General features: G+C 38.3%; 2 protein-coding genes across 4 annotated transcripts; one reads left to right on the top strand and one right to left on the bottom strand.

Moving 5' to 3' along the window:
• Window positions 1-3,617: 3,617 nt before the first annotated feature.
• On the bottom strand, window positions 3,618-36,452 carry LOC122671747 (calmodulin-binding transcription activator 3-like). Of its 3 annotated transcripts, none has more exons than XM_043869148.1 (12): window positions 36,160-36,452; window positions 35,396-35,515; window positions 21,895-22,010; window positions 21,589-21,677; window positions 19,630-19,675; window positions 18,051-18,309; window positions 17,399-17,697; window positions 10,072-10,566; window positions 9,219-9,919; window positions 7,913-8,492; window positions 4,204-4,512; window positions 3,618-3,954 (listed from the first exon to the last, which is right to left on the bottom strand). In XM_043869148.1, exons 1-12 carry the CDS (start codon window positions 36,200-36,202, stop codon window positions 3,862-3,864), a joined length of 3,150 nt encoding a protein of 1,049 aa, XP_043725083.1. In that variant the 5' UTR covers window positions 36,203-36,452; the 3' UTR covers window positions 3,618-3,861. The 3 variants fall into 3 exon arrangements, with proteins under 3 accessions (XP_043725083.1, XP_043725084.1, XP_043725085.1); XM_043869149.1 differs by having other exon boundaries at window positions 10,072-10,560; XM_043869150.1 differs by lacking the exons at window positions 35,396-35,515; window positions 36,160-36,452 and having other exon boundaries at window positions 21,589-21,685.
• Window positions 36,453-44,370: 7,918 nt separating this feature from the next.
• LOC122671450 (E3 ubiquitin-protein ligase ZNF598) lies at window positions 44,371-51,365 on the top strand. Its single transcript, XM_043868660.1, has 7 exons — window positions 44,371-44,582; window positions 45,048-45,350; window positions 47,804-48,012; window positions 48,114-48,162; window positions 48,240-48,329; window positions 49,195-49,257; window positions 49,522-51,365. The coding sequence occupies exons 1-7, from the start codon at window positions 44,415-44,417 to the stop codon at window positions 51,238-51,240; spliced, it is 2,601 nt and encodes an 866-aa protein (XP_043724595.1). The 5' UTR covers window positions 44,371-44,414; the 3' UTR covers window positions 51,241-51,365.
• The last annotated feature ends 1,756 nt before the right edge of the window (window positions 51,366-53,121 follow it).

Raw genomic sequence — 53,121 nt, 5'->3', positions numbered from 1 at the left:
GTTTTAACTGCGATCTTACTTTCATGTCTTTAACCCCCTTCGTTGTCAAGCTGGGGAGATCGCAGCTGTTAATTCTACGAATGAACCAACTGGAGATGAATTGAGTTCAGTCCAGGTGGGTGTAAATTCTGATTTAATGAATGGAGAGGATGATTTTGATGACAATTCCTGGCTCTCCATGCTCTCATTGGCCTGCAACGTGCAGGCCTTAATGCCGTCGACAACTTCACATTCCCAATTGGCAGTTAAAGCTTGCGCTTCTCTCAAAGCCTTGAAACAGGGCCAGCAGATCCATGCCCCTCGTCCAAATCATGGGTTTCTCAATGGAACATCTACACCGGCAACGCTCTCTCATCTCTATGTACTGTAGTTGTGGCAATGCTGAAGCTGCAACTAGATTGAAAAGAAGAAGAAGTAGAGATGCAGAAGCAGAGAAGAAATTACCTGTTCGGAGCAGGAGGTGCTCCCAAACCCTTCTCGCTCCAGGTAGGTTTGTAGGTTTGTATGCGACGGTAACAAGGGAAGGGAAGGGTGGGGTGGGCTGGGGTGGTGGGGTGGGGGACGTAAACGGATGCGATTCAGCTCAGATTAGTGCTATATCCACATCCGCTTCCGATTAGTTTTTGGATGGATTCGGATAGTGTTAAACGGATTCGGACACGGATATGGATCGGATATTTTATCTGTTTACATGTAAATATAGCTTTTCGGATAGTTATAGCCTATCTGTAAGCTTTCAGACGGATTCAGATAGTGCTAAATGGATACGAACACAGATACAAAAACGGATTTTAGATATTCATTTACATCTCTAGGTGAGGTCAGTTTATTAATAACAAATAGAGAAGGACAAACCTAGTTGAGAATATCTCTTTTGATAAAAAAGGAGATTATTTGTCAATAGCTATAAACTTAGCTAGTTATGCGCAAGCTAAGAACACTATACATATTTCGTTTATATAATTCTACTTTGTTTTTTATCATAAAAAATAAAAAATAAAAAAGGACAAAATTGTCTTTTCAAATTAATTAGCATGTAAGGGTACAGATGTAATTTGGAAATTTTCAAGGGATGATAAACGTGATAATTTGAAACCACAGGAGTGTTAAACGTAAATTTCCTTACATTTTAAAGATTGTTATCATACCCCTTAAGGCTTAAGGTGGTATTTCCAGATTCCTAATTGCTGCCATAGTGCAATGCTGCCATCCCCTCAGTCACGGTTCCAAGCTGAACTTGTCCAATATTTTGGCACAAGCATCCTTGAGAGAATGGAACTAGTGGAAAACACTCACCATCCTCTTCTCCATCTCCAAGCATCAACAGGTGATAATATAGAGATATCCAATTTCTGATTTCTGGTCCATTCCCTCATTTCTTTCAAGATGGTTGACAGTGAAAGAATGCCTGACTGGAATCCCTTTGAACCTGGTCTCTTCCTAAGAGAGGTCTTGGTTCCATGAAACCAATTCCAAGACATTTTTCCCTGTACAGGGTTCCAAACCAACCTAAGAATTGCGGGTACCTGGGAACCAAACTGCACAAGAAATCATTTTGGAACCAAATTCTCTCTTGACATTAACCAATTTATCAATGCTTGCCACTTTTGTCTCCGGACATCATAAGCAAATTTGTGAGGGCTGATCCCACGGTGGTTCCATAAAAGGGACTTGGAGTCTTGGTGGGATTGATTACTTCTTGGGCCAGCTTTATCAGTGCAGTTGATCTTTAGTTATTATCCTTGCCATAGAAAGGGCAGTTGATGCCAGAGTGGAGTCACTAGGAAATGACTACTTGGTCTGGGGTTTGACTGTTGTGGGTATCAATTTGGAAATATGGTGGTTTATTATGATCTCATATTTAGTTATGGGAAGTAATTTTTTATCCGGAAGTGTGGCCTATGCCAACAATCCCAATGTGTCTCTCTCTCCTCCTCAAAACAAGGGGTCAGACGTTTTTTCATACGGGAGGAGAGAGATAGATTAATGAAAGTGCTGGTGTAGGCCACACTCCCGTACAAAGTTCTTTTTCCCTTTAGTTATATAAGGGTTGATCCCATATCAGTTCCTTGGATGAGTCCAAATTTGTAGATAGAAAGACCTCAGGTCCCTTGCTTGCATGTCAAGTTTCAACCCAATTGAAAAATCTAGAACCATTAGAAAGGTGCATGGCCAACAATAAGATAGTAAATCATTGGATATAAAATTGATGCATGGCTAATCCAAACATTCTATAGACATCCAACAGCCAATTGCCACATCATCCTTCATGTGGCACAAATGTGTGTATGTTACATGTTGAGCAGCACCAATAGAAGGGCAGGACGGGGCATCATGAAGGAGGTGCATGAGATCATTTCAAAACGAGGAAGAGAGAGAGAGAGAGAGAGACTCCATGGATGGTATGTCAAAGGTGTTCAAAATCTCCATAGAGAATTTGTAACTACACACAAACTCCAAAGATTAGAATGAGAAGGAAAATAAGTGAAGATCAGAAATCTATTTAGAAACTTTCTATAGAATAGCAAAAGAATTAGGTTTCTCCTTCCGAAATAGCAACCCATTCCAGTGAAGCCAAACAAATAACAAAAGATAGCCATAAAGCTTAAAAAATCATTGTAGATCTAAAGAAGAAGAGCGACAACCATTAAACACAGATAAGCAAATATGCAAATCAAGAAACAAGGCTCTTGTTGATGGAGGACAATAAAAAGGAGAATGCCAATACATCAAAAAGATATATTATTGAACTTAACTCTCGAATTCGATTTAAACCTTAACTTGTCTACCCAATGATTGAAATTGCCACATCAAGCACTCCCATGTGTCTATTTCTCTCCACAAAACAAAGGGGCAGAGGTGTCTTTTAAAATGGGGAGGAGAGAGATTGACTCATGGGAGTGCTGGCATAGGCCACACTCCCGGACAAAGAAATTTCTCCCTATCTATTTTCAAAACAAACCATGTATTAATAGTTTATACCCAAAATGTATAGAAAGAACAAGTGTAGAAGCACTCAACATCATAACTACTATGGCCATTACAACAGCAAATTGGTCCTAGCCCAATTACATCTACTAATTTAAAGCTTTACATAGTTAAAAACTTTGGTGTACAATGAACTCTTCTGAGGTTAAAGAGGGATGGGCGAAAAACAGAGCCACCTTCACAAGGAAGACATTAGTTCTAGAAATGGAAAGATGCTGATATTTTAAGTCATCGGTGGTCAAAACTTAACAAAGAAATTTTAGATTACGTAAATGGATAACAGCAGTAGCTTGATTGAGTCATTGCTCCATATTGACAGAGACTCTACCATTGGGGTCGTAGATTGTCACTGGTCAAATAACAGATAATCTTTTGACAAAGTAGCCACCTCCTCACCAGAACTCTCATATCTAACAAACAAAAATTATTCTTACCTTTCGTGATGTTGCACAGTGAAATGAATTTCTTAAATTGTAGTAGTGAGAAGAGACGACACACAGAGTAACTTCGATACTTCCAGCTCTAAGCGTCTAGCCTTGCAAGCCGAAGTTACTATGACAATTAAAACAGTTACTGGAAGGGTGACATACCATTAGCTCTTAATAAAGCAATCCCACCACGCCAATCTCTGTAGTTGAAGTGTTCCATTTTGAACACTCATTTCCTCAATTTTCATAACTGTTGTACAAGGGAAAATGCCTGCCATATCTTTTATACATGTAGTACAACTTTTGTTCTCTCTTTGACACCCTATTTCCTTCCCCCTTAAACAGAAACTTATCATTAAAAACAGGACATGTCAGATGTACTTACAACAATTGGGGATTGCTGAACTGCCCAAACATAATGGTCACTGGCTGTAAATGTCAATAATCAGTCTCTCATGGGTGCAAGTGGATCCTCCTCTGTTGTATCTTTTTCAAAACTTCGAACTTGTGACTGCTTGCTGCTCCCTTCATCTTCCATCTGTGTTATATATAGATCAATCTAATCAGGCAATATGCAAGAAAAAAAGAGAGAGGAAAGAAAGGTTTAGTCACTAGGAATAATCAAGAGAACATGTCAAGGTTATTCTTGTTAACAGTGTGTTGTTAAGAGTAAAGGTAGGAAGGCAGCAGTTACTGCATGCAACTATGTACCACCTTATTCCTTATACTCAAGCTAATGCACACACACATACAGTCACACACCCATGATTTGAGGAAATGCAACTACCTTTGATTTCTGGAACTTACTGACCAGGCGCATGTACTGATCACGAGCTTCTGGATAACGCACCATGGAATGAACTCTAGCTAGAGCTTTCTCCACTCCAGCAACTTTTTGTTTTCGGCCTTGTCTGAGATAGTCATACTCATCTGTTTTCCCAATTTCATTTTCCACATTTCCAATAGCTTTTTGAGCACGAAAACCTCGCAATCCAGCTCCCTTTCGCCTCCACCGTAAAATAGCCTTCTCTACAATACTGACAGACCAGATTACCTTTTTATATTGCTTACGAACTTGATGTCCTCTCACATGAGCCTGAAAGGAGACAGACAAAGCAAAACAAATGCAACAGAAAGAACTTAGATAGGTTTTCAAAATAGTGAATTTAGACAGGTTTTCAAGATCAGGCAAGTATGGAGACCATAATTTATGGCAAAATGTATATAAGCAGAGCACACACTACGGATATATGAAGTACCAGAAGACGACTGCCCAAACAGATTATGAAAGAATAAGTTAGAAGTAAACAGACATGCAAATTAGATCACAATAAAAAAAGCATAAATCTTATACATTTTACATTATGATTGACATCACATAACAATTTCACAAATTATAAAGTGAAACATTCTCAAATTCTCAACTGCTATTTCATCACAAACAGAGAACTCCAAATAATCATCAACTGCATGCACTGTATGGCAATATATTTTTTTCTTTTTGAGAATTGCTGGTGTAGTACAAAACAAACAAGGCCAACAGCAAACCAGAATTTGAGTGCCCAATGGGTTATATGGGCCATGGGCTTTAATATTTTTGAGTTTACTATTGAAATGGACCAATTCTATAAGCCCAAATATTAGGGTTTTGAGTCCTATAGGGGATTAAGTAGTTAGTTTCTATTTTGAAAAGAGACTTGGGTTGTAAGGTGTCTTTCTTACCATACATAGGGGTTTCCTACATTGTTTGTTTCCATGAAGTTATAAATAAAGAGTAGGAAATCATACCCACTACAGTTGAATTGTGAAATAATTAGCCTTGACTTTGTGAGTTCTGTGAAAGATGTAACACGGTTTTTGTGGGATTCAAAACTGCTCTACTGTGGGATGCAGTAGGGAAACCTTGGTGGGATGCCAAGGTTGGAGTTGGTGGATTCCTTCTCCATAGTTATCTGAAAGGCCTAACATATCCTTTCTGAATTCCTTCCTTCTTTCTTCTTCTCCTTCTTCCATTAAAGTTTCAGATCATTGCTCTCGTTGGTGTCCTACGGTAGCAACATACCTGTCCTAGTTTCTATTTTTGTTACTTTCTATTTTCTACACCCTCTTCTTACTTTGTTTCCTCAGTTACTAATTTCATTCCCCACTTTCGATTTTGGTTTCACTTGCTATTTCTCATGCTAGTTGCTGTTTTTCTGTAGTTACTATATCCGAGTTTCTATTTTCAGCAACCTACTATTTTGGTAACCTTTGATTTCTTCAAATCTGGTTCCTACTTGCTATTTCCCAATAGTTATTAAATCTGGACTTGCTATTTCAGTTACTTTCTAATTCTGTCCTCCTTCGTTACTAAATCTATCCTGTCTCAATTTTGGATACTTGCTATTTATGAGTTTCTAAATCAAGGGTGCTATTTGGGAAGTAGCCAAATTTTGGCCTCAAATATTTGAGTCCCTAATCCCTATTTCTAACCCTAAACCTTAGGTGATTCGAATATCTCATCAACTGAAGGAGAAAAAGCTATATCAAATTCCTATTTTCAAAAGAGGACTGTTTAAGAAATTGTCAGTTACAAATTACCCTGAAATTCAGGGATATCAATCCATTTCCCAAAATGCAAAAAACAGATACAGATAAAACTATATACCAATATGGGATACCAAGCTTTAATCTAACTCAACTAAACTAAGCCCTTTCCTGAGTACGTCATTCAACTATATTCAGAGCCATGCCTGTCATTAATCCTAAAACATTCATACCAAGTTTAAACCCTAGTTTCTTTTCCCCTTTTTTTTTTTTGGGGGGGGGGGGTGGGGGTGGGGGGTGGGGTTGGTAGGCTTTCTTAAGCCAAATAACCTCTTTTAGTGTTAATGATAATGGTTTTCAAAACCGTAAAAGTCAACTCATTAGTGACCGGTCAATCCGAGTGGTTCAATGACCAAGCCAAGCAGACTGCTAAGTCGAAACTAAAATATTTATTCAGTATAAAACTAAAAATACAAAATAAATTAATATTAGCTTTTGTGTCACAGAAGATTATGCACAAAGTAAAGATATTGATTTGGAACCATATGAAAAATCTCAATCCAGTAGAAGTCAACGGAATCAGAGCCCATCTTTAAGTCCATCGGATTCAAATACTTAAGCAAGAAATTATGAAAGTTCCAACTTAGAAGGTCAAAAAAGCTTTAGAAACAAGAAGTAGAAACCCTACCACTGCCTGTGAGATCCCTTGGATGGAAATGTAGGGCAAGGAGAACCGCAGCAGAAAGAGATTATAGAAGAAGATGGATTGAAAGAAAACACGGGGAAAGAGATACACCACAGGAACTGCAAGGGAGCCAGACGGATAGAAAAAATAAACAGAAGGGAGGGCTGGCGGGAGAGGGTTTGGTTTTCACGACAAAACATACCAGAGGAGGAATGGTTTTGGAAATGAAGAAACCATGTTTTTACTGTTTTCATTTTAATACCATTGCCCCTTTTTTGGGCCACATAGTGTAACATCCAATTGAATCATCTGATTTTTCCAATCAACTTTGATTCACAGTGCCAAGAATCTGATAAAAGTTGCCAAGTCATTGGGTCAGCGACAAATCCCTGAGTTAACCCACCAAATGCTTTAAAATATGTAGATGATAGACAAAAAATAGTAATTTCTAATATTTTGGCACTCGTCCAAGTGAATTAGCCAATTTTTTTCGATCCATTCGGTCAACTGACCATGTCAAAAATCCGATCCAAGAGAGCAGTTCACATTTAAGACTCATATATGTTGGAAAAAAGGGAAGAGAGAGAGAGAGAGAGAGAGAGAGAGAGAGAGAGAGCTTTCTTAAGGCAAATAACAACCATTTAGTGCTATTGATAGAAAAGAAAAAGGACTTCCAATTTTTTCCCCAAAGTTTTTTGCACTAAGATTCATATAGTTGTCAAGAGAGAGAGAGAGAACCATACAGTTATTACAATATGGACAGCAGCACTAATAGATCCAAAAAAAGGAAGAAAAAAAAAGCACCTTCTTAGCAAACATTCCTGATGCACACGTTTCTAAGCCTTCAAACTGTTTTTTTTTTTCCTTCTCATTTTAATTTTTGTTGGATGAGGCTTTGAGTCAAGTTCTCATTTTCAATTTTTCTGATTAGTACTAGTATCTACAAAAATATTAATTAAAACCTAATGAAAACCTGACTTTGTTATCATCAAACTAAACATCTGCTACTAGATATAGCGAACTTCAATGGCAAAGGCAATTCATTATTCCTCTGGATCTTAGACTACCACAGCATTTTCTGCACTGGGATACCATGGAGAAATTCAAGATGGCAGTAAATTAATAAAGTCCAGATGAGTTTGGTTATAGTCAATGTATTTCTATTTATTCCTATATAAAGCATTGTCCAATTTAGAATCACAATTCAATTTTCCATCAGCAGGCTTTTGAGTTCAATGCGACTTGTACATATTCCACACTATAAGAAAAAAATAAAACTGTGTACCTGAATTTTAACAATCCGATGGCGGATCTTCAAAAATTCTTTTCTTCCCTTCCAGCCACGATACTTTTGTTGGATTTTTACAGCTGCAGAATGCAAATAATCACTGAAATGACTCATCCTAGGGGCCTTGTTCAAAGAGGCGAGAGCAATTAAATCTGTTGAAACTTCAAAATTTTCTTCGTTTTTAGTTGATCGCCTCTGTTGGAATGAACGAGCACGAAAAGCAGCTTGTATTAAAGCAGCTGCTCGAGCTGATTTTCTGACAGCAGCCAGAGACCCTTTCAAGGAAAGCTGCTCCTCCATGCCTCCATCTGGAGGGACGACACTTTGCTCCTCAGCGGTCTCAATAGCCTTATCTGCTGCAAGAATTGCCGCAACACTGTCCATTACGTTTTCCTTGATAGTCATTGAGGAGAGATGACTAGTCAAATCTGCTTCAGCCAGATATCCAGCAATCCCTTTATGTCCTCTACTTGACGCCAAATCAGCAGCTGTTCGTCCCCCTGGAAATTTTGGTGTTGGGTCCTCCAATGCACCAGGTGCTGCACCCAATTTAACAAGTGCAACAACTGTTTCTTCTCTGAAGAAACAAGACTCAATGAATAATGAAGATAGAATAAAATTCACCAAAATAAACAGATAGAATAAAGGTAAATTTTCATAAACTGGAAAACATACCAGAAAGCAGTTGAAATATATATAAATATATATATATATATATATATATATTATATTGATAAGACCTGAACCAAAAAAGGGATTCAAAACCCATAAATTCAATGGTAAGACAGTAAAATTATATCACTTATCCTTTACAGAGCATAACATTATGTATCTCAGTAGAATTCAACAGCTTATGCTATGATTGGATTTTGGAAACCATCTACATCCTTTTCCTCTTGAGCTCAACGCTCAAATTACACACACACACACACACTCACACTTCTATGCTGCATGCATATAGCTCAAAAGGTGCTATAAAATCCTATATATGACTGAAAAGCACAGGAGTGGTTGAAAAAAAAAGCTATAAGATAAGTATATCATATTTCTCCAGGAAGTAAATGGAAGAAAACATAAATTGAAAAACATATGTAAGTAACAAACCATATTCAATCCGCAATGTATTTATTAAACTATGAGGTTAACATCTATGCTATTAAAAAACAGCAAGACAAAAAAAAAAAGGAAAAATAAATCCCTTAGCTGTTGAGAAAAAAAAAAACAGGGGCAGAATAGGTTCGTTTAAGTTTAAAGCAAGAGGACTCAAATTTGAATTTGTAAAACTAGAAATTTCCAATCTGACCTCCCAAAATAAGCTGCCCAGTGAAGCCCTGTTCTTCCACATGCATCTCTGAAATTAGTATTGATGCCAGCAGCAACTATTGGACCAATGGCCCAGTCATAACCAAGAGCAGCTGCCAGGTGAATTACACATTGTCCTTCATCATCCAATAAATTTGGTCCTTTCCCCCCTTCATGAACTTTACATACCAGCCACTCATGCAATCTGTCCTTTAGCAACTTCTGAATCAATGCTTCTTGAGGATTTTCTTGAGTTCCTTCAAAGGCCAGGGAAGCCTTTACAATCTGTCCCCACTCTTTTTCGTCATCAGTTCTCATCGAAAATAAATCATTCTTTAGGCTGCATTTATCACATTTCTCAAGGGAGCAATCCAACCATTTCCTCTCTGACCCTAGATGTAACATTTTTGCAAAGCGTATTTGAAACTGCATTTCATCTTGTGGTTCACTTTTAGCAGCTATAGAGAATGGAACTCCAGGTGGAGTTTCATGAAATTCAAACTCCCGTACCTCACTGCAGGCCAATCTATTACTGCAGGTGACATAAAATGGAACACGTCCGGGAGCATGCAAAGGAGTTTGACATCGAAGAACATTATATGTTAAGACTTCAGCTGAAACCTCAACTTCACCAAACATACAGCACCATTTTGTGCTACCATGAGGCTTAACATCTCCCATAAATTTACCTGTGACCAGAACCTGAAAAGCAAGACATCAGCTTCACGCAGATAAGATAAACAAGACTCTCATTCTTGCTTCTCAATATTCATCTATACAATGAACATGTGCATGAATATGTACTGATTCCAAGGACCAAGGAGGAGGGAAAAAATGACACTAAAGGTGCATACCTTTGTTTTAACACCTGAATAAGCCCAATCCGGAGAAAAATCACAAATGCTAAATAGCTGCTCTTGAGAAAGTGATGGGCCAAGAGAATCAATATCCAATTGTATGTGGCGTGATAGACTGGAAACTTCCTTGTCATCATTCTGAGTGTCAAGAGACTTCCAATAGTTACCAGAGTCTGAAGCCATCAAAGAGTCATCACAATCCCCACCAATTTCTTTATCCATCCATCTCCCAAAACTGTCAAGTTTCTTCAACTCTCCAGACTTATCATCACAAGAACCATCAATTGGGGCATTGTTCTCAAATCCTAAGGATAGTTCATTAGCTGCAACTGTCATACAAGACCCAGGGTTATTCTGAAACCGGGGATGCACTAAATGCAAATCATGCTTATGTGGGACTCGGAATACATTATTTGCATCAGCTGGAGCACCCTTGTCAGATGAAAGATAATCTTCACACCCAGCATTCATATTTTTCTGATGTCCCTGCAACAGATAAACCAGATCTTCAAAATCTTGCTCATAGATAACTATAGCAGAACACTTAAATAATATATTATGTAAACAACACATGTGATGAGCAAAAATCAATAACCATCCAAGCAAGGATCAACACATAAGCAGATGTATTAAACAGATATGATGCAAGAACTAACAAGAGACCCATATCTAGTAGCTTTAGTTTTCATGAACTCAGAACATCTTGTTACACTGAACGACCAATGAATGGAGCACCTAATGAGCTAAGCTGAATAAGGAGTGGTGATGCACTTTTACACATATAAGAGACTACCATTTGGTAGAGGTATAGGAACATGCAAGTGATACCGTACTTTTACTTACCATTGACTAGTTACCCCACCTCCACCTCTTGGTTGGCTCTAAATGATTTAGTTTAGGTTTTTATCTTTTGGTCAAAAACACAACAAAAAACTCAGCCTTATCCCAACTTAATGGGGTCGGCTACATGGATCCAAACAAAAAAAATTAAGGGAAAACTGATTTCTAACCCAAAGGGAAAAGAGAGATGGGGATAGAGAAGAGAAATGAAAAATAGAAAACGCCAATGAAAGATGGAAATAAATAGAAAAATGAAAGATGAAAGATAGTAAGAGGAAAGAGGCACAACCCAGCACGATAGGAGAATCTCAGCTAAATGGGGCCTGTTACATGGATCCTTGCCCTCCAATAGGCTCCATCTGAGGTCCTACTTGGTACAAGACCTAGACTATGCATGTCCTTCCTCACCATTTCCCTTTTGGTCATTTTAGGCCTGCCCCTAGGTCTTTTAGCTCCTTCAATTGGAATCACATCACTCCTCCTTACTGGGGTGTCCCTAGGCCTCTGTTGAATAATGACCATACCACCTTAAGCGATTCTCTCGGAGCTTGTCATTGATCGGGGCGACTCCCAAGTCTGCTCTAATACGTTCATTCAGTACTTATCCTTCCTTGTTTTTTCATACATCCATCTTAACATCGTCATCTCTGCTACACATAGCTTATCAATATGACACTTCTTAACTGCCCAGCATTTTGCCCCATACATCATAGTTGGACGTTCAACAGTCCTATAGAACTTTCCTTTAAGCTTTAAAGAAATACGCCGGTCACACAACACTCCAAACGCACCTCTCCACTTCATCCATCCCACTTTAATTCTCTGTGAAACCAACGTACTAAAACTCAGAACTCAGTACCAACTTGACCCTTGGAAAAACCAAGTCGAGTCGAGATCTTGCCGAATTGGTGCATTTTTTTTTCTGACTCGAAGCCTCAACTCTGAGGGTTTTAGACCTAGTTTGGGTTTGAAACTTGATATTCAACCTATTTTAGGTCATTTAAACACAATGGCACTATCAGATTTTGTAAAAACAAAATCCAAATATGAGTTTCACTTCGGACCATAGGTTGGTAGGCAACGCCGTACTAAAATACCCTACTCTACACATAATTTAGTAATATAAAGCAATCAAAACATTCAATTAATGTAAAACAACTTAAATAAGTATTAGAAATGTTAAAGTGTACAATACATCAATCTTTAAACAAATGTTACATAAAATGTGATATGTTAATGTATTCAGTCTCAAGATTGCTTAAAATTCCATAAATCTCAATATGGTAAAACATTGCTAACTTTTAAGCTTTGTTTTAAAGCTTTCCAACAAGTCCAAGATTGCTTAAATCTAATTTATATTGAAGAAGTTATGTACTGGTCAAACTTAATTTGGTGTGCGCGAATGCTGTCAAAATCACTCTAAATGAAAATATTTTTTTGGACATCAAAACAAATTAACATTTTACCGCACTTTTGGTTTTTAGCAATTTTTACCATATTAAGATTTATGAAATTTTTAAATTTAAGAAAAACACCAGCATTAGAAAGTTGAAGATTGCACCTACCGCTGAAAATCCAGTTTTTGTTCTTGAACTGGGGGTTGACTTTTTTTCCTTTTGGAATTTGATTTTTTAACTATTTTTATTGGATTCAAATAGGGGTTATTTGCTTATTTATGAATAACATCTTAAGTAAATGAAATACAAAAACAGACTTTGGGGTCGAGATGTCGAGATCTCGGCCTCGATATCTCGCGAGATCTCGACCAAGAAGATGTACTTTTAAAAATCATTTAGCAACTCGTCTCGACTTCCTGAAAAACCGAGATCTCGAACTATGTGTGAAACATCATCCTCTATGTCACCTTCTTTACTTATGATGACCCAAGATATCTAAAATAATCACTTTGCGGTATCTCTCTTTCTTCAATTCGCACCATATCAGTATCCATCATAGCGTGACTAAAATTACACATCATATACTCCATCTTTGTTTTACTAATCTTAAAGCCTCTTGTTTCCAAGATTGACCTCCAAAGCTCCAACTTAGAGTTAATCCCTTCTTTTGTCTCATCCACCAAAACGATATCATCAACGAAGAGCATACACCATGGGACCTCGTCTTGAAAGTTCTTGGTTAGATCGTCCATGATAAGTGCAAACAGATAAGTGCTTAACGCTGATCCCTGGTGTAACTCAATCGTAATTGGGAATTCTTTGCCCTGACCTCCCACAAATCTCACACTAGTTACCACACCCTCATACATATCTTTGTGCTACCCAAGAGAGGGGCAACACTTTGTCTTTTATACTTGACTGGTGTGGTGGCCACCTCAATGAAAAGGGGCTGTCTCGAGTTGAGAAGGGGTTTTCCTGTCAATGTTGTAAAATTTGGTGTTACCATTTTAAGTACGAATTCTACTCTTTTTAGTAATCCAACATTTATTATTTACAGAAAATCCTCCTCATTTTTGTAAATAAAAATTACAAAATATTAATGTGATTTTACTAATTTTTTTGTAAGCTTTGTGTTTGAATTGTGCAGTGAGTTCAAGTTCTGTTGGAAGTTAAGCTTTTCAGTCCTACTAGTATTAAGAAGTCTGTTTCTTTCCCTCTTCCAACTTGGATGAGGATAGTTATTATAAGTCTTGTAAGTCAAAGTCCACATATGAGACTTTTAGCAGTGGTTAAGTTTGAAAAGGAATTTAACAAGTAGTCCAGACATGGTCTATGTAAAGGTATGTAACTCAAACTTCTAGTTAAGGCATGGTTTACAACAGTCCAAAGCGAAAAATCCTTTCTCTCTCGGTCTTTGATATCTGCAATACAACAACTATGTCTGCTTTCTTAAACTGTCTATTCATCTTACGTCAAGAGATGAGACTCATTTAAGTGAGCCCAACTTTTATGGAATCAAATGTAGAAGACTCTCCTGGTTTCTCGTCAAGAAAAAATTCTGCCTTTTCAGATATCTTGAGAGGAACTGAAGGTCTAGTTGAATATTATGGAACTGAAAATTGACGATTCATTTGGGAGCAAGGAGGTGAATAGTCAAGATAAAATTAACTCTTCTGTAAATTTAATAATCAATTGGGAAACTGGGAGGTTGATGCAACAATCCTTGTCTTACTAGGAGTCCTATTCCTAGTCTACAATGGAGTTCTATTTAAGTAGAGTTATGTTTTTTCTTTTTCCCCCTATTGTAACCATGTTTATTTGCCCTAGTTCAGGCTGGATTAGGATTTTACAAGTCTAGTCCTATTTAGTTTTCTTTATTAAATCAAGTCCAAGAATTATTAGGATTTTGAGTCCATAGTACATTCTAAGTTTATGTCCTGTTTCTGAGTCAGTTTTGGAGTTGTTTTTAGTATTTTACTGGTCATTTAGAAAGCTAGTTTGATTACTAGTTGTTTCAGGCTTATTTCTAGTCACGTTAGGAGCCATAATTTGAGAGCCTATATATATACATAAAAAGGCACACGAATTTGATGAATAAAAGTGGGCTTTTTAGCCCTATGCTTTGTGTGATTCAGAATAGCGTTGCGGGATGCAGTGCAACCCTTGATGAGATATGCTAAGGTCAGGGTTGAGGGGATTTCAGTCAAGTTCCAGGTGAGATGCTAGGTTCATATCCATCTTTCTTCCATTCTTCTTCATCTTGTTCACCATCAAATCAGTTCAGTATTTTCTGTTTGGACCTTGTTAATGCTTTCCTAGAGCCTTACTTCAAGTTGGATTCCTAGTTCTATTCTAATTTAAGATCAGATATGATTTTCTGTTTCAGATTAATATCCTTATATTATTACTGAAATCTGTTGGTACTTTGATGCACTTTTGATTACTGATTTGGTCCGTCCCATTAAGATGAGCAATCAGTAGCATAGTACAAAATTTCGCGATATATCGCCAAAATTTCAACCAATTTCGTAAATTTTGACACTACCGAGACGAGATGGGCTTCCGTGAAATTTCGGTATATTACTTAAACAATGTGTATTTAAGTATTTATACATCAGGGTCCGACCGTATACTGTCAATCAAGGGTGCAAACCCAAAACACCACTTTGAGTTCACTTTTTTGCAATATGAAGATTTAAATGTGCTTATTTAGCTTAAATAAGGGTGTACATGAAGTATCAGGCCTTAATATGGCCAAAAACCCACCAAGATGGAGTGCCGAAATATGGCAGAAAAAATACCATATTTCACCAAAATTTTGGAATATTTCGGAAATTTCGACCAGCCTGAAATAGCGAGACAAGACGAAATTTCGAACTATGATCAGTAGTCAATTCCAGAATTCTTCCAGCAAGTAGGGGAGGTATCCATAAAATAGAATAGAAACCAGAAAATACTTGCATGATTTGATGGTAAATAGGATGAAAAAGAATAGAATACATATAGATGGATATGAACTAAGCATCTCAACTGGATCTAGACTGAAATCCCATAAGCTCTGATGTTGGCATCTCACCAAGGGTTGCACTACATCCCACAACACTATCTTGAATTACACAAGAACATAGGGGCAAAAGGCCAATTTTTATTCATCAAATTTGTGTGCCTTAATGGCTGGTTACATAAATGTATATACACTCTCAAATAGGACTTCTAATATGACTAGAAATAACCTAAACTAAAGCAATCAAACTAGCTACTTAATTGACCAATAAAAGACTTGAATCATCTCATCTCCAAAACTGACTCAGAAACAGGACAAACTTGGAATTGTACTATGGACTCAAATTCCTAATACTTCTAGGACTTGACTTAATAAAGAAAACAAAACCAAACAGGACTGCACTTATGGAATCTTAATCCATCCTGAACTAGGACCTAGCCAAAATAGGGGGGGTAACTAAAACCCATAGTTCTAAAACTTGCTGAGATCTCACCACTCGAGACGAGTTTACATACAAGACACAGAATATCCACTAACTCGAATATATCGACCGAAATTTTGGTACTTTGTACGTCTCGCTGAAATTTCGGAAAACTATTACATTCCACAGTATAAAAAAACACCAACTCAAGAACACACTTCGAAATTTCGAAGTAACTCGACAAAGAAGGGGTTTTTTGTCTAGAGAAGAGGGAAACCTTGTTTCTTGACTTTTTGGCCACATCATCACTCAATACATCGATTGTATTGTTGGGAGTTGGGACATGGAAGACTAGTGAAGTAGGGTGTCTATGACTAATGCATTGTTCACTGTTGGGTGTCTATGTAATATGCATAGTGAACATTTCACATGGAGGAGTTTGTAGTAGAAACTTGAAGTCTTTAACTATTTCTTAAATAATTATTCAATATTATGTGACGTCATCCATTATTGCATAATTTACTTGTTTTACTTGCCAATTATGTCTCATATCATTCAAAAAATGTGTAGAATAGGCAATATTACATTACGGGTTCGGCCTTTACTGCCAACCAAGAGTGCAAATCCAAAACACCAAATTGGATATTTTTTTTTATTTGAAGATTTGAATATGTTTATTAAGCCTAAAACAAGCTTCACTTAAAGTTTTGGAGCCAACTATGACCATTTTCCCACCAAAACCTCATTCCGAAACAACCAAAACAAAAATGCACTGTCTCGCCGAGATCTCAAGAATCTCAACCTGGTCGAGACGAGTTTTCGAACTATGCTAAAAACAGAACTCTACTTAATTAGAACTCCATAGTAGATTAGGAATAGGATTCCTAGTGTAAGATTCCCATTTACACTAGGAATCCTAGAGAAAATGAAGTCATAAGCTATTCTTCTTCTCCTGGCATTCCTACTTGTGCTTAAATACTACATCAGAGGTCCAGGAATAGGAACTCGTTACCTTTCTTTTTCCCCCCAATAAACAGCAGAAGATATTTTATTAATTCAGAAATACAAATATCCAATGTCACTGTCCAATAAAATAGAGATGACACCCCCAAACCGTAAGAGATACAAGGAGTTTGTACTCCACAGACTACCCAACGGGCCCACCCTATCCCCGCAAAGGCAGAGAGCTCCTTGGTAATAGGAACTTATTATTTAAAAGTCTAAGGCTACATTCTTTAGTGTTTTCCAACAGCCAAATTGCCAAAATGCATCAAAGTAGAGCAAAAAATTCTTCTGGCAGAGGTCACATTACATCTGGTTCAAACTAGATCCTTTGGAAATATTTATGGGCAATCACCGCTTGTTTATAGTGCTCAAGACAAATTCAAGCATCCATAGAGACATCAGTACAAAGTTACTTGTTTGTGGGTCATCTGAGTACATTTCTCAAGAAAGATTTACTGCAAAAGTATGTGTACATAAGCATTCAAAGAAGGGTCATAGACCAGGTAAAACTGGAATAGAAAATGTGAACAAAATCGTAAAAGTATGCAAGTAATTAACATGTATGGTAAAGGTACATAAGTATCCCATAAACTATAAACTAAACCATGAAAGTGTGTAAGTCTTTAATGTGAATAAAGTTCTACACAGAACACAAACCTGAGCTGTTCTTTGAGCTTCCCTGATTAATGTCGGGAAATTTCTATCAGGGAATGCACTATAATCACCAGCTAGGTTATCTTTGATCGAGCAATACGTATCCAACTTAGCATCCGTCAATTTTCTAGTTATAATGTCAGCATCATTGAGCTGGTCAAAGTAGAAGCTCTGCTCCTGCATGCTAAGAGTGTTTCTGTCTGAGCTCTGAAGGCCAGTCCACATGGATGAGCTACTTTGATGACCAAAACTAGATCCAGACAAACCAGCGGCAAGATAATTCTTTGGTAGTTCCGGCAACCCTGAAAAAACACAAAGCTACCAGGTTACAAATTTTAAATTTATGGCAAAAAACCTCAACAAAGATCAAGCACCACACAATTTGAAAAAGAACAATTACGTCTTATTAGTTAAAACAGCAGTCACAAAAGCAAAAAACAACATCCATTCCTTCACTATCATCTATAAGTAGAATTTATTAATCCGTTTCATTGTTGATGGCCCCAGATCTCTCCCCCCCCCCCCCTCCACTAGGTGCCAGATTCGAGGAAAATGGTAACAAGGACAAAAAAGGTATCGGCAAGCAAGGATCTATGCATGCACGCACATTGAAGAGTGTGTTTGTGTGTGTGTGTGTGTGTCGCAGCAGTGTTACCTGTGGTATCAGAAACATTCTGAGGTTCAGAACAGGAGACGGCTTCGGCAAGAGAAGAGGTTCCCAAATCATCCCCAGAATCAACATCCTCAAATTCTGACAATGGTGTCTGTCCATTCCAATGAGCTGTACTTGGGCTTGAAGCATATGATGCCTGAACTGTAAGGGCACAAGAATTGGTCTGTGTTGAGGAAGGTGCTGAGCCAGGCTGTGGGGCTGAATCTGCATTTAACAAACGCGGAGTGCCAGACCTATTCCCCTGCAGAGAGTCCAATCTACAATACTCAATACCACCGTATACAAAAACATAAAGAAGAAAAAGACAAAGAAAAACAACCAATACCATACAACATCATATCGAATGTACTAGAGAACATATTCACAATGTTCGAAATTTCGATCGAAATGATTGAAATTTCGCAAAATTTTGCAGTTTTGATAAAGGTCAAAACAAAATTCAGTTGCGATACTTGGGTCTAACCAAATTGTGATCGTGTTTCGGGTTCCGGTATTGTTTCAGCTGAAACGATAAAAGATATAAACCCTTGTATAAAATGCACGATTTCGATCAAAATGTGCCGAAATTTTGACCCATTTCGCTAGTTTCAAGTTTCGATAGTTTTGACTCCAAAGAGGGAAACTTTCTAGACCACCTCACTTTTTGTGATTTTTTGCCAAATTACTCCCATATATTTGTGGAACAAGGTGTTGGACAATACTGGAGTGCATCTACAGTGACGATTTGCTGCATTCGTGATAGTTTGTTGCAAGATTCAAAGTAGAAGGTATATCACTTTTCCAGAAAATGATTTTTTTTAGGGTAAATACTTAGTGATTGGCCTCCAACTGTTTCTTCCAACATACTATAAGTGTATAACATGGCGCCAGCATTTGTGATATAGTTGGAGGATACCTTGCTTCGGCAGAACAACAACAATCAGCTAGTGGCTTTGATCCTGCCCGGAGCTGTATGCGGTATTAGGAATTTAGGATGGGCAGACGAGTCCAATGTAACTTATTTGTATTTTTCATTCTTCAAAGTAAAACACCATGTATAACATTTGATAATTATGAAATGGTTTAATTTTAGTTTATTTATTCCTAATGCATATTTTAGTTGTTTTAATTGAATTATGGGTGTTCTAGTACTAAATTTTGTGTAGAAAAGGTTATATTAGAGAAAATATACAACATACAACATATGCTACCAACCTAGGGTCCGAAGCCAAACTACTATTTTGGGTGCGTTATTTACAATGTAAGGTCCCACCATGTTTAGAGGACCTAAAATAGTCTCCCAAAATTTCCAGGACCTAATTTGGTAATTTGGGCCTCGAAATCAACAGTCGAAACCTGTAACTGAAACTTATCAGGTTTCGATCGACACTTTGAACCTTGCATATTCAAGGAATTTTATATCCCATATAAAGAACATGTTTCATCATTCCATAGATAATTTTCCCCTTAACATAAAAGGGCGCATTTACTAACCAAACTTTCATTAGAATTCTGAAATAAAGTTTCTCAAAAGCCCCAGAAATTGTGAAGCAACATATGCTATGATGGTCTAGATAATTACCTCTTTCACCTCTCTGTAATGCACAAGAACAATGTGCTCTAATTTCCTGAAGACACGGAAAACGAGAACAGTGGATGAGAATTGGAAAAAAAATTGAAAACGGTGCCAGAAATAAGATATTGTTTAAAGGACAGAGACCAACAGTAAAATAAAAAAGATAGGCAAAGCTTCCCATCCCCCCCCCCCCAAATAAAATTAAAAAGAAGAAAACAAGTAAGAAACATGTCATAGTGTCATACCTAATTCATTTGGGGGGGGGGGGGGGGGGGGATGTATTTCTGAAGAAAAACCAACAGCACTTGACGCACAATAACAAGGATTTAAGTGTATCGTATCGGAGGGGTGATTTTAAGAGACGTATCATATCGTATCGGAGGAGAGAGGGCCTTTGTGCAACAGAAAAGTTGCTCCATTGTGACCAAGTGGTCACGGGTTCGAGTCTGGAAACAGCCTCTTTGCAAAAGCAGGGGTAAGGCTGCGTACATAATGACCCTTCCCAGACCCTGCAGTGGCGGGAGCCTCGTGCATTGGGTACACCCTTTTTTTTATCATATAGTATCAGAGAGACGCAAGATACACATGGAAATGATCAAGAAATGCATAGATTGTGCTTATGATACATATAAAATGCAATTTTGAATCCTAAAACACCTTATTATGCACTATGTAAATATATATCAGCTTGATGCAACGTTTTGAGTCGCTTTTATCTAGCCTAGTGATGCATAACAGAAAAAATGTAAGCAAAAAAAGATATTTGAGCAGCAAAAAAAAAAAAAAAAGAGATCTGCAACTTTACCACTTTTTCAATCCATGATTTAAGCACTGTAAGTCCCCAAAACTTGTTGAAATGGCGAATATTGGGGTTGTTTTTTATGTTAGATGATTTCCCCCAACTCATATTGAAGAGAAAAACAAGTTTCCAAGGCCTTCAATTACTGTCAGTTTCATATCTCACTCACGGTTTCTGTTTTGCAGGTTCAAAGGAGGCGTATCAAGTGTATTGTACCTGTATCGGACTATATCAGACCGTACGGGACCATATCGGAACTGTATTGGTCGATACAAATATTTTTGAAAAATAAGTATCGTATCGATGCCCACCGATACTTAAAACCCTGCACAATAACATGGCCTTGTGTTGCTTGGTCTTCATCTGAAATTTCATTTTGAAGTTATTAGAACCTCCATTTCTAAATGAAAGGATCCCTTAAAGATTAATTACTTATAATTTTAGATTCAAACTTTGCTGGTTTGAGAAAAATATTTTCAATGAAACAGAAGCTGAACAGAGGAGAAACTGCCTGAGGAAATTGATGAGTGAGACACACCTAATTACCTCCCACCCAGTGCCCTTACAAATAAGGCAGAGAGAGAGATAGGAAGGTATAGGCCTTGTACCAGTCGAGGCTGACATGCAAAACATATCAATGGATCCAACAACCACCAAGAAGTTTAACTTTCACCCTTGTAATTCTTTCAAAAAAAATCTTATTGATAATGGATCATTCATCTAACTACTGTAACATGTCATTCTAACAACAAAGGTCCATTGAACGAACTTAATACTCCTCCAATCCTCAAATTTTCTCACCACTAAATACAGTGGAAGGTAACAAGAGCAGCCAGATACAATATTTTTGAGGTTCACAGATAGAGGCTTTTAATTCCAAAATCCATGCAGTGAAGTCCAGTAAAACTAAACGCAACAAAACCTTATTCTAAGTTTCAAACAGCTTTAGTCAGCTAAATAAATCCTGTATCTCCTTCCACTCTATATAATTTGGCATCTTGTGCAAGATCGTATGCCCCCATGTCTTCTCTCACTACAAACCAAGACCTTCTCAGCCTTGTCCTCAACCTACTAAAGCATTCAACCTGCACCACATCATTCCTCACTACTGCAGTCAATGAGCCACTGGAAATTTTAAAATCAATAAAAACATTAGTAAGACTCACCCATCAAGCATCCAATAACTCCGTCTCTGGAAATTCTCGTTGTCCTCACCGTGGGCATAGTAGCAATGAAGGACATCTACACTGCCAGCCTACAAAACTAGATGAGAAAAAATGAATACAAGTGTACAGGAAATGCAAAATAACCACCATTTTTTCTTTAAATTATCTGTAATATGAATGCAGAAATAATAAAAACAGTACCAAACTCATTAAATATGCTTCACAGGAAAAAAGATCAAATGTGAACATTAACTTGCAACCTACCAGAATATTGTAATCAAACAAAGAACAGAAACAGTAGTACACCTTTAGTTTTTCATGGGCTTCACGGACAGTTTTTCCATCTTTCTTCTTTCTCCATTGGTGGCCATCTTTGCGAAAATATCGAAGTGCCTTTCTATCAAATAGGAACAAAGAACCACCTACCAAAACAAAAACAATAAGTTCATACTACAGACTTAGGACCTAATAAACCGAAAAACACTAACCAGTTTGTAATTGTTAGAAGTTTTGATGCAAGAGGAGAGGGGAATCGTGATTAGCACTAATACTAATCACGATTCCCTATGAGGGGTATTTTTGTCCTTTGTTTGTTTTGGGGTTTTACCCTATTATTTAATGAGATGGATGGGGAGTCTCAACCTTACGGTTGTGACGCCCAAGAGTTACAGCAGCTCTACTTCTTCTTCCTCCCTCCATTCCTTCTCTTTTCTTCTTCTTTTAAAGTTTTACATGGTATCAAAGCTAGGTACTTAGGGCTGTGACATATTCCCTAGTATCGTGCTCTCCCTTTGCTCAAGATTTCAACCTATATTGGTTGATTCATCTCTGATTGGTGGTTTGCAACTGCTTTTGGACTTTCGTTTGAAGGGGTACAGCACCCTATGCTGTATTGTGGAATGTTTTAGAGACTAGTTCATGTTTCAGTATTGAGAACTAGATCTCTCTCTTTGTGGTGATCGATTTATGGAGTAGACGGTTGCGGCTTTATTCTACATTCAGGTACATCCGTATGTGTTGCTGATTGATTTGTGACAGTCAATTGGATCAGTTTTTTGGGTCAATTTCTGGGCAGACTCTGCGCATATTTTCTGGACATCAATTTCTCGGCAGACTTGGAATCGTATTCTGCATATTATTGACTGGGAATGTTCTGCAATTTCTGGGCAGACTTGGACTGATTCTACATACTCTTCTGCATATTTTTCTGGGCAGATTCTGCATATTTTTAATTGGACAGATTAGTTGGATCAATGGCTGATAACAAATCTGTTTTCACTGAAGTTTCTTCCAACAAGTTAGTAGAGAAGAAGTTGGAAGGTGCCAACAATTTTCAACAATGGAAGAAAATTGTTGGGCTGGTTTTGACTGTTCGTGGTCATGAGAAGCATTTGACACAGACCAAGGATGATGCTGATACGTCATGGACAGTAGTGGATGCTCGAATTTTAGGGCAGATGTTAAACTGTATGGATCACAATATCGTTGACCTGGTGACCCATATTGATACTGTGAAGGAATTGTGGGACTATCTAAATGTTCTGTATTCTGGACAGAACAACCTTTCTCGAATTTACGAGCTGTCCCAGGACTTTTATCGGGTTGATCAGAAGGGTCGTTCTTTGACCCAATATTTTGGAGACTTCAAGAGGATGTATGAGGAGCTGAATTCCTTACTTCCTATTACTTCTGACGTACAGCAGATGCAAAATCAGCGAGAGCAACTCGCAGTCATGGGTTTTTTAAGTGGTTTGGGTAAAGAATTTGATGCTGTCCGTTCCCAGATTCTTGGTGGCGATAAAGTGGCCACACTTTCAGAGACTTTTTCTTGTGTTCTTCATGTCTCACGTGAGAGTACGAATGATACCACACCTGTGGATACTTCTGCATTGGCATCCTTCACTCCCAACCGTGGGGGCAGCATTGGGACTGGTAGTGTTGGGTGTGGTCGTGGGGCTAGTAAGGGCCCAGTATTTGGAAATCAAACTACTTCAGAGACTTCAGGGGTTGTGAGAACTTGCCATCATTGCGGAAAGCCTGGTCACATCCAACACTTGTGTTGGAAACTTCATGGTAAACCAGCTCAGTTTGCCAATTCTGCCAGTAGTGATTCTATTGTTGCTTCATCTCCACAGTCCGAGGGGAAGACAGTGAAGATGTCTGATGATGAGTATGAGCGCTTTACACAATTTCAGCATTCCCAGTCATCTCAGGTCTCCACTGCTACACTTGTCCAGACAGGTAATGCTACTGCGTGTCTTTCATCCACTTATCGTCCCGGATCATTGATTCGGTGCTTCGAATCATATGATTGAGGTTTCGGATTAGGAAAAATAGACATTTAATGGAGGTCACTCGATCTCATCATTTTTGAGATGAAAGTGGCCAAACCTTTTTGGGCTGATGCTGTTTTTAATGCATGCTTTCTCATTAACCGCATGCCTTCTTCAGTTTTGGGTGGTGGCATTCCATACTCATTGTTGTTCCCTTCTACACCGTTGTTCGTGTTACCACCCCGTGTTTTTGGGAGTGTTTGTTTTATTCGGGATCATCGTCCTGGACTTTCTAAGTTGGATTCTAGAGCTCTTAAATGTCTTTTTGTTGGGTATTCTAAAACTCAAAAGGGTTATCGTTGTTATTCATTTGAGTTGAATAAATATTTTGTGACAGCTGATGTTACCTTCTTTGAGTCTACTCCCTATGTTGAGTCTTCCATTGTTTCTTCTGGTTTGGATGATGACCTGCCCGTGTATATTGTCGAAAGTTCTCCTGGTTTGCAGGTTCCTGTGTCGTCTAGTCCGCCTCCGAGTACTACGGAACCTCTTGTTGTGTTTCAGCGTCGCACTCCGGCAGTATCACGCCTTTTGAGAGATACACCACTCGGTTGACGACTTCTACCACGCCTTCTTTGCCGGCAGATCTTGATCCTGCACTAGGTATTTCATCTTCACCTGCAGTTCCTGCTGTTTCTGATTTAGATATTCCGATTGCTCATCGTAAGGGTGTTCGCAGTTGTACCCACCATTCCATTTCTAACTTTGTTTCATATTCTGGTTTGTCTCCTGGTTTTATTGCTTGTTTGTCTACTGTTGAGCGTCATCCTATTCCTAAGTCTGTTGCAGAAGCCTTGTCTGTTCCTGAGTGGAGAGCTGCTATGACTGAGGAATTATCTGCACTGGAGGAAAATCGGACTTGGGAGCTTGTTTCCTTACCCTCTGGTAAGTCTGCTATTGGTTGTCGATGGATATTTGTGGTGAAGGTCAACTCCGATGGCTCTTTGGCTCGTTTGAAGGCTAGACTTGTTGCTAAGGGTTATGCCCAAGTATATCGTGTAGATTATCTGGATACTTTTTCTCCTGTTGCGAAGCTTACCTCGGTCCGCATCTTGATTTCTTTGGCTGCTATACATCATTGGCCTTTATTTCAGTTGGATGTGAAAAATGCCTTTCTTACATGGTGATCTCCATGAGGAAGTTTATATAGAGCAACCTCCTAGGTTTGTTGCTCAGGGGGACTCTGCTGGTAAGGTGTGTAGGCTAAAGAAATCGTTGTATGGGCTGAAACAGTCGCCTCGGGCGTGGTTTGGCCGATTTACTGATGTTGTATTGGAGTTTGGGCTTACACGATCTGCTAGTGATCATTCGGTGTTTTTCCGACTATCTAACGCAGGAAGGATATTTTTGATAGTATATATGGATGATATTGTCATCACAAGAGATGATTCTCCTGGTATTGAGAAGTTGAAAGTACATTTGGGACAACAATTTCAGACTAAAGATCTGGGAAGGCTGAAATATTTTTTGGGCATTGAAGTTGCTCAATCGCGGAAAGGAATTTCGCTCTCACAGCGAAAGTATGTTCTTGACTTGCTTTCAGAGACAGGGCTGTTGGGTGCTAAACCGTTTGATACTCCTATGGATCCAAATTTGAAACTTATGGTGATGTTCTTGAGGATCCTGAGAAGTATCGAAGACTTGTAGGGAAACTTAATTATTTGACTGTGACTAGACCTGATATCTCCTTTCCTGTCAGTGTACTGAGTCAATTTTTGTCTGCTCCTCGGTCATCTCATTGGGATGCAGTTATACGAGTTCTACGATATATCAAGAAGGCTCCTGGACGTGGTCTCTTATATTCTGATCATGGTCATGGGAGGATTGAAGGTTTTTCTGATGCTGATTGGGCAGGATCTCCTGTTGATCGGAGGTCTACTTCAGGGTATTGTGTGTTTGTTGGAGGGAACCTGGTGTCATGGAAAAGTAAGAAACAAACCGTTGTAGCTCGATCTAGTGCAAAGTCCAAGTATCATGCTATGGCTCATGGTACTTGTGAACTGATATGGATGAAACAGTTGATGACTGAACTTGGGTTTGTTGACAATTCTCCTATGACTTTGTGGTGTGATAACCAGGCTGCTATTCACATTTCTAATAATCCTGTGTTTCATGAAAGAACGAAACAGGTTGAGATAGACTGCCATTTTGTCCGTGAAAAGCTGCAACAAGGGGTCATTTCTCCTCGTTATGTTCGAACAGGAGAGCAACTTGTTGATTTGTTTACCAAGTCTTTGGGAAGTGTAAGGGTTGAGTATATTTGTAACAAGCTGGGCATGATTAACATCTATGCTCCAGCTTGAGGGGGAGTGTTAGAAGTTTTGATGTAAGAGGAGAGGGGAATCGTGATTAGCGCTAATAGTAATCACGATTCCCTATGAGGGGTATTTTTGTCCCCTTTTTTTGGGGGTTTTACCCTATTATTTAATGAGATGGATGGGGAGTCTCAACCTTACGGTAGGGGCTCCCAAGAGTTACAGCAGCTCTAGTTCTTCTTCCTCCCTCCATTCCTTCTCTTTTCTTCTTCTTTTAAAGTTTTACAATAATCAAAATGGAAAGGATATCAGCAAAAATAAATTTACTAATAATTATATACCAACATCGTTGAGCAGCTGAAGGAAAATCATAGTGGGGTCATCAAACAAGAAGACAAAACAGAACAAAGGAGCAGCAAACCTCCCGCACATAATTTTTAACAAGAAACACAAAGAATGTATGGCTACATCAATAAAATAAGGGTAGTGATTTGGGACACCCTATTACTGATACAGGGTAACCACTATTTAGAGACAGGAAGCACTCTAATTAAAGGGCAAAGAATCCTTCTATGATATTTCATCACTATAAGTCTATAATAGAGCTTTGTCTCACAATAAGGTGTGCCAAATAATACCCATAGTGGAGCCCAAACAAAGAAACAAACGCAAAAGACGCAAAAAACATGGATTTCAACAAAACATAAAAGACAACATATTTTGTTTGATAAACTTGTTATCACTTGAGCATATATTACCCCGGATTCCATTCACATATATGCACAGACCAATCCCACTTATTGAAACTAGATGAGCAAAATTTATCAAAAATAATGCTATGGAAAGCAAAAAATAATTAAAGGTTTTGCAATTGTTGCTGTAGGATTCTTGGACCGTGGGTAATGTAATACTACAACAACTCAGCCTTATTCCAACTAAATGGGGTTGGCTACATGGATCCTTATTCCAACAAAGCCTAAGCTATGCATTTCTTTCCTCACTACTTCTCCTAGAGTCATTTTAGGTCTGCCCCAGGCTCTTTTAGCTCCTTCAATCTGAATCAAATCACTCTTTAATATTGGAGCATCCAAAGGCCTCCGTTGAAAATGGACATGCCCTCAATGACTTTCTCGTTGCTTATCATGTATCAGAGCCACCCCAAACCAGTTCTAATATGATTATTCCTTATTTTACCTTCCTAGTTTTGCCACACACCCATCTCAACATCCTCATCTCAGCTACATTGAGTTTATCTATACGATGCTTCTTAACTATCCAATATTCCGCATCATACATCATAGCTGGTCGTACAACTGTCCTATAAAATCTTCCTTCAAGTTCTAAGGAATACATCGATTGCACAACACTCTAGACGCACCTCTCCACTTCATCCATCATATTCTAATTCTCTATAAAACATCATCCCCAGTATCACTTTCTTTATTTATGATTGACCCCAGATACCTAAACTAATTACTTTGTGGAATCTCCCTCTCCAATTTTCACCACCTCATTGTCCGTCCTAGTGTAACCAAAGTTACACACTACATACTCCGTCTTTGTTCTACTTATCTTATAACCTTTGATACCAAAGTTGATCTCCATAGCTCCAACTTGGCATTAATCTCTGCTTTGTCTAATCCACCAAAATAATACAACAACAACTACAATTGAGCCTTATCCCAACTAAATGGGGTCGGCCTCATCCACCAAATAATATCATTAGCAAAAAGCATACACCAAGAAACCTCATCTTGAATGTCTTTGGTTAAATCACCCATGATAATAAGGGCTTAAAGCTGATCCTTGATGTAACCCAATTGAAATTGGGGATTCACCACCTTGATCCAACACAATTCTTACATTAGTCACCACACCATCATACATGTCTTTAATTATGTCCACGTAATTACTCGAAACACTTTTCTTCTCTAGAACTTGCCAGATTAACTCTCTAGGGACTCTGTCATAAGGTTTTTCTGGGTCAATAAAGACCATAAGGAGATCCTATTACAATTTCTAAATCTTTCCATGAGTCCCCTAAGCAAATAGCTTATGTCATGGATCTATCTGGCATACAACCAAATTGGTTTTCTGTAATACCAGTTTCTTGTCTCAGGTGAGTTTCTATAACTCTCTCCCATAATTTCATAGTATGACTCATTAGTTTTATGCTTCTATAGTTATTACAGCTCAAAATATCACCTTTTTTATTATAAATTGGAACCATAATGCTACTCCTACATTCATCTGGCATTTTCCTTGTGCTCGTAATTTTATTAAACAGCTTGGTTAGCCAAGATAAACTACAAATTCCTAAGCTCTTCCACACTTCTATTGGGACCCCATCTGGACCTAGTGCATTGCCTTTCTTTTTTTTTTTTGACTAAAGAATTCATTACCAAAGAAAGAAGATACAAAGAGCCCCTAAAAGGGGAAAAGAAGAAAAATACAGGAGACCCAAAACAAACTAAGCACCACCCAACCATCAAGGGAAAGGGGCAAAGGGCTGCAGTAACGAAACAGCAAGCCCCAGGATACAACAATAAGTCTATTCCTTAGGAGTCAGGTACACTATAGGGAGGCACCAAAGATAACTTGGTGCTAACTGCTAACATCAAAAGAGATGGACTTCCAGGTAAAATCAAAGGATTGAGAGTTGGAGGACCATATTCTGAGGTTGTGCTATATTCAAATATGATTGATGGCAGCACCAAAGGCGACAACATCATAGATATATTTCCCGGCAAAAGTCATATCTATCCAAATCCATTCTCTCTCTAGAGGATGGATTTGAGTATCTACTTAAAGCTTCTACCTTCATACTCCTTAAAACTTCTTTTACTTTAGACACCTTAATTTTTTGTCTATATCTGCGACAGGCGGTGTCTTGATGGATAATATAATCTTCCGAGACTCTATTACTCGAAATGTCTTTATTTAGAAGGCTGTAGAAATAATCTTTCCATCTCTCCTTAATGTCCTTATCCCTTATTAGTACTTTAGTATCTTCATTTTTAATACATCTAACATGGTCGAAATCTCTAATCTTCATTTCCCTCATTGTAGCTATCTTATAGATAGCTCAGATGGTTATAAAGATCTTCATATTTCTTCACCCTTGCTTTTCCCACAATCTTCTTAGCTTCATTTCTGGCCAATGTATACCTCTTTAGATCATCTACATCTTTAGTCCTTTGCCATGTCTTAAAACTAGCTTTCTTAGTTTTAATGGCTGCTTGAACCTCATCATCCCACCACAAAGTCTCCCTAGAGGAATGACGTTTTCCTTTCGATATGCCTAGGACTTCTTTGGCAACCTTCTTAACACAAGCAATCATCTCGTTTCACATTGTATTAGTGTCTACATCAAAGTCCAACTTTCCTTGTCTGATCACTTTATTAGTAAATGATTTCAAGGTATCTACTTGTAAGCTCCACGACATTGTCCTAGGGCAAATAAGCTCACATTTTGTATGCTTTGGTGCAATGATACACATATCCATGAACATTTATCTATGTTGAGAGATTAGGCTCTCTCCTAGTATAACTTTAGAGTCCTCACATAACAACCTATTGAACCATCTAGTTAGAAAGAAATCTATTTGGCTACTATGATGATCACTTTTGAAGGTAACTAAATGCTCCTCTCTATTTTCAAAGTATGCGTTTACAATGGATAAATCATAAGCTAGAGCAAAATCTAAAATTGCAATCCCCTCCTCATCCCTCTCTCTAAAACCATATCCTCCATTAACACCTTCATAGCCTCTACGATCTCTCTCAACATGTCCATCCAAACCACCCCCAATAATAATATTTTCTCCTTGACTAAAACCTTGTACAAATCCATCCATGTGTTCCCAATATTGTAACTTACTACTTTCACCAATCTTACTTGGGGTGCGTAAGCACTGATTATATTGACAACCTCTGTCTCCAACACAAGCTTGATGGATATAATCCTACCACCAAATCTTTTAATATCCACCACATCATTCTTCAAATTTTTATCCACTACTATGCCCAATCTGTTTCTATTACTTTTATCCTCTGGACCACCGTATACCAGAATAAGACAGCCAACTCCTTAGCTTTTTTACCCTTTCATCCAGTCTCTTGAATACAAACTATGTTAATCCTTCTTTCGTCCATAACATCTATCAATTCTAGACTCTTACCCGTTAAAGATCCAATATTCCAAGATGCTAATCTAATCCTACACTTTTGGACTAGATTCTTTACCTGCACTCGTCCATGGTGCAAAAACTCTTGCCTACTTGTCACCGCATTTAGGTGCCGACGCGGTGCATCGCTTACAGGGGATGCTTTAGCTAACCTTTGCTCACTATTCACCACGCCTGGGTAATGTAATACCGATTTAAAGAATTAAAACAGTACCAAAACAGAATTAAAAAACAGAGAAACAAATTCAGATTAGGAAGAAAACTCATGTAATAGAATCAAGCTTTCAGATGGACCTGAAAATCAGATCGAGTTCTCTTCTTAAAAGAGGTAGTGATGCAGATTCATCACCCAAATGGGCTTATTTTATTAGGAATAAGTCTAGGGTTGGGATATATATATGTTAGGCCTTTGATCCCAAGGGTTTTCTATGTAATAGGCCACTTTAATGAGCTTAAACTAGGGGTATATAGGTTGCATACGGGATTAGCCCAATACTTAGTTTATTTTTATGTTTTTTAATTGAACCGGTTCAAATTGGTTGAATCCAATTGGTTCAATTTAAGCGATCATGTGACTTGGTTAAGTGGTCATGTGACGTAAGTTGGGCTGGATTAGGACTCTATAAGTCCAGCCATGTTTTGAGTCTATTTCCTTTAGTATTTTAGTTTCCTAGTCAGTTTAAGTTACCTAATAGGTTAGGGATAGGGTGAGGCCATTCCTTTTTAGTGTCTGAGTCTATTTTTGAGTCTTATATATAAGTTTGTAAGGGAGGCCAGCATTGAATACGAATTTGATTAATAAAAATTAGCTTTATGCTTGCTGCCATTGTTGTTGCTCTTTGTGAGTGTATATCCTTGTGGATCTCAAGGTGGATAGGGTGGGTGGACTCCTGCAACTCCTTGCGTCTGTCCAGTACTGGGAGGTTCTTCTTCTTCTTCAATCGAGCTTCTTCAAGCTGCTGCTGCTGCCTTTGAAGGAGATCAAACCAGTAAGTAATTTTAGTTTCCTGCATATATCTATCCTTCCCCTCCATCCATCAAATCCTAACCTCCATTAAACCTGCAACTCCTACCTTAACTAGGACTCCCTCATAACTTCAAATCTGTCCATCAGTTTCAAACCAAACTTCCAGCATACAACCCCCACACTTCTCCCTACACTCGATCCTAAACCCAGCTCATAACTCCCACCCTATCCCCTCTATTCCTTCACTCCATTAAGGCCCAAAACCTGCAACACAATTCTGTCCAGAATTGCAGAATCTTAAAACCTTCCCAAATCCTATTATTTATATACCATAAAAGCACCCTAGACCTGCCTATTAAAGCCATATAAGACCCATTCCCAAATTCCCATCCTAAACTCTAGAATTAACCTAAAACCTAGTGCTGTCCATTCGAACCAGCAAGCCCTTTTGCTATTGATCCTGTTCTGGCTCCTAGTAGGTCTCCTACCTATCTAGGACTACATTAGGTAGTCCTTGCTGAAAATCTCAGATCAATTCAATGGATGGATCAGGTTCTATGGAGGATTCCTAATACGACTAGGAAAGAGGCAAAACTGTCAAAATAAAATTCTGGTGAATGATCAGGTTGCAGATTCTTAAACCCTACTCGAAACTGATTCTTCAAAATCAGAAGCAACAGACCAATAGAGAACAGGTATCGAATTCAGCATCCAACCCAATAAACCAATCCTACTCAAAGTAGGGTTCTACCCAACAGCTTAACAGATTTAAATTCTGAGAATAGATTTAGATGGTTGACAATATGGAGAAGATGAATCTGAATTCTGAAATCAGAACATGAATAAGAGTAGAGACTCACCTTCAAATTCAGCAATCGTAGTAGTGATATGACTGACAAATCGCAGGCAGCAGTAATGGCAGAATTGCAGTGAAGAAGAACAGAAAACAGTATCTTAATGGAAAGAAGAGAAAGAGTAAAGCACCAGGGCTTCCCACCGCAAGTTGTGACTGGATCAAACACCAGTCAAGCCTTGATCACACACAAGGAAGCTCTCCTTGCAAGAGATAGCAGCAAGGTTTTGGCTCAAAACAACCCACCGGTTCAACTGATTCTAACTTAAACAAAACAAAAGCAACTTAGAACATGAAATAAAGTGGACCCAAGCCTTAGAAGTTAGAATGGGCTGGGCCATTCTAGGCAGCAACTTTCTTGGACCTCCTGTGATACATCTTCAATTCTACAACAGTGGGCCCCACACAAGGTATCATTCAGGGTCAAACCGTCAAAGTTAATGTTATAGAGGACTTAGGAAGTAGTTTATGGGATTAAAACAGTTTTGAAGGTTTGGAAGGCTAGAAGTTGTGTTTAGTCAAAGTTCTCCCCCTGACCCCCGGGGGTGGAAAAGCAATAGCAAATAGATCTGGGGCTTTATTGGATTTTGGGTTTTATGGTCTTGCAACAGTTACAACTAGCCTCACGCTTGCTATCTTTGGACATGGAAAGGAAGGCTAGGCTTGTACCCCATACACAAGTTTATCCAACGAAAGATGGTTATTGCCATGTCCAGCGTGGTTTCACAGGCCCCTTTGAAAGTGGATCAACAGCCTACTTCAACCTCTAACCAACCTTTTATTCCCCAATAATCTCCATCAAGAGACCACCAGTTCACCAGCGCAGTTTAGGAGGTTGAAACTTGAAAGTTTACTTAGGCTCAGAATAATGTCTACGTTTTGGAAGGTTTATGTTCATGACAGCTTTGAGCCTCTTTCCCTCCCTTTAGACATTTGAGTGAGTATTTCAAACATCTTCTAAGTCTATCATTTAGTGGACCTCTATAGAAAGAAGAGCGAAAAAAGTTGAAGGCAAAAGGCTAGAATTGAAGAGATGACAACATCAGAGGTGATAGATGTGCATTTAATTTAAAAGCAGGTCTTCACTGTAACATTGTTGACACATATTTGTAAGAACTCTCGAAATAGGGAAGCAATTGAGCCTTTTAATGTTAAGGGTAATTATGTTAATCTAGGGTTAAAGAACGGAAAGACAACTGGTTTTCATCTAGGATTTGCTGCTTTCTTTGGTGTCTTTTAAGAGTTTAAACTGCTAATATCCAGCATGGCCTATTGTAAGGCGCTGCTAGAGTTAGCAATTGGACATAAGAATGTTAACCTCTGAACCTCATCAACTATTTTACCGAGTTAGATGGAGTATTGTGAATATCGAATTCAGAAATTTGGCATACAATCAATAGGAGGTCTGATCGTCAAGGAAGATTCACATTTACATCCAATAAAAGCTTTATTTAAATCAGGTAAACTTCCTTGCCCAGAAAACTTTGTCAGACCCCACAAAAAACATCAGTTACACTTTCAATTAGAATATGTGTTTCCTTCAAACAGCAATCGCAATATATCAATTGTGGCAAAGTAGAAGCTTCAGTTCCAGCAGTACCGATTTGCCCAAAAAAATATGCCAATAAGTGTCACTCTGGAACCGCAGGTTTCTATCTTATGCAAGTAGATTGGAGCTCATTATACCAGTTAAGCAGGCTTCCTATCTTTATTGGGCTGGAGTTTTTGGGACTCCAAGCAGCATTATCTCAAATATTGAATCCTTGATGTGCTCCTTCCTTTGGAAAGCAACAAATTCTTGCACACTTGCAGTTGGTAGTCTGTCTGTCTCCTTAAAGAGGAGGGACTGTTAGGCATTAAAAGAATTACGAAAGTCAATCAAGCTACTTTGATCAAGCTCATTTGAAGGGCTGCTTCTAAAGAGGATTCCATTTAGGAGAACTGGATTAACCCTAAGCAGCTCAAAAAGGATTCTCTTTGGACTGTAGAGTGTACTTTTGAGTTTTGATTCCTCTTGGCTCTGGAGAAAGATCCTCATCTGATGTATCTAGTTTCAGATTTTATTAGAACCGATATTGATGACGGTGAGGACACCTTTCACTGGTTAGATCATTGGCACCCTAAAGGTGTCCTTTTATCTTGCTTTAGTGACTGGATCCATTATGATGTTGGATCTGATCGCCAATCTCGTGTGTCTTCAATCCTTAGGAACGGGATGTGATTTCCGGGGCCATCCATTTCTCCTGCCCTTGTCAATGTATGGGCTGATCTCCAACATGTCTCTCGGAGGCCTAGAGGCAGTGATAACCTCGTTCAGAGGACTGCTTATTCCTCTGGTAAGTTCTCATTAGCTTCTGTTTGGAATTTGGTGAGGTCTCTCAAGCCCCCTGTTATCTGGTATAGATTGGATTGGGCTAAAGGTCCCATCCCTAGGCATAGTTTCATTGTTTGGAAGGTCATTCATTCCAACTTTCCTACCAGGCTTTCCTCTAGCAGAGGTCAATTGTTATTTCCAATTTTTGTCTTTGTTGGAATGCCCAGGAAGACATCAATCATCTCTTCTTTAGTTGCCCTTTCTAAGTCTCTATGGGAGGGTATTATTGCCAAGTGTTGGCCTTCTCCTATAGTTGAGCCAAGTCAACCTTGCCCAAGACAGCAGCCCTTTATTTTGAAAAGGTTGATACGGGGCCTTGGGGAAACGTGGATTCTTTCCCAATTTAAAGGGAACTCTGTTTGTGATTCAATTGGTGCTTGCTTTTTGTGTTGTAATATATCATAATTGGTGGGAGAGGAATAAGAGAAGAGGGTCTAATTCTTCTGGTATTTATCAGCAGATCTGGAATTCCGTTAGTTCTGAAGTCGGACAAAAGGCTCTCTCTCTATCCTTTCCCCCTGCAGAAATAGTGCAAGGAATAGATTTATAGCATCTTCTTGCGACGTGACCATACAGTTCATTCCCCCCACCAACCCCTAGCCCTCCTTCCTCTTGGCTTCTTGTTCCTTTTCGTTGTTGTTGTTGAGATGTGGTTTTGCCTTGTGAGGCCTGTATTTATTTATTTATTTTTTGGCTAGGCGCCTAGGCTTTGTTAAGCCTTCTTTTCCTTGCCACATTGTTTCCTTGGTTCTTGATGTAGTTCTTCTTTCCCTTTTGGGTCTTAATATATCTTATTCACCCCCAAAAAAACAGTTTGGAAAAGAAGCTAATGACACACCTGGAGGCTTGTAAGGTGGATCTGGTGTCAACTGAAACTTTTGATAGTTGCTAAGGATTTCACAAACTTCACTTGGACGAAGCCAACGATGTTGTGCTTCCAATAGTATCTGTGAAATGTCTGTCAAACACACAGAGCAAACATCGATAATAAGAAAAGTTCACCCATTGATCAGAAAAGATTATAACAACATCAAAGGTGCCAAGAAACGTATTCTCGTGTTTATCTATATTCTTCAAGAAGAAATTTCATACTCAAATTTTCACGATGTTACATTCAGAATCCCAGTCCTTGAAAAGACTAAAATCCATGAAGGTCAATAAGTAGATAAGTGCCCAAATATATACTAAGCCTGGGAGGGAGTTATTCCTCAATTAAGAAGAAAGTGATGGAGAAATGTCATTTACACTGAACTGACCCTCTCACAATAAGTCGAATATATACTGCCAGAAAGTGGCCCCACGAGCGACCTCAAGAATTCAGATATAGTGGAAAAAAGATAAAGAAAACACTAAATTCTTAGCTCAAAGAGTAAGACACTATCAAGATTCAATTGCTTCATTTTCCAGACAAACCTAAATAACTGGTACAGTATACCCCAAAGGAAATCACCCGAAAGCATCGCAAGCCCCATACACCCAACGACAAACCTCTTCTCCAACCCCCAAAAAAAATTAAAAAAACACTTTCGAGAGTTCGAATTATAAAAGCAACGCGTAACCATAATAATAAATAGAATAAATTAAAGAAAAACAAAGGCTGACCTAACGGTTGGTTCGAAACGTATCTTCTGCTGCCCTCAGCCATCCGCAAGAAATACTTCAACAAAAGATTCTCTTTTCATCAGCAAAACCTCGGACTGAGAATGCAGGTGTGGGGAAACTTATTTGCTTTGCGTAGTATAATCAAACGAAAGAGCTGAAATCAATTCAATCTACTCGATCAAGAACCGAAGCAGAGGAAGAAATACAAAAACAAAAAAGATCCATCTTTGAACAAAAAGGCATAGAGACAAAGGGAGGAGACAGTGAAAACGATGATCAAAGATTCGAGAATACCCTAAGAACAGTCACTTTTTAATGCGTGGCCCCCTCAAGATGGATAATGAAGCGAAAAGGAAAAGCATTAAACGTAAGATGGACAGAGTCAGAGAGAGAAAGATAAGATCCCCGTTACATGAAACTTTGCTAAAGCCATTAAAATATTTTGGAGAAGAGAGAAAAGGACAGGTAAGTCTAAAGTCAAGCTCTCTGAATCTTGTTCATACCGTAACCTGTATCGTCTTTCTGTTTTCAATTCCCAATAAAAATATCAGAATATCAGATCCACGTCGGATGATGGAAAAGAGAAAAATCCGCTATGGACTGGTTTTCGGTAAAAGGATATGAGGGTTCCCTTTTAGAAAACCCCATAGGGGAGCACACCAATAAGGGGATTGAACTTCTCTCCAGGGAGCCCAGTACGCCTAGGAGGTATCCAACTGTTGGGCTGTGCCTGTGCCACACATATCCCTAGGTGTGCCCTGGACGCTGGCTGAGCTCCTTGGAAAGGAGCCAAATCCCCGATAAGGTGCTATAAAACAGCATCGTACGTTAGAGAACAATGAGATCACTTCGTATGAAAGGAGAGAGCAACGTTTTAAGCGTGATTTGATATAATTTCTATTTCAATTTCAATGAGTAATTTCTATTTGGAAATTGCTTGGTTTGATTCTTGCACCTTATTTCAGTGAAATAGAAATCAAGTGGAATAGAAATTCTGAAATAGCTGATGAGTTGTTTCAGATTTTCTATTTCATTTTATTTCACTTTTGCTCTTTAATGGGCACATGCTATTTTGATGGGCAAAATAATAATTTCATATTAAAAATAAAATACAACCCTCCTAATGGTCTCACCACCACCTCACCACCTAGGGATGCAAGTGGTTTGGAACTTTGTATATGAAGTGAATGTGCTTGTATCCATATTCAACCTGATCATTTAATCAGATTTCTGATATTCTGTTAGATATCCGATGGATATGAAACTACCTGCTTCATATTGGTATCTGGTTACAACAACAACATCCAAGCCTTATCCCAACTAAACGATCCTTGCTCTCGAATCAGCTCTATTGGTATCTAGTTATCAATTAATCTGATTAAACTGACCAGCAACTCAACTAGGTGTTATCCAAACTAAAGGGGGTCAGACACATTAATTCATGTATCATTCAGCTTTATTCAGGGCCATATTTATTAATCATATGCCATGCATGTCTTTTCTCGTCACTTCTCCCAAAGTCATTTTAAGTCTGCCTCGTATTCCTTAGCTTTTCCAAATTCCTCAGAAGCTCTTATCAGCAAATATATGATTCCTGAATAAATAACTCTGCTCCTCATATGAGATTCGACAGCAGAACAAAACTAAGAAAATAGCAGATGATGGAAAAAGAGGAAACGAATCTGATGATAAGCAGCGCAGCTAGCACATGAGAAACCGGAAGCACCTGATTAGAGAAGATAGCATCCATGGAATTCGAGTTGTCCCTCATGTTCAATACCTACCATGAGCCAATGACTTCACCAGTGATCCATTTCATGGATGGAATTATAGTTGCCATAAAAGAGGTCCTTGATGGAGCCATCCCTCCTGTTCTGCACCCTCCATTTCTGTCCCAATTCTCTCATGTTATCTGCCATTAGTATCCAGCTCCAGTGAGGAACTGTTGCACTCAGAGATAAGAAGAGGGTTTATCATGGTTGCACCTGCTGCTGTGGTTGAGTTTCTGTCAATACCTCTTCAGGTTCCCCTTATTAGTCAAGTTAGGGTGTTGCAAAGGCCAAGAGAGAAAAGGGAAATCTATATATTTGTTTTGCTCTAATAATCTAGTTCCCTCTTTTATTGGTTTTTGTAGTCATCTTCAATAACTATTATTCTGTGGTTGATTTCTGTGGGTGAAAATGTTAATGGCATGGACTGCTGGTCCAGAATGTCTAGTATTGGAATTAAATTGATCATATATTAGTTTCTTAATATTTCTAGTGCCAACTATACATTGTATGATAATGGAAATTTTGTTTGAACTAATGCTACTAGGAAGGATTAGAGCCGGAATATAAGTTAACAACCTCTCAACGAAGTAGGGATAAGGCTGCGTACATAATGACCCTCCCCAGACCTTGCAGTGGCAGGAGCCTTGTGCACTAGGTACGCCCGTTTTAGTGTATATCTAATTAAATAAATACAAATGTAATAACTTTTTTTTTCATATAATTTGCAATTTATTAGAATTATACAACGATAATTCAATTTAACCTGCAATTTAATATATGATTAGATAATTATGTGAACGACATTTCCATTAAGATTGGATGCTAATTGAGTGGCACTGTTGCAATTATAATTGGAGTGCGAGAAAGGTTCCCCTTGCATTTATTTATGGTACAAGTTGGATGATATGCCTGTGAGGGCAACTAAAAGGAGTTCTACTAATCCAATAAGTAAATTTGATTGCTTTTAATACTAATTCGCCTTTGATTTTATCAGTATTGTAGCAACACTTCCCCCCCCCCCCCTTCTTTTGATAAGTTCTACAATTATAATGTTCTTTTTGTGTAATTATGAAGAAAGGGTTCTCATCCTTGGCCTCTTAAGTGTGTCTTCTATCAATTTTATGTAGGGGTAAAACAGGGCCGAGTTGGGTCGGGTTTCTTAAAACCCTAGCCCAACCCTGAGTCCTTTTAGCTCAACCCAAGCCCAGCCCTAGGTCGGGCAGAGATATCTCAACCCAGCCCAGCTTGACCTTGATTGGGCCAAGTTGGCCCTGATTTTTTTTTTTGGTAAAGAGTTGCCCCTGATTGACATTGGTTTTGCTAGGGCCTGGTTGGCTCTGCATTGCCCTCCTTTTTTGTCATTTACATCGTCCTATGCATTAAAAAATACCCGTGATTGGATATTGGTTTGTTTCATACTCAATTGATTATTACACTTTTGTTTGGGTTAAAAAACTTAGCATAATCTTAAAATTGTAAATATTTTTGTTCAATAGTTAATTTACCTTTTTATGGGTAAACCAATAGATAATTAAATACCAAATAAAAATTAAAAAATATAAACAATAAATTGTAAAGCATAAACTAACACAGGGCCGAGTCGAGCTAGGCTTAGCCCGAAGCCTCAACCTTGACCCAACTCAACCCTGACCTAGGGCCTGAAAATTTCTACCCTAACCTACACTCGAGGGTTGAAAAATCCAGCTCAAACCCTATTCGGGCTCAGGGCGGGCTCGGGCCGATAAGGCCAAACTTACACCCCTAGTTCTATGGATTGAGATGATTAGCCCTTGCTTTGTTATAATCTTAGTTAGTAAGTTCGCGAACGGCAATTGAACGGGAACAGATACGTACGGCAATTAAACGGACTAGATGGTAATAATACTTTTCAAAAATCTGGCTTCATAAAACGCATACAGTAATAATACGGTACGCGTTTAATATGGGTATAATACGGCATAGACGGCAATAATACTTTTAAAAAAAGGGACATATATTCATTATATAACCTGCATTCATCGCCTAATAAACAAAATAATATCATGATTTTATGAACTAAAATAAACACAATAATATAATATGCTATATAACATTTATAAGATTATCATTTAACATACCAAAATATCAATAATCTACAAGAAATGAATGTAGATTGTCTGAAAATGAAATGAGCAAGTTGATTACCTTATCATTAAATCATTCTTCCAACATTACATTTCTTATTATCTACAATGAGATAACCATATATTTTTAACCAGATGTGTTATTGTGAAGGGGGATGAGTTCCCACTTCCCACTAATTAACCAACACAAGACAAGAGGGAGAGTTCCAGATATGGATCTCCACTGTACACATTAGCTACAAGAGACAGAAAAACAAGAATAAAATAGAATAGAGATTGAGCCGTTCTCGCCAATATCACACCAGATTCATTTGTTTCACTACCACCATCAAAGTTCAAAGACCAGAGAAACAAGAGGAGAGTACAAGACTTAAGTGCCGCTTTGTTGAACGGAGATGGGGAGGATGATTGGAGATGGAGGGCGGCTACTATTGCCTGCTACGGTTGGATGTTCAACGCAAATCGAAAGGGACGAAAGGGAAAGTGAAATCGTTTCCCTAAATTATAATCTTTTGGGTATTTTTAAAAAAAAAAAAAATGTATAATACATATAATACGTGTATTATATGAGTATAATACTCGGTCGATTAAAAAACATGTTTTTTTTATAAAAATATGAGAAAATACAGGGACGGGAGTATTATACGTTTAAAAATTCGGGTATGCGTATTTACTAACTAAGGTTATAATATCACATTTTTTTCATTGTTATGAAATATATGTATAATTATAATGTATTTTGATATAATTTTATTTAGTCAAATTACAAGGTGAAAATGAACATTTAGACACAATTATTAAATGACAAAACCATCACTAAATTTCTACTAATAAGTTTTAAGAATGGAATGTGTATCAATGTTATTTATTGCGCTTATAAAATCCTTTTATGTCATTTGTCTTATGCATTAGTCTAGGATTTTATATGTCATTTGTCTTATGCATTAGTCTAATTCGAGTGTGGAATATCATATTTGAGTTTTTTTTTCCCGATAGAAGGCTTACGTATTTCTATAAGAAATATATATTTTTTTGGTAGAACTATATGAAATATTTTAATAGATACTAATTTAACAAGTGTCTAATCCAAGGAACGGGAATCAAAATTGAAATATTGAATCGAATCATTACGACTTTAAAAGAATAATTATCACCTTCAATTCGTGGGCACCTCCAATTCCTTTAATTTCTCTAATAGCGGGAGTGGATCCTACCTTGGGCAGTATTTTCGAACAGAGAGTAAAGGTAGTCATTTCCACCCCATGTGAGGCATTGAAGGAATTGAAGTGAATAGTGAATTAGAGGGGATAACATTTCACTTTCGAATGCAGTTCCCACAAATGAAAAAGTTGAAAATCACATTTCCGATTGGAGAGTGGGATGTGAAAAGATGTGCATAGTGATCAAGCATTGTGAAATCCTTTGGGTTCCCAAGCATTTCTACTATCTTTCCAACGGTGCATGACATAGACAAAACCCAACATGTAGGGCTCCATTTCCCACAGCCGTTGTATGGAAGAAACCATTTTTAACCATAAGAAAAAAAATAAAAGGGAAAATATCATCCCCTCCTTTCTAAGTTTGTCTAATATCAATCTAGTACCCAAATTTTTAAAAAATATCTTTTTCCTCCCTTACTTTATAAAATTACTATCAACTGTACTTTAACCGTTAAAAATTATCATCAATTGATGATGTGGACAAATCTAATTTACCTAAAACTCCATATTACCCTTAATTTATTTTAATTCCATTTTTACCCTTTCAATCCCAAAATTTATTTTTTGCAACGATTTCCCCCCAAAAACAAACACCCTTTTTTTATCGTTTTTCCCGCAAAATCAAAACCCATTTTTAATCGTTTTTCCCCAAAAGCCAAACCCCTTCCTTTTTCATACCTGCAACACCAAAACTGGAAGAAACAAAAAAACGAAGAAGAACAATGACGAACTGGTCTCCACCTTCTTGCCTCTAACTGCTTCTCGGGTTTCTTCTTCTTCCTCTGCTTCTCGCGTTTCTTCCCAAGTCGACCAGAGTTTTACTTCATTCAGGCCCTAGTTTGCAATATATCAGTTTTTTCCAGCCGAGTCCTAGTTCTGCCTTGTTCCCAATTCTGTCTCAATCTCAACTCTGATCTAAACTGAACAACTAGATTCCACTGTTTCTGTTTGTTACGGTCACATATTCTGTTAGTAGACCTTTCCGTCTAGCTTTAGTCCCTAACCTAAATCAACCAATTCATTCTGCCCTGATTAAGCCCAGGCTTTAAAACCCTAATTTCTGTAATTAGGTTCAGAGTTTCCTTTAGTGCCACCATTTTCTGATCACTTTTATGTACCTAAGTCAATCGCATTTTCCTCCACAACCAAAGAAACCATAAACTAGGTGAAATGTTCAAGTTCATCAAATCCTAACAAGTCAGAAAAATCATCTAATTTAAGGGTAATTATTACATCAAAATACTTTTGCCGCTAAATAATCAAATTCTAGATCCGCAGAGAACGAAGCTACCCTCATGAAACCGGACAGTGAAAGACATATTTCAGAACTACTGCAGTAGGCTGAAACCATCTCTATCACCAAACTGTCCACGCAGCGCTCTGATAACTCTCTCCCCATTTCTTCTTCTTCTTCCTCTCTCTCTGTCTCTCTGTCTCTCTCTCTCTCACACACACAGAGTTAACACACTCGTACAAAAAACACAAAATATTAAGAGATTTTTGCACTTGCAGGTCTGTAATTATTCACTTTTGTATAATTAGGCACCAAGCTCTAAACCATCTCTTAGTCTCTCTCCTTCACATCTGCAACTGCAACTTCAGCTTAGTCTCTCTCCTTCACATCTGCAACTACAACTTCAGCTTCTGAGTTTACATTGACAATCGATGTGATGGCCATTCTAATGGGTACTACTGAAACCCCACCCTCGCCTTCACCAATCGGGCTCGATGGATTCGAAAAACACCTCAAAATCAGTTTCTCCGAAGGTTGCAGATCGTCAATGGCAGAGGAAGCTCGTCTTCTTTCTCTTCGTTCTTCTATCTCTCGATTTGACTGTTGCAAGGGAAGAAGAAAGGCTTTTGCCTTTTAACTCATAAAAGGGTAATATAATCTTTTCCTAAGTAAGGGAGAAAGACATGGTTTCAATAGATATTAAAAAAAGTAATTTTGTCTTTACATATGATTTTTTTAAAAGCGTTACATACTTAAGGTGTGATTGATAATTATTTTATAAAATAGGGGAGGGGGAGATATTTTTCAAAACTTGGATACTAGATTGATATTAGGCAAACTTAGAGGGGAGGGGGATGATATTTTCCCAAAAGAAAAACATTGGAAAAAGAAGCCCATGATCCTGGTGCATATTCTTACGTGCGCCCTCTAACAACACACGTCTTCTAATATTTCACTCGTAGATCTCACAGTCTCTTTTCATTAAACGTTTTCTTTACTGGATGATTCAATCACTCACATCCTCATTCGTAAATAATTACACTTTGACATAGTAGCGATCCCTTGTAGAAAAATCCCTTTTCAATTTTCAACACAAAATTGATAATCACAAACCAAACCTAATCTAGTCTTAGGGCGAACCATCCACAACCCATTGGGCCAACATCAGTCTTAATAAATATGAGGAGAGGGATAGGCACACTACCTGCATGGCTGCATGCGGCAAATTAGTGGGTGGCACTAATGAGGGTACAAGATTGGGCATCATACAAGATGGGGAACAGAGATATAGGCATAGTGGGCAGTGTGCCTAGCCTTGCATGCAAATTAGTGGGCGGCAGTCATGAGGGTACAACATGGGGCATCGTACAAGATGGAGAAAAGAGATATAGACATAGTGGGCGGTGTGCCTAGCCTTTAACCTGCCCGTGTAGGGTTTAAATTATTAGCCTGTGCAGGGTTTAAAAAATTGCGAGTATGGCCAGTTTACTTCAAAAATTAGGATTTGAGCATATTGAGGCTGGTTTTTGCCGATTCTTCACGAGATTGGATCGGAATTGGACGGTACCGATCTGGACCCAATTCCGGGTTTTAAAGCCTTGGCACAGTGGTTATCCAACACAAAACCGAACCTAAATCGAAACCCAAACCCAATCCAACCTGTCGGATCGCTATTCCAGACTCTTAAGTCGTAGACTCGTAGTGCAAGTCTGACTCATTCCTGCGGCATTAAAACGCTCGGCCCTCACCTGATCGTCCGTTGTTAAGGGATTTATTAGATTACATCTTTTGAATCCTCTCCTGCAAATCTTGAGCCCCAAGTAACCCTAGAGTTCCGAAACCCTAGATCCTCTTTCGTTGTTGAATTTCGTTTCGTCTTGCTTCTCATTCGATTCCAAGAGAAGATATGGATGATAGTTGTGCAGTCTGCGCCGAACCTCTTGAATGGGTCGCTTACGGACCATGTGGTCATCGCGAGGTCTGCTCGACCTGCGTCGCTCGTCTTCGATTCATCTGCGACGATCGGCGTTGTTGCATCTGCAAGACCGAATGCAAAATTGTTTTCGTCACGAAGGTTTGGCTTTTTTGATCTTATAGATTTTCAATAATGCCATTGTTTGATTCCTCCGTTCTGCACTGCTTTACCTATTCGTTACTCTTTATGGACTTGAACTCTCTCTATTTCTTAATCCTCAAAAAAGAAGAAAGTGTGAATTTGGATCTCTACGCCCCCAACATCTTATCTGATTTTTGGTTTCTCGTTTGTTCGAAGCAATTGTGAATTGTAGATTTTTCATACTGAATTTTGTTAAAGGATCGATTGCCGTTTTGGAGATTGTTTTGAACCAAGTGGGGTTTCGGCCATTTTTTGTTATCTTATTCTTTGTATTTTTCATTAACTGATGCTCTTAAGATTTTCTTCTGCCCTTCTTTACCTCTTCCTTTTGTTGTTACCTATTTCCCATTATTACTGCTACACTGCTGCTATTGTTGCCAGTCCTTTTCCCCCTTAATGTGTTTGCTTATTTTGGTTTCTCAGGCTTTAGGAGATTATACGAGGATGATAACTGACTTCTCGGTCTTTCCATCTGATTCGTCCGAGGGTCAAGTTGGGGCATACTATTACCATGAGGACACACAGGCTTTTTTTGATGATTCAGATCATTACAAAATGATCAGAGCAATGTGTAGGCTCTCTTGCAGTGTGTGTGACAGGATGGGGGATGAAGGGAATGACAGCTCCACGAGAAAGGGAAAATTTAGAAACATTGAGCAGTTGAAGAGCCATTTATATCACCGGCACAGATTATTTATGTGTAGTCTATGTTTGGAAGGAAGGAAGGTGAGGTCTGTTTACTTGAATATCAACAGTTAATGTTTTTTTGTTGCTCCTTCTTGATCATTCTATTTTGTAACCTGTTACATTGTACACCGCATGTAAGGGAAAACATTATGGGTTTCTGGTGGTAAAGTTTCTGTGTGATGGATTGGCTTGTATGCCAAAATTCAATAATGTTAAAAGATCTGTTGAAAAGAATACAGTTTCCAAATTAAAGGTGTAACTTGATATATGTGCGGACCATACTATATCTATGGGCAGTTGGCATGTAAAATTCCTTATCGTCGCCTTTTTCTTTATCCCACCTGCAGAAGCCCTAGAATAAATAACATTGGGTACTGCTTATTTTTTTTAATAATTAAATATGCAACACAATGGTTGCACATGAAATTGTGTTATACATTTTCTGGAAGATATGGATTTAGAGCATATTCTAAGGATATGGTCTTCAAACATTTAAGGATTGGGAACACCTCAGGTTAATTCAACTACTTATGTACTTCAATAAAAGAAAGTTCCATCAATCTGCTTATTTTATCTTTCATATTTATTGCTTGTATATTGGAGTACTCTGTTGTGGAGTTATTAAGAATCTTATTTGGAGACAGGAAGAATAAATTTTTTTTTTGTTATTTGTTATGGGAATAGATCCCCATGCAGGCGGTGTGGGGATGCTTAGTTCAGATCTGGTCCCAATATTGGTCCTATATTAATATCTATGGATATGGCCTTTTAATTCTTTGGGTTTTATTTGTCATGTACCGAATTATAAGGCTCCAAAGTGGGAGTCTAAAATGGTGTACGCAAATAGATATTTAATTTGTAGTGGTGTCTGGTCCCAATATTGGTCCTATATTAATATCTATGGATATGGCCTTTTAATTCTTTGGGTTTTATTTGTCATGTACCGAATTATAAGGCTCCAAAGTGGGAGTCTAAAATGGTGTACGAAAATAGATATTTAATTAGTAGTGGTGTCAATTAGGTAATGTAATTGGCTTTAGTTTAGTCATTAAAGAGTCCTATTTTGGTTAGTTGTGTGGGACCCAAGTTAACTAGGAGACTTAGGCTTCAACAATTCTATTAGTTAAGTATTTTATGGTCTTTGTTAGTTAAGTTAGTCTAGCTACTTGAGAGTTATATTTATGAGACTTTCTTTTGTTTTCTGATAAATAATTAACCTCCCCCCCAAATGATAATGGTTAATAAAGTAGAATACAGAATTTGGAGTTGAATTGTTTAGCTAAAATCTTTTCTCTCTCCTTTCTTTTTCTTCAGTTGCTATTAATATGTACTGTTCACAATCCCATAACAGCGCCTATCTCCTCTTTCTTTCTCCAATGCGTGCTACTAAAACTAGCAAATCAGCAAGCTTTTTTAACCCTGTTTTATCAAGAAAGTAATACGGATTTGGACCTGTGAAGCAGCCGATCTGATCTTTAATTCCTTAACTGGAATCTAGGATTGGCCGGCTGCCTCATTTCCCCACGCCCTTTCACATTTTGATCATGTGGGCCCTGCACTGATACTCTCTCCTCTTTGACCACGTGGGGACCCTATTGATGAAACCATTACACACTCCGTGTTTGGTGTGGCGTGGCAGTGTGGATTTGATGAATGCAACGAGGTTTACTAGATTTTCTTTCTTTCTCTTCTATGCTGGTCTAAGAAATGGGTGTAATGAGAATTCTCCCTTGAGGAGGACTTTGTAGGGCTGTAAATGAGCAGGATGCTTGTGGGTGTAGGACACTAGGACTTACCCGTACCCTTCTAGGCGGTACAGAACTCTTACCCTTCCCCTGCAGGGTACGGTTAAGAAACTCTTTTACCCTTTCCCTATAGGTGTAGGTAAGAAATGCCGTTACCTGGTGGATGAGGCAATGTTAAACTCAAATTTCAGCTAATTTTCCATCTCAAAGCATAATTGTTTATCAATTTAGAGTAATACGATATTTATTAATAAAAACTAACTTATTAAGTAACCTTTTTTTTTGGTAAACAAAACTTAATAAGTAACCACAAAAATGACCAAATACACCATCCAAAAACTCCATAGAAATAATCACCTATTATAGAAATCAATATTTACCTATTCTTACTAACAAATTCCAACATTAAGTTTAGTAGACAAAAATAATAAATAATAAAAAGATCTCGTGTGTGTATGTTTATTACCAATATGGGCATGTAAATGGATAAGGAGGGTGAAAAAACTTCTTACCGTTACCTTACCTGCCTACACTAATTGGTATAAATCCGTACTCTCTTACCCTCCAAATGAGAGGCAGTAAGGTAGGTAGATGGGTTTCACTTGCCAGCCCTAGGAATGTAAGTGGGCTCTTGGGGGTTATTAATTTGTTGATATGCTATTATACGTCTTCGATTATGGTAGCTATGTTTACACTTACACATTTTGAGGCAGTATTATAACTGACTTCCTTGGGTTTTTGAATCAGATATTTATTTGTGAACAAAAGCTCTATACTAGATCACAGTTGAATCAACATATAAACACAGGAAATTCTGAAGTGGATGGAAGTGAAAGTGAAAGAGGTGGCTTTATGGGTCATCCCATGTGTGAGTTCTGCAAACGTCCATTCTATGGGGATAATGAGCTGTATTCACATATGTCTACTGAACATTTTACCTGCCACATATGCCAAAGGTAGATTTTTCTCTTCATTTTTTTATTGAAGACAAATTTGTTTGGCTTTGCACTTCAAAGGAACTGAAGCTGACATCAAAATATTTGATTAAAAATTTCAGACAACACCCAGGACAGTTTGAATACTATAAAGACTATGATGACTTGGAGGTAGATATTTCCTGTTTTCTTCTCAGATGATTTCTTTGCTTATTAATAGTGTCTGATGTTAAATGCTTCTCTTAAAGATTCATTTCCGTCGTGAGCATTTCCTATGCGAGGATGAGGCCTGCCTTGTCAAAAAATTCATTGTTTTCCCAACAGAATCGGAATTGAAGGTAATGTCTTAGTGAGCCTGAATATGTTTTATAATTTCTTGTTGATTATTTTTTTTTAAGTTGTGGTAGCCTACAATATCTGCACCTTTTGGTTTTACACAAATCATTGGTATTGGTATGGGTGCGGATTATGATTTGGATCCTCCCACTTGGTCACACTTTTTATTTATTTATTGTTATTATTATTATTTACCACTATGATTGGACATGTCCACATTATTTGCATCTGAATGCAATGTAAACTTTTGAGTTACAGTATAGCTGTCCATTGGCTTACAACTTCGTATTAAGAGTCTCATTATACTGTGCAGTACTTAATTTCTATTACATAATCTAATTGCATACTTTTGTTGCTAAGATTTATTTTCTGGATGCATGTAGTAAATGATCTGAATTATTGAGTTGCCTGCTTCCGAGTATAAATTTGTACCTAGTTTGGCAGATCCCTTTTATCTTAATGGTTAATGGTTAGATGGATCCAACATAGATGGTAGCATGACTGACTGGAGGATGGAATTTTGATCCTTCTGATGCCTAAATGCAATATATGGCAGACAATAATTGGGAGCTTGACTACTATGTATGCTTTTCTAAACTTCTATTTAATCCTTGCTGAAACCAATTGGTTGAACAGGTTGTCTGATTCTCTGAATACACTTGTCATCATTCATATCATCATTCATACATAGGTGGATGGAAATTTCATCCTTCCATGGATCATAATATATCTGCCCCCCCTTTTTTTTGTGGTGTACAAATCTACAAATCATTCTGAAATTTTGTTGTCTGAAATTTTGTGAGTTGGTTCAACAGTTGTTGCAGAGTACGGTTCTTATTCTTTTTCTTTTTTGTTGATTTGTTTTAGAGGCATAATGCTATAGAGCACGGCGGGCAAATGTCTCGTTCCAAGCGGAATGCTGCCCTTCAGGTATGTGTCAGATTTCGACTTCCTGTGTATGTTAAGGTGATATATTCCCCTCTCTAACATTCCAATTGATGGTATTCTTTTACCAAAAATAATGCAAGGAATGGGTACTGAAACTGCATTGTACACCTTGAAGCAAATTCTGCTTTTAGAGTTTCCTACCGTGGATTTTGCTTGTTATTGCTCTTCCCCTCCACCCCCCCCCCCCCCAAAAAAAAAAAAAAAAAAAAAATCACTGAACTGATCCCCTTTCCTCTTTCTTCATAGATTCCAACTAGCTTTCGATATCGAAGGAGTAATGAACAAGATCATCGACGTGGAAGGGGTCGTGGGTTCCGTTCAGAGTCCTCTGATGGTCAACTTTCATTAGCTATTCAAGCGAGTCTTGAGACGGCCAATATGGAGAACACGACCCATGACCCTTCTTCCTCCTACACACAAGTTTCTGATCGTGCAAAGAGTACTGAACTTGAAACATCCCCAGACCCCTTTGAATCCTCTTTTCCTCCTGAAACTATGACACCTTCTGAGACTTCTTCAAGATACCGTCAGGCACTGGGACATAATTCTATAAATGCACCTTTACAAGAATCCTTTTTTCCTCCCCTTCCTCTGGCACAAGTTAGCAGTCAACAGAAGCCTAAGCATGCACCTGAAGGAACGGCTAAGAACACGATGGCTGCTCGGCTTCGTCACCGCAACAGTGGCACTGTAAATGTTCTCAATTCAGCTCAGGCTTGGCCGGCAGCAAGATCAGCAACTAGTACTTCTACTCAGTTTAGGCCTCCAACTAGTTATGGACTTGTATCACCTAGTCCCACCATCTCTTCACAGAGTAAGTTAGTCACAACAAATGGTCCTGCACCATCTAGTTATGCAAGTTTTGGTCAGGGTAGGCCAGCAACAGTTCACGGACTTGCATCAGCTAGCTCTGCAAGTTCATCATGGAATTCAGGTGGTGGTGCTGGTGGTAGGGTCAGCCTTTCTGCATCGGCTCCTAATCCAGTAGTGGCGGGATCCTTGGACTCTTCCATGTCTAATTTTCCTCCTGTTTCTGCAACACAAAAGCATAACTTACAAAAAGATAGCCTGCCTTTGCCTGATGTTAAAGATGTTCATACTGCAAACAAATCTTTGGTGGAAAGGATGCGTGAAGCCCTTGAATTGGATGAGAGCAAATTCACTGCTTTCAAAGATTTATCAGCAGAGTATCGTCAAGGTGTGATTGATGCGGTTGAGTATCTAGCCTATGCTCAGCAGTTTGGGTTGTCACATCTTGTTCCTGAGCTAGCTAGACTCTGTCCTGATGCTCAGAAGCAGAAAGTGTTGCTTGAAACCTACAATGCCAATCTGTGGAATTCTACCCAACAAAATGGATGGGACTGCAGTTCTGATCACTCGAAAGACATTAAAAGTGGGAACAAAGGTAAAGGCAAGTGCTTAGGTACTGCAAACAGTAATTCAATGGGAAATTTGGTCAGGAACAAGGGTAAAGGGAAGTGTTCAGAAGGTGCAAATACTGAGGAAACATTAGCGGACAGGATCATGAACACTGTAAAGAAACTGCAATTAGATCATAAGCCTCCTGAAGGAGATGTTGAGGTACTATCAAAAGATGGATATCGTGCTTCCAGAGGAAAATCAAAGGCATTTGTTGATGATCGGGTACGGTTGACTGCCGCAGGTTCAGATGTTGCAGAATTGACGAATCAAAATGATTCACATTCTCCTGGTGGTGGTGGTTTGAACCAAAGCTTGGCAACTGGGGGAGGAAGTAAACAACGGAAGAAGACATCAAAGTTCCTAAGAGTTCGTCTTGGTGATGGCTCCGCGGCAGGTGTGTTAGAGCTTATGGATTCCGGGCCCAATTCAGAACAAGTTGAAGAGACAGGTAATGGGAAGAGTTCCTCTGGTGAAAATTTGCCAGTTCGTGGAGTTTGGCGAAATGGTGGAGGGCAGAGACTTATGCGGCAGGGAGGCAAGTGAGACAGCAAAGCTAATTGATTGGCTGTTAGCCTTGTAGAGAAGCGCAAGCTTTTGGTAACTGAGCTGGGTTTTATTTTATGAATATATATAGGTGGGTCTCTTTTTTGCCTTTCCCCTACGTTGCTGTGGGTTTTCCTGTTCTAGTTCACAGTGAGGAGGTATATATTGATGCTGGTTGGTTTTTTTACTTGAGAGGGTAAGAAAATTAGGGTTCTAAGGTTTTGGTATTCCATTTGTAATAGTTGTTCATATTTTGAAGTGCGTTGTACAATATGCCTTCAGTTTTTGTTGGAGATTACGCACATTACAAACATTGTGAACTGGTGGAGCCAAGACATATTTTAAAATAGCCTGGCTGAATCTCGACTAAATGAATGTTCATATGATTAAATCTATGTTTAACATCTGGGGCCAACTTGCTCTATTGGAATAATTAAGTGGATGTCATATATGATATATATGTGGAGAGAGAGAGAGAGAGAGAGAGAGAGAGTGTAAATTGTTTACCCTTGGCCAAATGACCGTATCTATTAACATTCCCGTGCAGAATGCCAAAAGGTGGTGGTTGCTTAGGCTTCATGGATCCTCTGGATATTACTGTTTCTCAATTTTCGCCTTAATGGGAATGGTTAATGATTACGGGAATGGTTAATGATTACAAGGCACCAGTTTGTTCGCCAAATCATATCAAATGGTAGGCAAAATCATATTAGTAGTATGTAAGTACATTGAATGTGAACTATCAAGTATCAAGGGAGATGGCCCAGCCTGATTCGAACCTGCCTTATATTTTATACACCTGAAACCAATCCGTGAATCGATATCCCCTCCAATTTGTTGTGCATGAGACCTCGTAGATCTTACACTAGTCACAATGTCATCGTACATATCTTTAATTATATTCACATATTTACCTGAAACACTTCTCTGCTCTAGTACTTGCCATATTATTGATTCTGTAAAAATTGTCATAAGGGTTTTGTAGGTCAATAAGAGATGATATGGAGAACATTCTTGCAATCTCTAGAATATTATTACTAAAATTAGTGTCCACACTATTTTGCTTGGCACTTCAGATGAGAATCTACTACATATTTTGCTTTCCATTTTGGTGTGTTGTTTACAAGTCCTGTTTTGTTGATGAGCATAGCTTACCTGATCCTGTGAATTCTAGGGTGATCTCTAGCCTGGGTTCATCTTGTTGGTCTCTCTTACATATGGCTCTTGATGTGGATGTTGGATTCATATTCATTATGCAGACAGAGTAACAGGTGAAATTGCATATACCATATGATTTACCTGGTGGTTTGCACATCTAGTTGTGCTATGTTGAAGAATGATAGTGTTAATTATATGTGCCCAGTGTTTAGAAACTGATCTGTATTGGCCACATGTTAAATTTTATCATCAAATTTTCTTCCCATGTATGTTCATGCATCCTTTTGGTAATGTAGGTTCCCACATTAGGATCTTTGAGAATTCTAGGTTACTGAAATGAGTAACAATTTATGTTGGTTAAGGCACAGATTCAATGGGGGCATCACACCAAATGGTTGTGCTCTCTAATTCCAATCAGCAATGAGAATAAGATCAAACCTTTACTTTTAGAACTGGTGGAGCCTGTATTTTGTTCTTGGGAACTGTGAGGGTTGATAAGTTATGGGTTATTTTGACAGGTTTCTCAGAAAACCAAAAAGTAGTGTAATTTGATTGCCATGGAATGGGATTTCACGTCTTCACAACCTATTCTTCTTGGAGGGGAGAGGAGGGGGTAGTACAAATAGGATCTGAATTGGCTCGAAATTCGCCACAACCCTAGAAATTGGAATTGAAAACAAGGTTATGTTATTTTACCATGAAAAGCTGTACGCATGAAGAACC

Source organism: Telopea speciosissima, chromosome 8 (assembly GCF_018873765.1).
Source record: "Telopea speciosissima isolate NSW1024214 ecotype Mountain lineage chromosome 8, Tspe_v1, whole genome shotgun sequence".
Lineage (NCBI taxonomy): Eukaryota > Viridiplantae > Streptophyta > Magnoliopsida > Proteales > Proteaceae > Telopea > Telopea speciosissima.
This window is presented reverse-complemented; position numbering and strand designations above follow the sequence as displayed.

What these genes read in the sequence shown, in the direction of transcription:
- LOC122671450 (XM_043868660.1), top strand. Translation starts at nt 44,415, where the DNA reads ATGGATGATAGTTGTGCAGTCTGCGCCGAACCTCTTGAATGGGTCGCT. An exon ending in ACCTGCCACATATGCCAAAG is followed by an intron (nt 48,013 to 48,113) that starts GTAGATTTTTCT and finishes TAAAAATTTCAG; the next exon opens with ACAACACCCAGGACAGTTTG. An exon ending in CAACAGAATCGGAATTGAAG is followed by an intron (nt 48,330 to 49,194) that starts GTAATGTCTTAG and finishes GATTTGTTTTAG; the next exon opens with AGGCATAATGCTATAGAGCA.
- LOC122671747 (XM_043869148.1), bottom strand. Translation starts at nt 36,202, where the DNA reads ATGGCTGAGGGCAGCAGAAGATACGTTTCGAACCAACCGTTAG. An exon ending in AAGCCCATGAAAAACTAAAG is followed by an intron (nt 21,678 to 21,894) that starts GTGTACTACTGT and finishes CTAGTTTTGTAG; the next exon opens with GCTGGCAGTGTAGATGTCCT. An exon ending in GAATGTTTCTGATACCACAG is followed by an intron (nt 17,698 to 18,050) that starts GTAACACTGCTG and finishes GTGTTTTTTCAG; the next exon opens with GGTTGCCGGAACTACCAAAG.